We start from the raw sequence: 72,089 nt of genomic DNA on the forward strand, positions 1-72,089 counted from the left end.
CCTCCATTCAGGCTAATCCCTCTAGTGTTGAGAAAAATTCTGAGAGAGAGTATCAATAATTTTGATCACTCCATATTGGCCAAAGAGAGCTTGGTGTTCCACAATTCTTCAGTTGGCAATCAAACCATGTTGGCATCTTCCGCTCAGTCAGGATCTGTTGATTCAGGGACCAGTGCATCATCCAGATATAGGCAGGTTAAAGCTCACTGCCTGGTATCTGAGGAGCAGTTAATGAGAAGCAAAGGCTTTTCAGAACATTTAACTACTACATTGCTTTCCAGTAGGAAAAAGGTAACCAGGGATATTTACGCCAAAGTATGGAAAGTCTCTGTTTCTTTCTGTCATTCAGAACATAGGGATGTTAAAGACCTAGTTTCAGTGCTGGAATTTTTGCAAAAAGATGCAGACAAGAATCTGGCGGTCAGCACTCTTAAGGTGCAGGTGGCCGCCTTGGGAGTTTATCTGGAGAGATCCTTATCTTCAGAAACTCTGGTCATGAGATTTTTCAAAGCACTTTCCAGGTCTAGACCGGTCCCGGTGAGGCATTTCCCAAATTGGGATCTCTCGGTGGTTCTGCAAGCTCTGGCAAAAGAACCATTTGAGCCTTTACAGGCCATATCCCTAAAGAATTTAACTTTTGAAGACTATTTTTCTGGTCCCAATTACTTCAGCAAGAAGGATTAGTGAACTGCATGCCCTATCAGTAAAAGAGCCTTTTTTTGTCAGTTTTTCCTGATAGAGTTGTCCTTAAAGTAGATCCAGGGTTTTTGCCAAAAGTGGCAACCTTTAGTAACAGGAGATTACTCTACCAACCTTTTGCGCTAACCCTTTGGGTACAAAGGAAGAGCAGTTTCACAATTTGGACGTAAGACGTATCCTATTACATTGTTTGGAATCAACGGGAGGGTTTAGAGCTTCAAATTCATTATTTGTTCTTTTTTCTGGAAACAAAAAAGGCCAACAAGCATCGAAAGGACCATTGGCTAGATGGCTTAAGACAGCTATTTCTGTAGCCTACTCTCAAATTGGTTTATCTTCCCCGCTGGGAATTAGGGCTCATTTAACGAGCGCCCAGGCCACTACATGGGCAGAAAGAGCTGGTGCCACCCCAGATCAGATTTGTAAGGCGGCTACGTGGTCAAGCTACTTAACGTTTGTCCGTCATTACAGACTAGATCTCCTGTCAGCAGGGGATCAGACTTTTGGCAGAAAGGTTCTGCAGGCTGTGGTCCCTCCCTGGGGGTAAGTCTCTATTATCCTCTCAAGTGCTGTCCTGAAAGACGATATGGAAAACAAGTTACCGGTAAGTCTAACTTGAATTTTCTCTTGAGTCTTTCAGGACAGCAGCATCCCGCCCTGTGTGTGTGTGTGTGTATGTGTGTGTGTGTGTGTATATATATATATATATATATATATATATATATATATATATATATATATATAAATATATTGTGACTAATCATATCTCGATTATGTGTTCCAGTTTGGGGCTGGAGGTTCTCTACTACTACTACTGACAATGTGTGGAAAGGAGCCTCCTTTTAAAGTTTTGGTGGAAGAGGTGTTTCCTGTTTGCAAGGGGAGGAGTCACTCTCTCTCAAGTGCTGTCCTGAAAGACTCATGGAAAACAAGTTACCGGTAAGTCTAACTTGAATTTTCCCCCCTCACCTTCCAGGACAGCTACTTGAGAGATGATCGGCTCCGCCCTCTACAGGAAACACAAATCCGAATTTAAAAGGCCCCTCCCTTTCCTCTGACCCTCAGTTGTTTTATGTTTCCAGACCCTCCAGGAGCACCGACACTTTTTTTGTTTTCTTAAGGTCTGGTAACTGTGGTTGGTGGACCCCCCTGCTCTGGTTTCATCCAGGACTGGTTGTGGCCAAGTCCTGGATGACAGTCTGTACCAGAAGGGTTTCCTATTTCTAAGGGTTACTTGCCTTTATAAATGGTGGCAACTCCCTTCCTTTTTTCCCAGCGCTGCTGTGTGGAACTGTGTCCTCTTCTATAATGCTTCATTTCGGTGTACCAAGATGGCGTCAGGAGGACTTCCGGTGATGCAGAAAGATGGCGCTGGAACCGGAAGTCACATGATGCACTTCCGGATGCCAAGTTTTTATAAGGAGCATGGTGTGGAGACACTGAGGACATGCTGCAGGGGAATGGCCTGCTAAAAACGCCATTCTAGGTGCAGTTTTTGTGGTACAGCAGCAGTCTTCTCTGCGACCGTTCTCCGCTTGCTTCATGGAGCTTGAGGACAGGTCTGAGGATGGAACGTCCGCTCATATTGAACCAGCGGCAGCATCCGGGTCCCATACTGCCCCCAAGGTAAGCCCTGGTCCGTAGATAGCTACAGCAAGGGACTTCTTTTGTATGGATCCTTTTAATTTATGGTCCTTGTTTCTGCTCTTTTCTAGGCCAAACCGATGAAGAAGAAATGTGGGAACTGTAGAGCCAGGCTCTCTGATAGTTATAAAAAGCTATTTTGTGAGGATTGTATCCCTCCCAGAGCTAGTTCAGAGTCTTCCTCCTTTAAGGAGTTAATGACTTCTATGAAGGAGGTAGTGGACTCTTTTCAGTCACTGAATGACAGGGTTGCTAGTATAGGCCCTCCCTCTTCTAGACCCATAGCTCAAGATCCTTCAACCTCTGCCAAGTCCCTTCCCTTATTAGTATCTGAGACTATTAGTTCACACAATACCTCTGATCTGGAGGAAGGTGAGAATTCAGTCTCTTCATCTGATGAAAAGTCTGCATCAGATGAAGATACAGGTAGCTCATCTAAGTATCTTTTTCCAGTTGAGGATATTGATGAACTATTAAAAGCAATTTATACCTCAGAGCAGATTGAGATGCCACAACAAACCCAATCTGTACAGGATAAAATGTGTAGGGGCCTTCAGGGATGGAAATCTAGAACCTTTCCGGTACATCAGTCTCTGAGACATGATTCTGTCTGAATGGAAAGAACCTGAAAAGGTGGTTCCAATCCAGAGGACACAAGATTTCCTTTTCAGCCTGATTTTGAGGAGGTTTTCTTTAAGTATCCTAGATTAGATGCCCCTATGTCACAGGTGTCCAAAAGATCAGATCTTTCTTTTGAGGATTCTGGGGTCCTTAAGGATCAAATGGATAGAAAAGCCGACTCATTGCTGCATAGGGCCTGGGATGCTTCAGCTTTTTCTTTAGGCCCAGCGGTGGCATCCACCTGTGTGGCTAGAAATTTAGACGTATGGGTTCAGCGTCTAGATGATCTTCTGGCATCTGACACCCCCAAGGAAGAGATTAGAGAATCCCTCCCACTCATTGTCAAGTCAGTCGCCTTCTTAGCTGACGCAGCAGCAGATTCAGTGAAATCTGCAGCTAGTGCTTCTGCTCTCATTAAAGTGGGAGTGCTGCGAAAAAAATTTTTTTTAGATGTCAGCAGCTGCAAATACTGCAGCTGCTGACTTTTAAAATAAGGTCACTCACCTGTCCCGGGGTCCAGCGATGTCGGCACCCGAGACCGAACCGTCCCTCGATCCTCGGGTGCTGCCGCCGCCATTCTCAGTGAGGGAATCGGGAAGTGAAGCGTTGCGGCTTCACTTCCCGATTCCCTACTGCACATACGCGAGTCGCGCTGCGTTTTCTCAATGGTCCCCGCTATCTCCTGGGACCTGTGTCTTTCCCAGGAGACAGCGGGAGGGGGCGTGACTCCCATGGGAGTCTATTCCCGGAAGTGGGTGCAGATACCTGTCTTAGACAGGTATCTGCACCCCCCCCCTGAAAGGTGCCAACTGTGACACCGGAGAGGGGGAGGAATCCGATGAGCAGAAGTTCCACTTTTGGGTGGAACTCCGCTTTAATTCAGCTAGGCGAGCTATCTGGCTTAAATCTTGGGAAGGTGACCTTACTTCCAAAGATAAGCTCTGTGGCATTCCTTTCGAAGGCAAACTATTGTTTGGTTCTTCCTTAGAAGAAGTCTTATCTCGTTCCTCTGAGAAAGGTAAACAATTCCCTTCTTCCCAAAGGAATAAGCCCCAGAATAAGAGGCCTTTTCGTGGCTTCCAAAACCAGGCTAATTTTAAAGCCAACAGGCAACAGACTAAAAAGAAATGGTCCTTTAACAAAGACAAATAAAAAGGGAAACTCCCTTTGCTCCTTTAGCCCCTTCCAAAAATACCCAGTGACGCCAGGTTAGGGGTAGGGGGAAGATTGTGCCATTTCATCAAGGAATGGGCAGAGATTTCCACCGATTCCTTTATCCTTCAAACTCTGGAAAAGGGTTACAGATTGGAATTCAAAAATCTCCGCCCCAGAAGTTTTTTCTTACCCACCTACCAAGAGAGACGGCAAGCCATGTTAAATTTGATCTCTGTGTGGGAAACCATTATTTCTCCTGTCCCAGAAATTCAGAAGTTCCGGGGATTTTATTCTCATGTCTTTCTGGTCAAGAAAGCTTTCGGCGGCTTTCGTATGGTCATAAATTTAAGCGTCCTGAACCAATACATAGTTTACAGACGTTTCTGTATGGAGAACATTTATTCGGTAAGAAATCTGTTGTTACCAAAGGTCTTCATGGTGACCCTGGACCTTCAGGACGCTTATCTTCATGTACCAATCTGCCAGAGCCACCCAAGGTTCCTCAGGTTTGCAGTGCTCATAGGAAATGAGCCGTCTCACTGGCAGTTCAATGCCCTTCCTTTTGGTCTCTCGGCAGCGCCGAGGATTTTTACAAAAATCATGGCCGAAGTCATGGCCTTTTTTCGGATTCAAGGTGTATCAATCGTCCCATATCTAGACGATTTTTTTATTTTTATTTTTTTCACAGGGCAAGGAGTCCCTTATTCAAGACCTACAGTTGGTTTTGCAGACCTTTCAAAAATTAGGGTGGAAGGTCAACCAGCAGAAGTCTTGCCTAGTACCCTCACAGAGCATACTTTTCCTGGGTTATCTAATAGACTCTGTTGCCCTAATGATTTTTCTTCCCGAAGAGAAAATTCTTCTCTCTGTGCAGACCTTCAAAATGCTCCCTCAGACCTCCCTTCGGCAGATCATGCAGTTGCTGGGCCTAATGACTGCGGCCATTCCAGGGGTGCCTTGGGCCCAATTGCACTCCAGACCCCTTCAGGCTTTTCTTTTGCTCCATTGGGATCGCAGGAATAATTCTCTGGATCAGCTGGTATAACTACCAGAAGGGAATTTTCTAGATCTCGCCTGGTGGGAGCGTCGAGAACATCTGCAGAGAGGGAAGGATTGGACACAACATTGCCCGGTCAAAATTACCACAGACGCCAGTCTGTAGGGTTGGGGTGCTCACTCACAGGGCTGGCAGGCTCAAGGAGCCTGGTTGCCAGAGGAAGCAGGTCGCTCCTCAAATTTCAGAGAGCTTCTGGCTGTGAGGAAAGCACTTCTGTCACTGGGAGAGAGGGTCTATTCAAAGGACCTTTTATTATTTTTAGACAATGCCACAACAGTGGCATACTTGAACAAGCAAGGGGGCACTTGCTCGGAATCGGTTCTGTCATTAACGCAGCAGATTCTGTCCTGGGCAGAGATCTATGTCACTTCAGTAAGGGCAGTCCACATCAAGGGGTCAGAAAATGTGCTGGCGGACTTTGAGCAGGGTGAGCATCAGTTCCAGCGGTTGGGAACTACATCAAAGCATGTTCCAGGAGGTGGTGCCAAGATGGGGTCTCCCCACAGTGGATCTTTTTGCCTCCAGTCCCAACAAGAAACTACCAGCGTTCTTCTCTCTGGAGAGAGAAACAGATTCCTTGGGGGCGGATGCACTGTCCTTCCCTTGGGATTTCAGCCTGGCCTATGCCTTCCCTCCTTTTCCCCTTTTGCCCCTAGTGGTTCAGAAAATTATTCAGGACAGAGCAGAAGTCATTCTGATTGCCCCTGGTGGCCCAGGAGGAGTTGGTTCTCCTCCTCCTGAAGGCCCTATCTGTGTATACTCCCTGGCCCCTACCAGTTCAGAAGGATCTACTCCATCAGGGACTGGTATTGCATCCAAACCCTCAGACCTTCCATTTGACAGCCTGGAGGCTGAGCGGCCCATCCTACAGTTAAATGGGTGTTCAGAGAGGGTTATTAATACTGTCCTGGACAGCTGTAAGTTGGTCACAAGAAGAATCTATGGGAAAGTTTGGAAAACTTTTATTTCCTGGCAAAGGAAATCTGGCTTAGCTTCTTTTTCCACTCCCTGTATTTTAGATTTTCTGCAGCAGCGAGTGAAAGGGGGGCTCTCTGTCAGCACCCTTAGACCCCATTCACACAGGGGCAACACGACTTGCAGGTCGCCTCACCGAGGCGACCTGCACATGACTGCCCGGGCGACTTGCAAAATGACTTCTGTATAGAAGTCTATGCAAGTCGCCCCCGAAGTCGTACAGGAACCTTTTTCTAAGTCGGAGCGACTTGCGTCGCTCCCCTTAGAACGGTTCCATAGCACAGAACGGGAGGCGACTTGTCAGGCGACTAGGTCGCCTGACAAGTCGTCCCTGTGTGAATGGGCTCTTAGGGTTCAGGTTGCTGCCCTATCTTTATTTTCAGAGAGAAGACTAGTGGAAGATCCCTTACTCAGGAGCTTCCTTTTAGCCAGATGTAGACATACTCCCAGGATCTTCAAACATGTTCCTCCCTGGGATCTGTCATTGGTATTAAATGCACTAACAAGGGCTCCTTTTGAGCCTTTGCATGAGGCTTCCCTGAAAATGATTTCTTTGAAGTTGTCCTTCCTTTTGGCTATTACATCAGGGTGAAGGATTTCTGATCTAGAGTCCTCTTTCCTGTAAACATCCCTTCCTGAGGATTTTAGAGGACAGCGTGGTGATTACACCCGATCCACTCTATTTACCCAAAGTTTCTTCCAACTTTCATAGGTCCCAGGAGGTAGTCCTCCCTAGTTTCTGCACCTCTCCCAAAAATGCGGAAGAGGAAAGGTTTGGTCTTTTAGACGTAAAGAGATGTCTTCTGCTTTATCTAGAAAAGACCAGTGGGTTTAGGAGTTCCTCCCAACTGTTAGTTTTTTTTTCAGTGGCCCCAAGAAGGGGTCCAAAGCATCTAAAAGTTCTATTGCTAGGTGGATTAAGGGAGCTATCGGTGAAGCATATAAAGCGTCAGGTCGCACCCCTCCTTCTAGAATTAGGGCCCATTCAACGATTTCCATGGCCACATCATGGGCAGAAAGAGCAGGAGCTTCATGGGAAGATATCTCTAAAGCTGCCGTCTGGTCCTCCTCTCATGCATTTGTCAAGCATTATAGAGTTCAGATGCTTTCCAGCCAGGACCTTTCCTTTGGTAGGAAAGTGCTTCAGGCTGTCGTCCCTCCCTAAGGTATTAAGTCTTGCTTATCCTCTCAAGTAGCTGTCCTGGAAGGTGAGGGGGGGAAAACCCCCGTTAGACTTACCGGTAACGGTATTTCCAGGAACCTTCCAGGACAGCGTCTATATTCCCACCCTATTCTATTTTTTCACTGGTCAACCATGTTTTCCTGGTGATGGTGTGTTTTCTATTTTTTTTCCTTTGCCGAGTGCACCTTCGGTGGAGGTTACTTGATCTTCTAAACAACTGAGGGTCAGAGGAAAGGGAGGGGCCTTTTAAATCCTTTTAAATTATATCTGATTTGTGTTTCCTGTAGAGGGCAGAGCTGATCATCTCTCAAGTAGCTGTCCTGGAAGGTTCCTGGAAATACCATTACCGGTAAGTCTAACGGGGTTTTTTTCACTGCTAAATGGGTTAAAAACAAAATCTCCCATTGGACCAATACGTTTACAATGCAGATGTGTCATACACACACCCCCCCTCTATGATATCTTACAATACAGTATGATTTTACTGTGGAAATGTAAAGCTGCAGAGCCCTAAATGAGCACCAGCACAGGGCACACACCCGCACTGAGTTCATTAAAGGCTGCCGCCCGTTCTCTGCTAAGTCGGGTGTCCAGGTTTCAGGCAGCCTGAAAATCCATACCAGACCCTTATCCGAGCACACAGCCCGGCAGGTCAGGAATAGGGTAACAATCAAGCGCCCCCACCCCGTCCTGGACCATACTAGGCCACATGCCCTCAACATGGGGGAGGGGTGGGTGGTGCTTTTGGGTGGGGGGGCCTGTGCCCCCCCATTCCGAAGCACTCTGTTCCCATGTTGATTGGGAGAAGGGCCTCTTCCAGACAACCCTGGCTGTTGGTGGTCGGGGGGCCTTTTCCTTCTAATTTTCTTCTCCCTCAGGTGATGTCTTCATCCTCTGGTTCTCCTCTCTCTGCTGATGTCTTCTTCCACTGCCGTTTCTCCTCTCTGCTACCTTCTCACTCCTGTTCTTCCTCCGATGCTCTCTCCCACTGTAATGCTAGGGCTGCCATGTGCCATTACTTATATAGCCATGGGGCGGGGCAACACGGTGATGTCATCTGGAGACCCCACCCCCTTGTGACATCACTGCCCAGGCATTATGGCGCGGTGTCAAGAGGGCAAGGCCTCCGGATGACGTCACTAGGTAGCCCCGCCCCCATGGCTATATAAGCAATGGCACACGGTGGCCCTAGCATTGCAGCGGGAGAGAGTGTTGACAGAACATCGGATGAAGAATAGAGGGAGAAGGCAGCGGAGAGAGGAGAACCAGCAGAGGGAGAATACAGCGGAAAGTGGAGAACTGGCAGAGGTAGAAGACAGAGGAGACCCGGCAGAGGGAGAAGACAGCGGAGAGAGGAGACCCGGCAGAGGGAGAAGACAGCGGAGAGAGGAGACCCGGCAGAGGGAGAAGACGGCGGAGAGAGGAGACCCGGCAGAGGGAGAAGACGGCGGAGAGAGGAGACCCGGCAGAGGGAGAAGACGGCGGAGAGAGGAGACCCGGCAGAGGGAGAAGACGGCGGAGAGAGGAGACCCGGCAGAGGGAGAAGACGGCGGAGAGAGGAGACCCGGCAGAGGGAGAAGACAGCGGAGAGAGGAGACCCGGCAGAGGGAGAAGACAGCGGAGAGAGGAGACCCGGCAGAGGGAGAAGACAGCGGAGAGAGGAGACCCGGCAGAGGGAGAAGACAGCGGAGAGAGGAGACCCGGCAGAGGGAGAAGACAGCGGAGAGAGGAGACCCGGCAGAGGGAGAAGACAGCGGAGAGAGGAGACCCGGCAGAGGGAGAAGACAGCGGAGAGAGGAGACCCGGCAGAGGGAGAAGACAGCGGAGAGAGGAGACCCGGCAGAGGGCGAAGACAGCGGAGAGAGGAGACCCGGCAGAGGGACAACCGGCAGCTGAAGAAGACATCGCCAGAGGGGAAAGAAATCAGAAGAAGAGACGCCGGAACTGCTTCAATAAATTACTTTGTCAAAAACCTGAGTACTGTGTTTTAATTTTTACTCCTTTTTTTTTTTTTTTTTTTTTTTTTTTTTGGGGGAGGGGTGAATGGGTGGGTACATTGTACCCCAAACTCATTCACATAGGGTGGGGGCCAGGATCTGAGGGCCCCCTTGTTAAAGGGGCTTCCAGATTTCAATAAGCCCCCCACCCGCAGACCCTGAGAACCACCGGCCAGGGTTGTCAGGAAGAGGCCATTGTCCCCATTAACATGGGAACAAGGTGCTTTGGGGTGGAGGGGCAATGCCACTCACCCCACCATGTTGAGGGCACGTGGCCTGGTATGGTCCGGGGGGAGTGCTCGCCGCCCTCCCTCCCCTGCCGGGCTGCATGTTCAGATAAGTGTCTGGTATGGATTCCAGGGGGTGCCCCAGACACGTATGTGTTTTTTTTTTTTTTTTTTTTTTTTTCCATTTTGGCGAGGGTTCCCCTTCAAGATCCTCAGCACACAAGCCGCACCGAAAGTCGGACCATCATGATCTGATTTCTGGTGCGACTTCTATTCAAATTAATGGGCTCTCATAGGGAACCATTGATTTTGACATGTCAAAAAAACGCTTGGTGAGGCTTAACGCAGCTGTATCCAGCGTTGAGCTGCATTTTAGCAGCTTTTACCATTGTCAGACATTTTTACAGCTCTAACGCCGGTCCTCAGAATGCGCTGGCCCTGGGGTTTTTTTTTTGTGTTTTGTTTTTTTTGCAGCTTGAAAACACCTATGCCACTTACAGCTCCTAAAAGCCTGTGTGTATATGAGGCCATAGAATAACATTTAAGCTCCAAAAAAAAGTCTGCTGCTAAAAGCAGCTGTAAAAACGCCCCGTGTGCATGAGGCCTTATGTGTGAAGGGGTGTAAATGTAAATATTATAAGATATCATAGAGGGGGGTGTGTATGACACATCTGCATTGTAAATATATTGGTCCAATGGAAGATTTTATTTTCAACCCATTTAGAAGTGAAAAAGTCAGTTTGGAACCAATGGGTTGATATTTGGGGCCCTGTATCTTTAAATTTCCACAGTAAAATCTCACCGTATTGTAAATGTTGGAGAGGGTGATGTATGTGTGACAACTCTGTGTAATCATTATTTTATATATTACATTATCTTATATTTAGTTTTTCTGTGTTGAATATTCTACCAATAAATCATCTGATAGGGAGACCTCTGATTACAAGTGTCTGATGTCTCCAGTCTCTGGCACCGGCCCCATGTTTGCCCCTCACTGCTGTCACTAACACTGGAGCTCTGTTCTTGTGTCTCCAAGTGACAGCTCAGCTCTCCCACACAGAATCCTCCCTGTCCTGCATATCTCCATACCAGCAGAGATGGGGGCAGTCCGTGGTGTAGGTGAGGGGGTGGTACCTCAATCCAGTAGGTGGCGATGTTCCATCAGAACCCCGGAGACCATCACCTAGTGTTGCTGAGTGCGGTCTGCAAGTTATGGGCTCCGGCAGGCAGGAGAGGCGGAGTGATCTGACATCACTCTCCTCCTGCTCAAGCTCCGCCCACCATTGGGCAGCAGGCGCAACAGGCTGAACGGCGCTGCAGGCTGCCTCTTCTCCCCTGCAGCCTGCACAGGTACATTCTATGATACTGGTGACTGAGAATAATGAGTAGAAATAAATAGCAGGCTTTCCACACAGCAGAAGAACGAGGGAGCGAGGTAGAGCCCTGTGTACAGTAAGACTTTGCAGTCTCATGTATGGGGCTCAGCAGTTTCTTCTAGAACTAACTTGTAAAACTTTATTTTACAGGAAGATAGGAGGTAATAGTTTCTAGAGAGGGAGTGGACTGGGGGATTCAGAGTGATTATCTGTGCCTCATGCAGAGCAATGTTTTACTGAAGCAAGGATGGACAGGTGTTCCATACATCCCTGTGCTGGAAGTCCCATTGTTATCTATTGGGACAAAGGGGCTGTACAGACACGGCTGCTATTCTCAATGTGACATTGGTGTGAGGTGTACAGCCCCAAAGCACTCAGGGTGAGTCCAGGGACAAGAAGCCCCCACATGGATATCATATTGGGACACAGCGGCTGTGTCCATGCAGCCACCAATGGGACTGCTTTTATGGGAATGTATGGAACACCTGTACATCCCTGTGTGGGTGAACAGGGCCCACATCAAATCACCGGTGTGAATCAGGCTTTAGGGCTGTGGGGGGTGAGATTTACTGGAGGTAGAGAGGGGATTGGGGCTGCTGGGTAAGATCTGAGCTGGGGAGGATATGGGCTGGAGAAGAGGGGTTTGTACTGTCTCTAGAGGGAATCATTTTTGGCTGTATTTTGTACAGTGGCCTGGGCATCACGTACTGCACTCTCTACATTACTTACTCCTGATCCCTGCACTCTCTGCATTGCTTACCCCTGATCCCTGCACTCTCTGCATTGCTTACCCCTGATCCCTGCACTCTCTGCATTGCTTACCCCTGATCCCTGCACTCTCTGCATTACTTACCCCTGATCCCTGCACTCTCTGCATTGCTTACCCCTGATCCCTGCACTCTCTGCATTACTTACCCCTGATCCCTGCACTCTCTGCATTGCTTACCCCTGATCCCTGCACTCTCTGCATTGCTTACCCCTGATCCCTGCACTCTCTGCATTGCTTACTCCTGATCCCTGGTCACAGGATCAGATCTTCATTTACTGGAACCGTCTCTCCATTCCCCACCATATATCTGTAATTGTTTCTTGCTTCAGCCCTCTAATGCCGCGTACACATGAGCGGTTTTGACGCCAGAATAAACTCAGAAGGTTTGTCCGATGGAATTCCGCTCAACCTGTCTTACATACACACGGTCACACCAAAGTTCGACCGTCAAGAATGCGGTGATGTACACAACGTATGACAACACTAGAAAGACCGAGCGCTTCCGTCTCGTACTTGCTTCACAGCATGTGCCGTTATTGGTACATTGGAACAGCATACAGACGAGCGGTTTTCCCGATAAGTAATTCGTTCCGTGGGAAAAATTTTAAAACATGTTCTCTATCTAAGTCCGTCTGAATTTTCGACGGAAAAAGTCAGATGGGGCATACACACGGTCGGAATATACAATTAAAAGCTCCCATCAGACTTTTTCTGATGGACATTCCGCTTGTGTGTACGCGGCATAAGTCTATAGATCTCATATCAGTGATCAGTAGGGATGAGCTTCGAGTTCGAGTCGAACTCATGTTCGACTTGAACATTGGCTGTTCGCAAGTTCGCCGAACAGCGAACAATTTGGGGTGTTCGCGGCAAATTCGAATGCCGCAGAACACCCTTTAAAAGTCTATGGGAGAAATCAAAAGTGCTAATTTTAAAGGCTTATATGCAAGTTATTGTCATAAAAAGTGTTTGGGGACCCGGGTCCTGCCCCAGGGGACATGGATCAATGCAAAAAAAAGTTTTAAAAACGGCCATTTTTTCAGGAGCAGTGATTTTAACCACTTGCCGACCGCCTCACGCATATATACGTGAGCAGAGTGGCACGGGCAGGCAAAATCACGTACCTGGTACGTGATTGCCTTCCCGCGGGCGGGGGGTCCGATCGGACCCCCCCCGGTGCCATCGGCGGTCGGCGTTTGGCTGGGAGAGTTGAGAGACGAGGGGGAGACCATCCGATCGTGGCCCCCCCCTCGCGATCGCTCCCAGCCAATGAGAAACATCCCCTGCCTCTGTATAGTACACAGAGGCAGAGGATGTGATGTCATCTCTCCTCGGCTGGCCAGTTTCCGTTCCAGCACCGAGGAGAGAAGACATGTAAGTGCACAACACAAACACACAACACAGTAGAACATGCCAGGCACACTAAACACCCCCGATCCCCCCCCGATCCCCCCCCGATCCCCCCCCAATCACCCCCCCCCCCTGTCACAAACTGACACCAAGCAGGTTTTTTTGTTTTGTTTTTTTCCTGATTACTGCATAGTGTCAGTTTGTGACAGTTAGCAGTGGTAGGACAGTTAGTATTAGCCCCCTGTAGGTCTAGGGTACCCCCCTAACCCCCCCTAATAAAGTTTTAACCCCTTGATCACCCCCCGTCACCAGTGTCGCTAAGCGATCATTTTTCTGATCGCTGTATTAGTGTCGCTGGTGACGCTAGTTAGGAACGTAAATATTTAGGTTCGCCGTCAGCGTTTTATAGCGACAGGGACCCCCATATACTATCTAATAAATGTTTTAACCCCTTGATTGCCCCCTAGTTAACCCTTTCACCACTGATCACCGTATAACTGTTATGGGTGACGCTGGTTAGTTCGTTTATTTTTTTTAGTGTCAGGGCACCCGCCGTTTATTACCGAATAAAGGTTTAGCCCCCTGATCGCCCGGCGGTGATATGCGTCGCCCCAGGCAGCGTCAGATTAGCGCCAGTACCGCGAACACCCACGCACGCACCGTACACGCACCGTACACCTCCCTTAGTGGTATAGTATCTGAACACATCAATATCTGATCCGATCAGATCTATACTAGCGTCCCCAGCAGTTTAGGGTTCCCAAAAACGCAGTGTTAGCGGGATCAGCCCAGATACCTGCTAGCACCTGCGTTTTGCCCCTCCGCCCAGCCCACCCAAGTGCAGTATCGATCGATCACTGTCACTTACAAAACACTAAACGCATAACTGCAGCGTTCGCAGAGTCAGGCCTGATCCCTGCGATCGCTAACAGTTTTTTTGGTAGCATTTTGGTGAACTGGCAAGCACCAGCCCCAGGCAGCGTCAGATTAGCGCCAGTACCACTAACACCCACGCACGCACCGTACACCTCCCTTAGTGGTATAGTATCTGATCGGATCAATATCTGATCCGATCAGATCTATACTAGCGTCCCCAGCAGTTTAGGGTTCCCAAAAACGCAGTGTTAGTGGGATAAGCCCAGATACCTGCTAGCACCTGTGTTTTGCCCCTCCGCCCGGCCCAGCCCACCCAAGTGCAGTATCGATCGATCACTGTCACTTTTTTTTGTAGCGTTTTGGTGAACTGGCAAGCGCCAGCGGCCTAGTACACCCCGGTCGTAGTCATACCAGCACTGCAGTAACACTTGGTGACGTGGCGAGTCCCATAAGTGCAGTTCAAGCTGGTGAGGTGACAAGCACAAGTAGTGTCCCGCTGCCACCAAGAAGACAAACACAGGCCCGTCGTGCCCATAATGCCCTTCCTGCTGCATTCGCCAATCCTAATTGGGAACCCACCACTTCTGCAGCGCCCGTACTTCCCCCATTCACATCCCCAACCAAATGCAGTCGGCTGCATGAGAGGCATTTTCTTTATGTCCTCCCGAGTACCCCTACCCAACAAACCCCCCCAAAAAAGATGTCGTGTCTGCAGCAAGCGCGTATATAGACGTGACACCCGCTATTATTGTCCCTCCTGTCCTGATAATCCTGGTCTTTGCATTGGTGAATGTTTTGAACGCTACCATTCACTAGTTGAGTATTAGCGTAGGGTACAGCATTGCACAGACTAGGCACACTTTCACAGGGTCTCCCAAGATGCCATCACATTTTGAGAGACCCGAACCTGGAACCGGTTACAGTTATAAAAGTTACAGTTACAAAAAAAAAGTGTAAAAAAAAAAAAAAAACACAAACAAAAATAAAAAAAAATAGTTGTCGTTTTATTGTTCTCTCTCTCTCTATTCTCTCTCTGGTGTTCTGCTCTTTTTTACTGTATTCTATTCTGCAATGTTTTATTGTTATTATGTTTTATCATGTTTGCTTTTCAGGTATGCAATTTTTTATACTTTACCGTTTACTGTGCTTTATTGTTAACCATTTTTTTGTCTTCAGGTACGCCATTCACGACTTTGAGTGGTTATACCAGAATGATGCCTGCAGGTTTAGGTATCATCTTGGTATCATTCTTTTCAGCCAGCGGTCGGCTTTCATGTAAAAGCAATCCTAGTGGCTAATTAGCCTCTAGACTGCTTTTACAAGCAGTGGGAGGGAATGCCCCCCCCCCCCCCCACCGTCTTCCGTGTTTTTCTCTGGCTCTCCTGTCTCAACAGGGAACCTGAGAATGCAGCCGGTGATTCAGCCAGCTGACCATAGAGCTGATCAGAGACCAGAGTGGCTCCAAACATCTCTATGGCCTAAGAAACCGGAAGCTACGAGCATTTTAGGACTTAGATTTCGCCGGATGTAAACAGCGCCATTGGGAAATTGGGAAAGCATTTTATCACGCCGATCTTGGTGTGGTCAGATGCTTTGAGGGCAGAGGAGAAATCTAGGGTCTAATAGACCCCAATTTTTTCAAAAAAGAGTACCTGTCACTACCTATTGCTATCATAGGGGATATTTACATTCCCTGAGATAACAATAAAAATGATTTAAAAAAAAATATGAAAGGAACAGTTTAAAAATAAGATAAAAAAGCAAAAAAATAATAAAGAAAAAAAAAAAAAAAAAAAAAAAAAAAAAGCACCCCTGTCCCCCCTGCTCTCGCGCTAAGGCGAACGCAAGCGTCGGTCTGGCGTCAAATGTAAACAGCAATTGCACCATGCATGTGAGGTATCACCGCGAAGGTCAGATCGAGGGCAGTAATTTTAGCAGTAGACCTCCTCTGTAAATCTAAAGTGGTAACCTTTAAAGGCTTTTAAAAATGTATTAATTTTGTTGCCACTGCACGTTTGTGCGCAATTGTAAAGCATGTCATGTTTGGTATCCATGTACTCGGCCTAAGATCATCTTTTTTATTTCATCAAACATTTGGGCAATATAGTGTGTTTTAGTGCATTAAAATTTAAAAAAGTGTGTTTTTTCCACAAAAAATGCGTTTGAAAAATCGCTGCGCAATTACTGTGTGAAAAAAAAAAATGAAACACCCACCATTTTAATCTGTAGGGCATTTGCTTTAAAATAATATATAATGTTTGGGGGTTCAAAGTAATTTTCTTGCAAAAAAAAATAATTTTTTCATGTAATCAAAAAGTGTCAGAAAGGGCTTTGTCTTCAAGTGGTTAGAAGAGTGGGTGATGTGTGACATAAGCTTCTAAATGTTGTGCATAAAATGCCAGGACAGTTCAAACCCCCCCAAATGACCCCATTTTGGAAAGTAGACACCCCAAGCTATTTGCTGAGAGGCATGTCGAGTCCATGGAATATTTTATATTGTGACACAAGTTGCGGGAAAGAGACAAATTTTTTTTTTTTTTTTTTTTTTTTTGCACAAAGTTGTCACTAAATGTTATATTGCTCAAACATGCCATGGGGATTTGTGAAATTACACCCCAAAATAAATTCTGTTGCTTCTCCTGAGTACGGGGATACCACATGTGTGGGACTTTTTGGGAGCCTAGCCGCGTACGGGACCCCGAAAACCAAGAACCGCCTTCAGGCTTTCTAAGGCCGTAAATTTTTGATTTCACTCTTCACTGCCTATCACAGTTTCGGAGGCCATGGAAAGCCCAGGTGGCACAAACCCCCCCCAAATGACCCCATTTTGGAAAGTAGACACCCCAAGCTATTTGCTGAGAGGTATAGTGAGTATTTTGCAGCTCTCACTTTTTGTCACAAGGTTTTGAAAATTGAAAAAAGAAAAAAAAAAATTTTTTTTTCTGGTCTTTCTTCATTTTCAAAAACAAATGAGAGCTGCAAAATACTCACCATGCCTCTCAGCAAATAGCTTGGGGTGTCTACTTTCCAAAATGGGGTCATTTGGGGGGGGTTGTGCCATCTTGGCATTTTATGGCCTTCAAAACTGTGATAGGTAGTGAGGAGTGAAATCAAAAATGTATGCCCTTAGAAATCCTGAAGGTGGTGCTGGGTTTTCGGGGCCCCGTACGCGGCTAGGCTCCCAAAAAGTGCCACACATGTGGTATCCCCGTACTCAGGAGAAGCAGCTGAATGTATTTTGGGGTGCAATTCCACATATGCCCATGGCCTATGTGAGCAATATATCATTTAGTGACAACTTTTTGTAAATTTTTTTTTTTTTTTTTTTGTCATTATTCAATCACTTGGGACAAAAAAAATAAATATTCAATGGGCTCAACATGCCTCTCAGCAATTTCCTTGGGGTGTCTACTTTCCAAAATGGGGTCATTTGGGGGGGTTTGTACTGCCCTGCCATTTTAGCACCTCAAGAAATGACATAGGCAGTCATAAACTAAAAGCTGTGTAAATTCCAGAAAATGTACCCTAGTTTGTAGACGCTATAACTTTTGCGCAAACCAATAAATATACGCTTATTGACATTTTTTTTACCAAAGACATGTGGCCGAATACATTTTGGCCTAAATGTATGACTAAAATTTAGTTTATTGGATTTTTTTTATAACAAAAAGTAGAAAATATCATTTTTTTTCAAAATTTTCAGTCTTTTTCCGTTTATAGCGCAAAAAATAAAAACGGCAGAGGTGATCAAATACCATCAAAAGAAAGCTCTATTTGTGGGAAGAAAAGGACGCAAATTTCGTTTGGGTAGAGCATTGCATGACCGCGCAATTAGCAGTTAAAGCGACGCAGTGCCGAATTGTAAAAAGTGCTCTGGTCAGGAAGGGGGTAAATCCTTCCGGGGCTGAAGTGGTTAATAATGCTTAAAGTCAAACAGTAAGTGTAATATCCCTTTAAATTTTGTACCTGGGGGGTGTCTATAGTATGCCTGTAAAGGGGCGCATGTTTCCCGTGTTTAGAACAGTCTGACAGCAAAATGACATTTCGAAGGAAAAATTACATTTAAAACTACCCGCAGCTATTGCATTGCCGACAATACACATAGAAGTTCATTGATAAAAACGGCATGGGAATTCAACACAGGGAAACCCCGAACCAAAATTTAAAAAAAAAAATGACGTGGGAGTCCCCCTAAATTCCATACCAGGCCCTTCAGGTCTGGTATGGATATTAAGGGGAACCCCGGCCAAAATTTTAAAAAAAGACGTGGGGTTCCCCCTAAATTCCATACCAGACCCTTCAGGTCTGGTATGGATTTTAAGGGGAACCCCGCGCCAAAAAAAAAAAACCGGCGTGGAGCCCCCCCAAAAATCCATACAGACCCTTATCCGAGCACGCAACCTGGCAGGCCGCAGGAAAAGAGGGGGGGACGAGAGTGCGCCCCCCCCTCCTGAACCGTACCAGGCCACATGCCCTCAACATTGGGAGGGTGCTTTGGGGTAGCCCCCCAAAACACCTTGTTCCCATGTTGATGAGGACAAGGGCCTCATCCCCACAACCCTGGCCGGTGGTTGTGGGGGTCTGCGGGCGGGGGCTTATCGGAATCTGGAAGCCCACTTTAACAAGGGAACCCCCAGATCCCGGCCCCCCCCCCCTGGGTGAAATGGTAAAGGGGTACTTACCCCTACCATTTCACTAAAACCTGTTAAAAATGACAAGAGACAGTTTTTGACAATTCCTTTATTTAAATGCTTCTTCTTTCTTCTATCTTTCTTCATCTTCTTCTGGTTCTTCTGGCTCTTCTGGTTCTTCCTCCGGCGTTCTCGTCCAGCATCTCCTCCGCGGCGTCTTCTATCTTCCTCTCCTCGGGCCGCTCCGCACCCATGGCATGGAGGGAGGCTCCCGCTCTTCTGTTCATCTTCTTCTTCATCCTCTTCTCTTCTTCCTCCTTCTCTTCTTCATTTTATTCTCTGGGCTGCTCCGCATCCATGCTGGCATGGAGGGAGGCTCCCGCTGTGTGACGGCGTCTCCTCGTCTGACGGTTCTTAAATAATGGGGACGGGGCCACCGGTGACCCCGCCCCTTCTGATGCACGGGACATGACGGGACTTCCCTGTGGCATTCCCCGTGACGTCACAGGGAAGTCCTGTCAAGTCACCGTGCATCAGAGGGGGGCAGGGGTCAGCAGGTGGCCCCTCCCCCCATTTATTTAAGAACCGTCAGACGAGTCAGCATGGATGCGGAGTGGCCCGGAGAAGAAAATGAAGAAGGAAGAAGAGAAGAGGATGAAGAGCGGGAGCCTCCCCCCCCCCCCCCATGCCATGGGTGCGGAGCGGCCCGAGGAGAAGAAGGTAGAAGACTCCGCGGAGGAGATGCTGGACGAGAACGCCGAAGGAAGAACCAGAAGAGCCAGAAGAACCAGAAAAAGATGAAGGAAGATAGAAGAAGCATTTAAATAAAGGAATTGTCAAAAACTGTCTAACATTTTTGACAGTTTTTTAGTGAAATGGTAGGGGTAAGTACCCCCTTACCATTTCACACGGGGGGGCGGGATCTGGGGGTTCCCTTGTTAAAGGGGGCTTCCAGATTCCGATAAGCCCCCCGCCCGCAGACCCCCACAACCACCGGCCAGGGTTGTGAGGATGAGGCCCTTGTCCTCATCAACATGGGGACAAGGTGTTTTGGGGGGCTACCCCCAAAGCAACCTCCCAATGTTGAGGGCATGTGGCCTGGTACGGTTCAGGAGGGGGGGCCGCACTCTCGTCCCCCCTCTTTTCCTGCGGCCTGCCAGGTTGCGCGCTCAGATAAGGGTCTGGTATGGATTTTTGGGGGGACCCCGCGCCGTTTTTTTTTTTTTTTTTAATTTTGGCCGGGGTTCCCCTTAATATCCATACCAGACCTAAAGGGCCTGGTATGGAATTTAGGGGGACTCCCACGTCATTTTTTTTTTTTTTAATTTTGGTTCGGGGTTTCCCTGTGTTGAATTCCCATGCCGTTTTTATCAATGAACTTCTATGTGTATTGTCGGCAATGCAATAGCCGCGGGTAGTTTTAAATGTAATTTTTCCTTCGAAATGTCATTTTGCTGTCAGACTGTTCTAAACACGGGAAACATGCGCCCCTTTACAGGTATACTATAGACACCCCCCAGGTAGGAAATTTAAAGGGATATTACACTTTTATTGTTTGACTTTAAGCATTATTAAAATCGCTGCTCCTGAAAACGTCAGTTTTTAAAATTTTTTTTTGCATTGATCCATGTCCCCTGGGGCAGGACCCAGGTCCCCAAACACTTTTTTTATGACAATAACTTGCATATAAGCCTTTAAAATGAGCACTTTTGATTATTCATGTTCGTGTCCCATAGACTTTAACGGTGTTCGCGTGTTCGAACGAACTTTTTTTTCCTGTTAGCATATTCTGGTGCGAACCGAACAGGGGGGTGTTCGGCTGATCCCTAGTGATCAGTAGTCCTCAGTTGGTCATGACAATGACATCAGTAGAAATGGACACACAAAGAACTGGAGCTGATGAGGCTTTGGGATGATCGTTGTGTTTATGTTCCTCTTCTCTGCTGGGACTCTAAAAATTGCATTTGGGTTTTTAGGGGCACTATGAAAGTTCTGCTGACATTTCTGATCTGTCTTCTCCTCCCAGGTCTCCTGTGTATGATGATCATATCGGTGTCATCAGGAACGGTGTATGTACAGAGCGGATCAGACATCACTGGCTGTAATATGAAGTGTCCTGAAGATGATGGTATTGTGGAGCTGTACAGAGTATGCAGAGGGGTGGAGAGGACATTGCTGGAAAATCTTTGTTCTTTCAATGCCAATAAATCTCATGACTCCAGACTCCAACTGCACACAGGGAGCGGATGCTGGAAGCTGACACCAGCCAGGAAGAATGATTCCTGTGTGTATGGGGTCTTTTGTCACTGTTCTTGGGGACATCGAATATCCTCTACAGAGATCCGTGTTCTGGGTAAGAGTCCATATACTACATCACACTTCTCTACACTGCATTGTACTCTATGGGGGAAGAAGTGTCTATTATACAGGATGAGTGAGGAGAGGAAATGAGTTCTTCATATAACAGATTTCCAGTATTCCCCACTGATATCTCCCCATCTGTCCTCCTCAGTATAACACTGGAGGGGTGTGGGCATCGTGTCCCTATTCCAGGCCCCAGAGGGTTTGTGACAAACAGTGAGAGGTATGAAATATACAATATACAGCGCAGTGTACAGCCTGGAGAGGAGTGGAGTATATACACTCACCGGACACTTTATTAGGTACACCTTGCTAGTACCGGGTTGGCCCCCCTTTTGCCTTCATTCTTGGTGGCATAGATACAACAAGGTGTTGGAAACGTTCCTCAGAGATTTTGCTCCATAGTGACATGATAACATCACACAGTTGCTGCAGATTTGTCAGCTGCACATCCATGATGGGAATCTCCCATCCCACCACATCCCAAAGGTGCTCTATTGGATGAGATGTGGGGAGTGTGAAGGCCATTGGAGGACAGGGACCTCATTGTCCAGTGGTGAGATGATTGTAGCTGTGTGACATGGTGCATTATCCTGCTGGAAGGAGCCATCAGAAGATGGGGACACTGTAGTCATAAAGGGATGGACATGGTCAGCAACAATTCTCAGGTAGGTCGTGGTGTTTAAACCAGGCTCAATTGGTATTAAGGGGCCCAAAGTGTGCCAAGAAAATATCCCCCCACCATTACACCCCCCCCACCAGCCTGAACCGGTGATACAAGGCAGGATGGATCCATGTGCCAAATTCTGACCCAACCATCTGAATGTTGCAGCTGAAATCCAGACTCATCAGACCAGGCAACGATTTTCCAATCTTCTATTGTCCAATTTCGGTGATCCTGTGTGAATTGTAGCCTCAGTTTCCTGTTCTTATCTGACAGGAGTGGCACCTGGTGTGGTCTTCTGCTGCTGTAGCCCATCTGCTTCAAGGTTCCATGTGTTGTGCATTCAGAGATGGTATTCTGCATACTTTGGGTGACTGTTGTCTTTCTTTCATCTGGAACCAGTCTGCCCATTCTCCTCTGACCTCTGACATCAACATTATGTCCACAAACAGCTCAACTTTCTCCAGGGCCAGAGGAGACATAAGCCCAACAGGCCAGTCTGTCCTCCTCATCTCTGCCCCCCTTACTGATCTCTACACCCCTCCCCCCTACCATATAGAACTTAACTAAAAAAAGGAGGATAAGTGCAGCGCAATAAAATCAAATGAAATATATATATATATATATATATATACACACTGGGTCAGTCCACTAATGATATTCAGCGATACAGAAGATATCTATGCCAGCAGTATCCTGTTGCGCTTACCGAAGGAAGTGGACCTCTGCACAGCAGGGGTCAAAGGTCAAACTCACGTGTATCTTCTGAGGGATGATGTTACTCCTTGGGGATGTCACTGGGGATGTCACTGGGGATGAAAGATCCAGATATCCAAAGAGATAAGCCAGCCATCCAACACTGATACCTCAGGGAAGCGAAATGCCAGTTTTCAATGGAGACAGCTCCCAATGTGGACAAAAAATGAAGAAACTCTTCTAAGAGTAATCCATTTAATATTAAAATTGTAGTCTTATAATTGTAAAAAAAACAGACGCTCAACAGCTTTATGGGTATGAAAGTTTAAAAAGTCGGACTGCAATATAATGCCGTACTGACGCACACAGTCCGGCAGCGGGTGATGTCCGCAACGTAGCTCCTCCCCCCCCCCCCGTATGTGGCGTTACGTCCTATTGGACTTCGTCAGTGAGGGTGGAGCTTAACAGTCACCTGGCCGTCTTTATGCAGAGCGGACGGTGTTTTCATTGGGCTACAGCGTGCACGGAAGTCTAAAGCTTCCTTAGCAGCCAGACCATAACAACAAAATGCTTAGACACATTATGTGTAATAAGTCCTTTCTTGATATTGTTCACATGATCAGCGATGCGGACTCCCATGGGTCTAGAGGTCCTACCTATGTATTAGTCCACAATCACATTCCAGCATGTAAACAACCCCTACCGTATTACACGTTATGAAGTGTTTAATCTGATAGTATTTCTTGGTAGCTGATGCTGTGAAATCCTTTCCTTCTTTTGATATTCCTCCTACATAGCTTGCAGGCCCGACGCCTCACACAGGCATAAATGTCTGGCAGGAAATTGAAAATCCGATTATCTGACTTGCTTGCAGGGGGATCCACCACACTAGGTGCTAAAATGTCTCTCAACGTGGGGGGTTTGCTATACACAAATTTAGGATGGGGGGGGGCAATACCGTACCCAAAATGCTGTCTTTTTTTGAGAATATCCCAATGTTTAAGAATTATCCTCTCAAATTTTTTATGTGGAATGTTGTAATCAAGGATAATTTTGTATTCAAAATCACCCTTGGACTTCTTGTTGTTAGCTGAATCAACAACGAGGCACAGCTTTAACAGAAGATGAACTGAAGGTCTTGGACACAGGTCTTAATTTTGCCCCAGAAAAATAGTCTAAATCCAGGGCACAGTTTCTCCTCAACCAGATAAACTGCCCCCTAGGAACATTCTATAACCAGGAATGATAACTGTCAAGCGGTATAAAACCGTTCCTATCTGTGGGTTTGAAGAAATTTTTTGTCATATACTCATCACCCTCTTTAAATATTTCCAAGTCTAGGAAAGCAACACATGTGGTGTCTGCATTCCAAGATAAATGGATCCCCTTATTGTTACCGTTGAGTTTGGACATAAAAAGCTGAAGGCTAATGAGGTCACCCTCCCAGATCATAATCAGATCATCTATATATCTTTGGTAGCAGACCAGTTGGGCCGGTCTGCTACCAAAGACAACCTCCTCCTCCCATAATGCCATGAAGATGTTGGCAAGGCTAGGCGCAAAACGAGCACCCGTGGCTACCCCAAGTGTTTGGAGAAAAAATCTTCCTCCATACCAGAAATAGTTTCTGGATAAACAGAAATCCAGGGCCTTCATAAGGAAATCTATTAAGAGCCCATTGCACAGAAGTGAGAGCATCCTTGTGCCCTATGATGGTGTATAGTGAGTTTACGCCAACCGTGACTAGAAGACTATGTTCTTTACAGGTGATGTTTTCCAAGATTTGAATGATATGTTTAGTGTCTTTTAGATATGCCTTGGTGGTGGACACTAAAGGTTTCAGGAAATGGTCTATGTATTGACCTAAACGAGCCGTAACGGAGTCGATACCATTGACAATAGGTCAACCCGGGGGGGAACTGACATCTTTATGTATTTTGGGCAGAAAATATATTATAGGTCTCCTACATACACTGGGGTTCAAATACGAGGCCTCTTTTTTACTTAATACTCCCTGTGTCTTCCCTAAGGTAATGAGTGTATGTAATTCATTTTTGAATCTAAACACTACTCTATCACTACTTAATAATTGGTAGGTATTTCTGTCCGATAGAAGTCATTCCATTTCTTGTTTGTAGTATGATTTACTGATAACGACAACACCTCCCCCTTTATCCGCGGGGCGGATCACCACATCCTTATTTTTCTCTAGTGTACTAATATCTTTTTTGAGAATAAATGTAAATAAAGAGGGGGGTTGGGACTTTAAATGAAGCACCAATAGGTGCCTCCATCCCGGTAATTGTTTCAAAATTCAAAGGAAATTGGGACTTTAAAATGAGGCAACTGGACAGTGGAGGTATAAGCACACTATCAAAATTTATTTACATAGCGTATAAAATACATAGTTCATCTTGTATATAGCATAGAGCATGCATAGGACCTAAACATATTGTATAAAAAAGATGTAAAAACAGTTACATGCGAACAACGTATAGTCAAAGTAGTGAACATATCCATGTTAAATGGCAATGAGCCTGATACTGGTACATGCGTCCACATGGTATACATGCATTCATCAAGGAGTATAAAAGTATATCATATAGTAAAATGGTTGTAGATGGGTAAGTAGCAGTCCATATGGGATGTAGTTGTGGCATCAAGTATAGCTCGACGCGTTTCGTGGGTTATCCCACTCGTCAGGAGCAGATGCGATAGACATACCTATGGAGTATATATATATATATATATATGTAAAGATGGAGTAAATCATACTCTAAAGAGAATTTGTTTATAATATTTTTATGTAAAAGCTGATTGGCCGTCCACACTCACCCACTCAGACAGCACCTGCAATGTGGGGCAGCCAGCATAGGGGTGGCCGGGGACATAACTCCACCACGGGAGCTGAGGCGGCATAATTCAACGATGCAACGTCGGGCAGTATGAAGGCATGTATGATGTGACAATGATCTCCATGTGGCAAACAATAGTGTATAGTCCATAAAAGGGCCATCTGGGAACAAATATTGAGTGTGTGTATAATTAAAAGAAAAAAAATATTAAAAGTAATAGTAGTATTTCAATAATGGACCCAGTATGTGCCATAGAAATTAAAAACCATAGAAAATAAAGTAAAATTAAATTTAGCGTGTTGCTAGAAGTAAAAGAAGGGGCTATGTCTAAAAATAATAAATAATTGTATAAGTGTGAAAAACGTGTTCAAAAATTAGTTAGAGGAATTGCCATGTGAAAAGCATTGAACAGAAGAATAGTGTGAGAGCTGCACCACCAGGCGACAAGAAAGAAAAGGGAGGGAGTCAGAACCAGAACAGAAACAAAAGAATAGCTTACCCCAACGTTGCAACAAGACACCACACCAGCAAGCCAGTGTAGCTGGTGTGTGATGACCCCAGAGGGAGACTGGTCAGAATGAGCAGCTCACTCACTCCAATACTACTATTACTTTTAATATTTTTTTTCTTTTAATTATACACACACTCAATATTTGTTCCCAGATGGCCCTTTTATGGAATATACACTATTGTTTGCCACATGGAGATCACCGTCACATCATACACGCCTTCATACTGCCTGACGTTGCATCGTTGAATTCTGCCGCCTCAGCTCCCGTGGTGGAGTTATGTCCCCGGCCACCCCTATGCTGGCTGCCCCACATTGCAGGTGCTGTCTGAGTGGGTGAGTGTGGACGGCCAATCAGCTTTTACATAAAAATATTATAAACAAATTCTCTTTAGAGTATGATTTACTCCATCTTTACATACATACATACATACATACATATATACATATATATATATATATATATATATATATATATATATATATATATATATATATATATATATATATAATATACACTCCATAGGTATGTCTATCGCATCTGCTCCTGACGAGTGGGATAACCCATGAAACGCGTCGAGCTATATTTGATGCCACAACTACACCCCATATGGACTGCTACTTAACCATCTACAACCATTTTACTATATGATATACTTCTATACTCATTGAATGCATGTATACCATGTGGATGCATGTACCAGTATCAGGCTCATTGCCATTTAACATGGATATGTTCACTACTTTGACTATACGTTGTTCGCATGTAACTGTTTTTACATCTTTTTTATACAATATGTTTAGGTCCTATGCATGCTCTATGCTATATACAAGATGAACTATGTATTTTATACGCTATGTAAATAAATTTTGATAGTGTGCTTATACCTCCACTGTCCAGTTGCCTCATTTTTAAAGTCCCAATTTCCTTTCAATTTTGATACCTTTTTTGAGATATGAAGGATCACCTATCTTCTTGATCCTCATCTCCTGCAGGTCACTAGTAACCATGTTCTTAAAAACTTTGATATGTCTATGGTCATTCTTGGGTGGGTTGAAAACAGATTTATTAGCCAAGCCAGAGTAGCCTCCGATGGGGAAACCCCCGTAAGCTTGGCTAGATCTCTCCCCTTAGATAAGAAGAGGTATTTTTTGATATTTGGGGTCCTAATGAACTTTTGGAGGCTAATATAAGTCTGGAATTTGTTAAAGTTTTTTTACTGGGGCAAAATTAAGACCTGTGTCCAAGACCTTCAGTTCATCTTCTGTTAAAGCTGTGCCTCATTGTTGATTCAGCTAACAACAAGAAGTAAAAGGGTGATTTTGAATACAAAATTATCCTTGATTACAACATTCAACATAAAAAATTTGAGAGGATAATTCTTAAACATTGGGATATTCTCAAAAAAGACAGCATTTTGGGTACAGTATTGCCCCCCCCCTTTTATGCCTGTGGGAGGTGTCGGGCCTGCAAGCTATGTAGGAGGAATATCAAAAGAAGGAAAAATTTCACAGCATCAGCTACCAAGAAATACTATCAGATTAAACACTTCATAACGTGTAATACGGTAGGGGTTGTTTACATGCTGGAATGTGATTGTGGACTCCAATACATAGGTAGGACCTCTAGACCCATGGCAGTCCGCATCGCTGAACATGTGAACAATATCAAGAAAGGACTTATTACACATAATGTGTCTAAGCATTTTAGGATGTACCATGATCGTAATCCTAGATGTTTAAAATTTTGCGGTATAGAAAAAGTGAATCCACATTTGAGGGGGGGCAATTTTATCAGACAACTGAGCCAGCGTGAATCTATGTGGATTCATGAGACTCAAGTTTTGACCCCTAAGGGGTTAAATGTGGAATTCGATCTGAATTGCTTTATTTCAAATAAATAGTTTTATGGTTATTCTTGGAAGGTGGATTATAGTTATGTTATGTTATTATTATTTATTTTCTTCATTTTTGTCAATACTATTTTTATGTTTGGTCGTGATACACACAGAGATGGCAGCGGGAGATAATTTCCGTTATTTTTATTAGTAATCTTTTATTTTTAATTCTATTTATATATTGACCTTTTTTTAGGATATATAAAATAGTTTTAAATCATATTGCATATGTATGGGTGAAGCAGGTTTTTCCCTTGTGGCGGTGTCCCCGTGTAGTATGAAGTTTATTTTCAACTTCCAGCTCCGCCACTCAGTGTTCTGTTGTGTTTTGTTATGGTCCGGCTGCTAAGGAAGCTTCAGACTTCCGTGCACGCCGTAGCCCAAAGAAAACACTGTCCTCTCTGCATAAAGACGGCCAGGTGACTGTTAAGATCCACCCCTCGCTGACGAAGTCCAATAGGACGTAACGCCGCATACGGGGGGTAGAGCTACATTGCGGACGTCACCCGCTGCCGGACTGTGTGCGTCGGTACGGCATTATATTGCAGTCCGACTTTTTAAACTTTCATACCCATAACGCTGTTGAGCGTCTGTTTTTTACAATTATAATATTAAAATATTAAATGGATTACTCTTAGAAGAGTTTCTTCATTTTTTGTCCACAATGGGAGCTGTCTCCATTGAAAACTGGCATTTCGCTTCCCTGAGGTATCAGTGTTGGATGGCTGGCTTATCTCTTTGGATATCTGGATCTTTCATCCCCAGTGACATCCCCAAGGAGTAACATCATCCCTCAGAGGATACACGTGAGTTTGACCCCTGCAGTGCAGAGGTCCACTTCCTTCGGTAAGCGCAACAGGATACTGCTGGCATAGATATCTTCTGTATCGCTGAATATCATTAGTGGACTGACCCAGTATATATATAGGGGAATTCATTTGATGTTATTGCGCTGCACTTATCCTCCTTTTTTTAGTTATGTTTTCAGGCATATGTGATTATCTGTAGTGTTCAGCTTGCAATTTAGGGAAAGGTTACTATTGTTTGCGCTGATTGTTATCTGTATATTTTCACCATATAGAACTTACCTATTGCCCCATCTCTGCCTGGATCACTCCTCTTCCCTTTTTTCCATTTCATTGTCCTGTTTTCTCCTCGGCTTCCAGTATTGGGCACTTCCACTTCTGGTCATGTGATCTGGGAGGTGTTGGCTGCAGTGATGGCCCATCCATACAGGGCACAGAGGCACCGCCCCCTAATCCATGAGCCCCTCCCCTAATCTACATGCAGGGCACCGGATGCATGGATTTAAATGGGGTTTTATTTCTTTTTTTTAGCATGTGATTAGAGCCTGAAGCTCTAAATTGGCTTAAAAAAGGGTGGGCTCAGGAGGGAGAGCACTGCACCCCTGAGCCCACCCAGTTGTGTGATGAATTAATATTCACTATTGTCTTCCTGACTCTCCTCCCAGACAATCTTGAAGTGGGACCTGAGACCCGATTGTTCAGGGAGTCTTGGGGGTTGTGCTTGTCATGATTTCTGCCTTCCCATCCCTCCATCTCCTGCACGGTGAAGGGGGGTGCTTGCAGCTTTCCATCCTTCTCCCCTTGTGGGGGGGGTCGTTATTTTACTGCCCCCCCCAAAAAATATTTAGCACCAGGCCCCACTGGTCAGCTGGGAACCTCCCGTACCCATGAAATAGCCTATGATGCTCTTATTGGTCCTTAAATAAGGTGCCTACTTTTTTTTTTTTTTTTGTTTTCTTGTTTTTTTTTTTCAAGCTATGAACATTTTCAGCAAGTGCAGGAAGTAGAGAGTCCTTGTCATTTACTGTAAGCTGAACAGAAATCACTAGCAACCTTATCTTCTTTCTGTAAACTACCAGTCTCATCATCCCCCATGTAATCTATGTTGGGCTGAAAAAAGAAAGCTAATGCCGCCACCATGTCTAAAGACTATTAAATTGCAGTGTATTAGAGAAGCACTTTAACTATAGGATGGGAAATTAGTGATCAGGGTGTGTACAAGAGCTAGCAATCTATTCCATGTATCAGGGCTCTGTATTGGTGACCTGTGCCTGATGGTGACTGTCCTTCTCCAGATCCGGTTCTCATTTCCAACATCACCAGTACTGGGGGCCGGCTGGGTGAGGAGATGGCTGTGAGCGTCCAGTTCTCTGGAGAAGAGAGCGCTGTGACCTGGGAGGTGGACGGGGAGCCTCTCCCTGAAAGATACCGGCTGATAGATGACAATCAGGGATGTAGATAAGGGGGGGGGTTGGGGGTTGAAACCCACCCAGAGCATTAGTGCAGAAGTAGTAATGTTATGTGTGCTTCAACTACATCGCCACACTGACTCACACACGCTGTTGTTGTGTGCTGCCTGAGGCTGCTGTTACACCGTCCGACCACCGGGGTTCACCAGCCCGGGCTGTTGGGCTCGGCTTGGACTGAGGGAGGCTCTGTCAGCAGGGAGGGGTGGGGCCGGGAGCTCCATTGACACTCTGACCCTGCCCTGCCCCATGTAGCCTGTATGGGCTCGGAGCAGAGAGGGAGTGCTGAGAGTGCCTCCCCTGTACATCTGAGAGCCCCGCCCCCTACCACAGAAAGCCCCACCCACTACTGTGAAAGCCCCATCCCTACCGTGAAAGCCCCGTCCCAAGACCTCTGAGAGCAGGAGGTGAGTCCGCTGACCAGGTAGGTCTTTCTGCCAATACACACAGAGCCTGTAGACTCATTGTTACACTAAACCCTCCCTGACAATGTTGTTTACCCCCCTGTATAGCTGCATTGCTGAAAGTTAGAATTTTAAAAATAGCTACCTGATCATCTCCTGTATGTCACATCCACAGTCTCTGGTCAGTTCCTGTAGTCTCTGGTCATTTCCTGTAGTCGTAGTCGCAGTCTCTGGTCAGTTCCTGTAGTCGTCGTAGTCTCTGGTCATTTTCCTGTAGTCTCTGGTCATTTCCTGTAGTCGTAGTCGCAGTCTCTGGTCATTTCCTGTAGTCATAGTCGCAGTCTCTGGTCATTTCCTGTAGTCGCAGTCTCTGGTCAGTTCCTGTAGTCATAGTCGCAGTCTCTGGTCAGTTTCTATAGTCGCAGCCGCAGTCTCTGGTCAGTTCCTGTAGTCCTAATCTCTGGTCAGTTACTGTAGTCGTAGTCACAGTCTCTGATTATCTGTGTATTTGGCTTGTGGCTGTGGCAACTGTGACATCAATGGGCAAGTTTAATGGCGAACACCGCCTGTGAAACTTGATGTCGGGTTGCGGCACCGTGAAGCCAAGCATTGATGTCACAGCAATGTGTAGTCAACGATGCAGTTGCTATGTCAATCTAGAGGTAGCTGGTCAAGGGGTGGTTCTGTTTAATCGTCATCTTTGAGTTCTCGTTCACATTGACTGCAGCTTTGAAATCGTGCAACTTCATCCTAAATCACATGATTTCAAAGCCGCATGTGAGCGCGACTTCAGGTGTTTAACACAGCCATAGTGCAATGACACAGCAATAGTGTGTGACTTGTCATGTGATTTGACAGGTCAAATTGCACAAGTTGCTCCAATGTGAACGGGGTCTTAGGCCATTCTTGTACCCAATCTGATCATGCCCACTCCTCTCTGCGGCATGCTCAACAGAATCTGTTTTTCAACTCTATCCCAGGAGGGCTGGTATTTTGTCACACTGCTGTAATCTCTAGCAATCAATCAGAAAGCGGTAATGATAAGCAGTAATCTATCACTACCAATCAGTGAGCAGTAATGTGCAGTAACCTCTAGCAGCCAATTGGCAAGCAGAATGATGTTCAGTAACCTCTAGCAAACAGTCAGTGAGGCGTAACGTGTGCTGCAACCTCTGGCAACCAGTCAGTAAGCAGTAATGATACACTGTAACCTCTGGCAACCAATCACATTCGCTGCCTGATCTTCCACAGTAAACTGATTTTGAAAATGTTTGCTCAGGGTCCATTTAATTTTAAAGAGGGTCCTGGCTCAGGACCCACTTCCTGATTGGCCAGGAGAAGTATCAGGAAGACCATAGCGAATATTAATTTGCTATTGTCACACAACTGGGTGGGCTCAGGGCGTAGTGCCACCCAATCACAGCTGATCATCGCGTGAACCAGGAAGTGCCGGTAAACAGCATTCCTCGGTTTGCGCTGACAGGAAGAGCCGATCAGCGGCTCTCCCTGTCAGAGGGTGGTCTGCGCTGATAATCAGCACATTGATTATCAGCACAGCCCCCATCACATGTGCCCAACAGCTGCCAGTCAGTGCCCCCTCAGAAAAATCTCTCAGTGCCCACCACAGTGCCCAGCAGTAACACCTGTCAGTACCTCATCATCAGTGGTGTCCATCAGTGCCATCTGTCAGTGCCCATCAATGCTACATATCAATGCCTATCAGTGTCACCTTATCAGTGCCAACTCATCAGTGCCCATCAATGAAGGAGAAAACTAAATTTTATGACAGAAACTAAGAAAGTTTTTTTTTTTTTAATTTCGGTCTTTTTTAGTTTTGTTTAGCAATTAAATAAAAACCCCAGTGGTGATAAAATGCCACCAAAAGAAAGCTCTATTTGTGGGAAGTAGAAAAAATATTAAACGTGCTAAATCATGTGAAATGCATAAACATAAAATTGAGATTGGGGGGATGAACCCAAAAACATATATAATATGAATGAAAAGCAGCAACTCTAAAATGATATGACACCCATAAATCACTAGAAAGAGAAAACACGAGAGTGGCGCTATAAAGACAACAAAAAATGGTGAAATGTGTAAGTCACATACAATAGTGAAATTAAGAACCATGTATAGTAAATAAAATCACATATATGAAAAGCTTGATACTGTGAAAAATTATATATTACTCATATAATATTAGTGACAAGTCTCTGTGAATGGTAGCACCTAATAATAACCACTCGTGCTGGAAACGGAACAATAAAGTCCATAAAAAACAATCTTGATCCACTCTGTGTTTTCTCTTTCTATTTGTGGGAAGAAAATGATAAAAATTTAGTTTGGGTACAGTGCAATTGTCATTCAAAGTGCGACAGCGCTGAAGGATGAAAATTGTCCTGGTCAGGAAGGGGCGAAAGTGCCCGGTATTGAAGGGGTTAATGTATGATAGCCTAACATTGAAAGAACAATTACACTCTTTGAATCTAAGTGGCTGCCTGCAACTGCAATGATAGGATAACATACATTAAACAAATGCTTTTTCTATCTAAGGCAATAAAGTTGCCTATAAACCCAACTCTGCTCTCGAGCATGGCCACCCACTGACTGCATTGTAAGCTAAATAAGTAAGGGGCAGGGCCACCTGGTGACACCGCCCCCTTGTGATGTCACCGACCGATGCATGCTGGGGGGTGTCCCTGAATGGAAGTTTCGAAATGTGGTCACCATAGTATTGCTGGCAGATCACATAACTAATCATTGTAGGTACAAGAGCTAGCACTCTATTCCATGTATCTGGGCTCTGTGCTGGTGAGCTATGACTGATGGTGACCTTCTTTCTCCTGATCATTCCAGATCCGGTTCTCATCTCCAACCTCACCAGTAACTGTAGCCGGCTGGGTGAGGAGATGGCGGTGAGCGTCCAGTTCTCTGGAGAAGAGAGCGCTGTGACCTGGGAGGTGGACGGGGAGCCTCTCCCTGAAAGATACCGGCTGATAGATGACAATAGGACGCTGATTATCCCCAGTGTGCAGAGAGACGACGCCGAGAGGAGATTCCGGGTCAGGATCACAAACCCGGTCAGTGAGGAGATCCGGGAATACCGGCTGATCAATGATACGATGTTCATCAGAATGCTGGAAACAGAAGGTATTGGTGACTATGGGGGGTCATGTTATATTCCATGTATGGGGGTGTTATAGATTGGGGTCCTGTCTCCTCTTCTCTGGGGGTCATAGTGGGAGTGTGACACAGAATAGTAACATTGTGTCTTGTTGTCTCTTCTCTGCTCTCCTGATGGAGGATTATACAGGTGAGATGTCACATGACCACCGACCATACAAACTGATACATTGTATATTTATCTTTTTTTTTTTTTTAAAGCTAATGTATTTTACATTGTATTTTCTGTCTCAGATTCTGAATCGCCTAGAAAGTGGTATCATCGTGTTGGTCTTAGTGCTGGTGGTGTCGTTGTTGTCATAGCATTATTGGTGACTTTCATCATATATCCGGTGAGTGACATTCCCCCTCCCTATGTTATACTATTATACTCATATTAAAGCAGTAGTAAACCACTGCATTTAAAAAAAAAAAACCTGACTGTAAGGCAATTGCATAATGTGCTAGTATGCATCGCATACTAGCACATTATGAAATACTTAACTTAGAATGAGGCCCTCCAGTGGTGCACTGTCACTAGTGACTCTTTCTTCCAGGTTCGCGGGCTCCGGCTGTAAGAGTGGCTGGATCCATGATGATGTCACTTTCGGCTCTGACACGAAGTTCTGAAGGTCCGGGATGGTATGCCAGATCTTCAGAGCACATGTGACGGTGACTTTACCGGCTGCATCCAGTGTGAATATCTTATAAACAGTGCAGGTTTAGGAGATATTCATTTTATCTACAGTACAGGAAAGTAATCACAGCGCTTCACTTTTTATACATTTTGTTATATTACAGCCTTATTCCAAAATGGATTAAATTCATTATTTTCCTCAAAATTCTTCAAACAATCCCCCATAATGACAACGTGACAGAAGTTTGTTTTAAATCTTTGCAAATTTATAAAAAAACCTAATAATATCACATTTACATAGCTATTCACAGCCTTTGCCATGACTCTGAAAATTGAGCTCAGGTGGATCCTGTTTCCACTGATCATCCTTGAGATGTTTCTACAACTTGATTGGAGTCCACCTGTGGTAAATTCAGTTGATTGGACATGATGTGGAAAGGCACACACCTGTCTATATAAGGTCAGAGCACAAACCAAGCCATGAAGTCCAAGGAATTGTCTGTAGACCTCAGAGACAGGATTGTATGGAGGCACAGATCTGGAGAAGGGCACAGAAAAAGGTCTGCAGCATTGAAGGTCCCAATGAGCACAGTGGCCTCCATCATCCGTAAATGGAATAAGTTTGAAACCACCAGGAATCTTCCTAGAGCGGACCACCCGGCCAAACTGAGCAATCGGGGGAGAAGGGAAGTCAGGGAGGTAACCAAGAACCCGATGGTCACTCTGACCAGGGGTGTATCCAGAGCCTAGTCTCGGGAGGCTATAAAATGCCATAAAATTTTGCGGGCAATTTGTCGGGTCAATGGCTGGTGTTGGCGCTTCAATCATCACAGCACCATGGTTGATGTGGTGTCAGGATGATTGAGGCGCATTATTTATATTATTACATTGTAATGTAAAATGAAATCATTCAACTCACCATAATGCAGAATCATTGGGAGCCCTGAGCGTGTCACTTGCTACCGTCGCCTGCCACCAGATGCAACGTGTCACTTGCCAATGTCACCTGCCACAAGATGCGGATTGTCACTTGCCAAGTTGCAAGTGGATGTGTCCCAGAGTGAGGGCGGGCAGTGAGAGATATTGTAACTCATTACCTCATGTAAATCAGAATATGCATACAAAAGCATGTTGCATTGCGGCCATCTTGGTACACCCTCACTTGTCAGCAGTAAGACTAGAGTTAGAAGTCGACAAGCAGACATCTTTATACACCCACCGGAGTCTTGCTTTTCCCAGTTATTTTTAACAGTAAACTTAGCTTATTTAGTGAAATATAAGTTGAGTTTACTGTTAAAAATAACTGTGATAAGCAAGACTCTGGTGGGTGTATAAAGATGTCCGCTTGCCGACAAACACTAGGCTTACTGTGGACGAGTGCGGGAGCACCAAGATGACCACGACGCAACGTCCCTTCAGTCACATTATCAGAAGGGGAGTGGCTTCAACACCTGCCTGCTCGCTGCCTCGCTCAGCCTCAGTCACACGCCAGCTGCCCGCTCCGGGCCGGCGGCATGATTACTCGCTCACCCGCTGGCTCAGGGCTCACCTGCTCGTATGTTCTCAAGGGGTTCAATTGCCCCATTGCCCCCCCCCCCCCGGATCCGCCCCTGACTCTGACAGAGTTCCAGCATTTCTCTGTGGAGGGGGGAGAACCATCCAGAAGAACAACCATGTCTGCAGCACTCCACCAATCAGGCCTCTATGGTAGAGTGATTAGACAAAAGCCACTCCTCAGTAAAAGGTACATGACGACAGTCCGACTGGAGTTTACCAAAAGGCACCTGAAGGACTCCCAGACCATGAGAAACAAAGTTCTCTGGTCTGATAGAAAAAAGATTGAACTCTTTGGCCTGAATGGCAAGCGTCATGTCTGGCCAATGCCATCCCTACAGTGAAGCATGGTGGTGGCAGCATCATGCTGTGGGGATGTTTTTCATCTGCAGGAACTGGGAGACTAGTCAGGATTGAGGGAAAGATTAATTCAGCAATGTACAGAGACATCCTTGATGAAAACCTGCTCCAAAGCACTCTGGACCTCAGACTAGGACAAAGGTCCATCTTCCAACAGGACAACAACCCTAAGCACACAGCCAACATAACAAAGGAGTGGTTACGGGACAACTCAGTGAATGTCCTTGAGTGGCCCAGCCAGAACCCAGCCTTGAACCCCATTGAACATCTCTGGAGAGATCTGGAAATGCTGTGCACTGACACTCCCCATCCAACCTGATGGAGCTTGAAAAGAAGAATGAGAGAAACTGACTCTGCGAATGCTGCAGTTATGTGTGTTGTGTTTTTGTGACAGTGATCGATTGATACTGCACTTGGGTGGGCTGGGCGGAGGGGCTAAATGCAGGTGCTAGCAGGTATTTGGGCTTTTGGTGTTTTTGGGAACCCTAAACTGCTGGGGACGCTAGTATAGATCAGATATCGATCCGTTCAAACACTATACTACTAAGGGAGGTGTATGGTGTGGGTGTTAGTGCTACTGGCACTAATCTGACGCTGCCTGGGGTGATGCAGACCCTGATTGACGCTAAAACTGATATCACCCACCGGGCGAAAAAACGAACTAACCAGCATCACCCATAACACTAATTCAGTGACCAGGGGTGAAAGGGTTAACTAGGGGGCAATCAGGGGGTTAAAGTCTTTGTTGGGTAATATATGGGGGTACCTGATGCTATAAAAAACCTGATGGTGAAACTAATCAACGAACTGGCTTAATAGCGTCACCAGTGACACAAATACGGCGATCGATTAGTGACACTGGTGACAGGGGGTAAAAGGGTTAACTGGGGTGCAAACAAGGGGTTAAACCTTTATTAGGGGGGTTTACCATCTGACCCATGAAATTGTCCTGTAAGACATTTAGGAAGTGGCGAGCCTTAGCCAAATGCACGGTTCCTTCCGCTCAGTCTATGTTTGGATAGTTAAAATCTCCCCATTATAATGACACTTCCCATCCTTGCCACCATTCCAGGGGTTAAAATACACAAAACCAGGTTCATTCTCCAGCAAATTTATAGTTTAATTTTGGTGAATCTGGCTTTCTCCTCTATAAAGCTAGATCCAGAGTTACGATGTCTGCCTTCAGAGCCGGTGTATGCACAGGTCATCCAACTATGGAGGATGTTCAACTCCCGTCCCAAATATCCAGGTCTGCCTGATGTGGCCATATCCTACAGATGTCAAACATCTCCTGACTCATAGACTATGTACATTACACACTCCTGACCCCTGCACTCTATGCATTACCCTCTCCTGACTCATGAACTATGTACATTACACACTCCTGACCCCAGAACTTTGTATTATGCACTCCTGACCCTGAAACTATTTACATTACACACGCCTGACCCCTCCACACTGTGCAGTACATACTCATGATCCATGTACCCTGTACTGTATATGACCCACAACTTTTCTATGTATATTACCCACTCCTGACCCCTATACTATGTATATTACCCACTCCTGACCCCTATACTATGTATATTACCCACTCCTGACCCCTATACTATGTATATTACCTACTCCTGACACCTGCACTCTGTGGATCACATACATTTTAGCCTTGTGCTCTCTACATAAACTCAAGATTTAAACCCTTCCCAATTGTGGCACAAGTTTCCAATCAGTGCACACTGCCTTCTCCTTCTCTGCTGGCCGTTGAGGAAGGGGAGGGGCTTGGGCCCTGGCCCTGTCAGGTTGGACATGACCCTGTATATAGAGCAGCCGGATGTACAGTCACACAAATACCTTTTAAAAAATGTAAATGTCCGAAAATTGTTATTAGAAGAGCATTGTGTCCATATGGTGCAATTTCTATTTCTGGTGACCTTTTAGAGTAGGGGTGTTGAATTAAAATTCTCTGAGGCCCAATCAGTAAAATTTTTTTCCAGCAGAGGTCCGAAGATCATGTCCCCCCACATGCCGGTATCCATGCTGCATTTTCACATGTGCCAAACTGCATGTTGCTGCAGCACCATGCAGCTTGGTGTGGCGCAATTTTGGAAAAAAAGGTCAAGGACTTCTTTCTCCAGGTTTCTTCCAGGTAGTGCGGCCCATTAAAATGGACTGACCTAACCATGACATGTGCACCTAATGCACATACACAGATCTGAACCCATTCTTACATCAGCATCCTCAGTCCTCACTGCACATCAGTCCCCTCCCCCTTCACATCAAGATCCCCTCTTGATGAGTGTCCTCAGTTCACCCTTTACATCACCCCCCTCCACCCCTTTCACAGTGGTGTCCCCCCCTGACAGTACTCTGCTCCTTTTACATTGTCCCCCACATTACTGTCCTCTGTCCCTCCCCCCACATTACTGTCCTCTGTCCCTCCCCCCACATTACTGTCCTCTGTCCCTCCCCCCACATTACTGTCCTCTGTCCCTCCCCCCACATTACTGTCCTCTGTTCCCCCCCCCCCCCACATTACTGTCCTCTGCCCCCCCACATTACTGTCCTCAGCACCTTTTCAGCATTTGACACTAGTGGCAATTCTAGGAAGGACACGCTTGGCTTCTTGTTATATTATGATGATCACATTTAGAGCCATTAATACAGAATATTTCCTGCCCATTATTTCTTCCCATATTGGTGCCCCTTGGCTATTTGCTGCAATCTCTTATACCCCCTACACCCCCCATCTGTGGGTCATCTACTGTATGTGGGGTCAGGACAAGATCCCTACATATACATGAAAAAAACTCCTTATAGAGGATAATTATTATATGTAGAAAGTCAAGTCATGCAATGAAATGTATTGAGGTGATCAGGGATGGGGAGGGCCTCCCAAATGTCTTGGGGAGCCACCAACTTGGCTAAAAAACCCGGAGAGTCACATGACCGGGGACAGTCAGTGAATGGATGAGGTGTCACTGCTATAAATCCTGTGTGATCTGTGAGGATATTGTGTGCTGTCATCTGACTTGTCACCTTATGTTTTATATTATTAGATACATTCCAAGAGGAGAAAGAAGAGGAAAGTGATCGCAGAAACAACTCCTCTAAATGACCCGGAGCATGGAGCTGTGCCCACTATGGGGAATGGAGCTGTGCCCGCTGTGGGGAATGGAGTTGTGCCCACTATGGGGAATGGAGCTGCGCCTGCTGTGGGGAATGGAGCTGAGCCCATTAAGGGGCATGGTCCTGTGCCCAATTAAAATATGACCTGTACCCAACCTGGTACTGGAAGAAATGAGAGATCATGTAGAGTGTGGGGAGTGCTGATGGGAGATACTTTGAAGTAGTTTTGAATGAAGTCTGATCTCCAGGAAAATACTTGAACATACAGTTGGAACAAAATAAGTGAAATGTCTTATCTGCTAAAACTTGTATAATTCTGCTCAGCCAGTCTTGTGAGATTTCCCTGTAGGACCACATAGTCAAGTCGGTGACCTCACTTTTTAATCAACTAACCCAACCTCAGCATGCTGATTGGACAATGAAGCAGAATCACCACTGATGAGGTCACCTCTGCACTCCCATGCTCCGGTGTTACATTGACAGCAATGTGGTAAATAACTGGTTCATATTGCTGCTCAAATCTTCTGTACATAGAACTACATAGGAATATTCTGGTTTTATGAACTTTTTATGAAGAATAACAAAGTCCTTCAATATTCCACATTTTATGCTACAAAAAAATAGACAACAGATGTGAAATTGAACAAAAGGGACATATAATACTCAGCAAGGTTGAAACTTGGTCTGCAATCAATTTGTTACAGGCACATCAAATGAAAATTGCCAACCAAGCTTCAGAGTACAGCAATATAGTATTCAATGTAAATATATCAAATGATCAGAGAGAGTATATATACTGTATATGTATGTGTGTGATAGTGTTGTGCCCTGTCACAGTGTGAGAAAAGGGTTAAGTGTTGCCCAGGGTTCTCATGTAGGGAGGTTGAGGGGCTCCAGGTTGCTTGTGTAACACAGACGAATCTGGATTTTCTGTTTCCCTAAAGCTTGGTAAAACCCAGTTAGTTTGGGTCCTGGAGTCCGGAGATTTCATAGAGACTTTGGGGGGGTGAAGCCTCCAACTCTGGGCCCAGGTTTTGTGGACAGCCATCCAAATGTACAGGGCTCCACCTTTGTGGGATGTGAGCAGCCAGAAGTGCAGAACGGTGTGTGAGAGAACTGTCTGCAGGAGAAACAGACTTAAATTAAAGGCAAAACTTTTTTTTTTGGATAGACTAAAGGAGGGTTATAATCCCTGTTGTTTTTTGTGTTTGCCATCTGTGTCCCATTGCGGAGATTTCCCTTCAGTTCCTGTCCCATAGCCAAACAGGAAGTAAAAATCACTTCAAAATGTGGGGGTCCCGGGGTGTCACCAGAACTAGTGACCCCATTGGAAGATTTCCCCTCTATTCCTGCTCTGGTGTCACCCCAAAATTTGGGATTTTCTTTTACTTGCACTTTAATGATAGCAGGACAAATAGAGAGGGTGAATGTCCATAATGGGGGCACAGACAGCAATAAAACCTGATAGATGTTCTAATCCCTCTCCACTCCATCCAAAACTTACAAAAAAAAGTTTGTCTTTAGTTATACTTTAACCACTTGCCAACTGCTCTATAGCCAGATTATGGCTACAGTGATGTCGTCCAGTTTTGGAAGGGCGTCTATTAACATCCTCTCAGAACTGCGCGCCTTTGGACACAGCTGATCACAGATCAGGGTAAAGACCCAATCACAGAGGCTCTTTACCACGTGATAAGCTGTGTCCAATCACAGCTGATCATGATGTAAACACATTTGCCGGTTATCAGCATTTCTCACGCAGCGTGAGGAGTGAGCCGGTAACCGGCGAGTGTGACAGAGGACATCTACACTGATAATCAGGGCCCTGGTCATTGGTGTCCTGATTATCAGTGCACATCAATGAAGGAGAAAAATCACTTGTTATCAAAATTTTATAACAGAAACTCAGAAACTTTTATATTTTTTTCCAAATTTTTGGTCTTTTTTCGTTTTGTTTAGCGTTTAAAAAAAAAAAGAGGTGATTAACCCTCCTGGCGGTAATCCTGAGTGTGGAACCATTAGCGGTAACGCCGAGCAACATCCGGGATTGCATTGCAGAGTCCTGGTACAGTGTACTTACCTTGTCACCAGGATCCTGTGATGTCCCCCCCGCTGTGTCCTCCGCCGGATCATCCGCCCGATGCTCTGTGTGTCGGGCTCCGTTTCCTGCGAGCGTTGCAATGCATGGGGCGGAGCCCGGCGGCAAATTCAAAAAGTACAAAAAAACAGAACACATACAATACACTGTAATCTGTAAGATTACATCACTGGATCACATCATTTCACATCCCTTTTATCCCTAATGCTTTGTCCAATGCCCTGCATGCACTTTTATATTATGTATATGTATATATATATATATATATATATATATACACACTTCTTTCTGCCTGGAAAAAGTGTCCCTTTAGGTCAAAAATGGTTTTAGACCAGCTAGAAAACAGCGATAGTAAATTAGAATAACTTGCAGAATTGAGTGATTGTGAATCATGGGAAAATACATTTTATTATTATTATTTTCTTTTTTGTAGTTATTATATTATAATTTTATGGTTTCATGTTTCAAACTTTATCATACCCGGGATGTCTATTAGACTCTGACTCCATTCTGCCGCATGTACATATACGTCATCAGAAAGGCACTGCTGGGCAAATGGGCGTACCTGCCGCGAGCTCCGTGAGTAGGATCGCGGGTCCCGCTGACTCGATGTCCTGGGGATACCCGCGATCGTCTCACGGAGAGGAAGAACGGGGAGATGCTAATGTAAACAAGCATCTCCCTGTTCTGCCTAGGGACAGTGTCACTGATCATAGCTGCCTGTGATTGGTAGCGGTGATCAGTGATGTGTCACTTGTATCCCCGCCCCCTAAAAGTTATAATTACTCCCTAGGACACACTTAACACCTTCCTAGCCAGCTAGTGGTTAACCCCTTCACTGCCAGTGTCATTTTAATGCAATTTTATAGCACTGATCACTGTAAAAATGACAATGGTCCCAAAAATGTGTCCGACGTGTCCGCCATAATGTCGCAGTCACGATAAAAATTGCAGATCGCCGCCATTACTAGTAAAAAAAAATTATTAATAAAAATGCCTTAAAACTATCCCCTATTTTGTAGACACTATAACTTTTGCGCAAACCAATCAAAAAACGCTTTTTGCAAATTTTTTTTTTACCAAAAATATGTAGAAGAATACGTATCGGCCTAAACTGAGGGAAAAAAAATGTTTTCTTATATATTTTTGGGGGATTTTTATTATAGCAAAAAGTAAAGAATAATGTGTGTTTTTTTTTTCAAAATTGACGCTATTCTTTTGTTTATAGCGCAAAAAATAAAACCCCCAGAGGTGATCAAATACCACCAAAATAAAGCTCTATTTATGAGAAAACTATGATACAAACGTCATCTGTGTGTACATGACCACACAATTGTCATTCAAAGTGCGACAGTGCTGAAAGCTGAAAATTGGTTGTAAACTTTCTCCTCAGGTGATACAAAGGGATGAAACAAATCCTCCTACATACGTTGTACCTGTTTATCTGCAGTCTTCTCTTCTCTACATCTATTCAAAGTGCAGAATTTACACAGGATCTCTCAGCTCTGAAAAGCAGGGGGCGGGGAGCTCAAATTACACACTGCAGAGCTCTGTGAGAGCCAATTGGAGGGAAGGGTTACAACCCCCTTCATAAAGCACACAGGAACAGAGCTGGGTATATCAATCACAGGGTGTGTGCTGGAGCTCCCTCCTGTGTCATATTTTTTTTTTTTTTCTTTTGGTGTCAGAATTGACTCATGCTGATAGCAGAGGAAGGAGGCAGCAGACAGAAATTGCACTTTGTGCTCTGGAGTGAGACAAATGCACACTATAGAGGGATATGCTTTGTTCAGGTTTCATGTCTGAGGTTTACAACCACTTTAAGCCAGAGCAGCAGTGCTGTATTACAAGCCAGGGGGATGGTGTTTTTTTGCTGAGGAATGCTATAAGAACCCTGCGAGGGTAACCCTGGTGTGTTTGGGGGATTTTTATTAAAAATGAACAAGAAAAGCTTATAAAAAGTTCATATGTAATGTTACATTTTAATAAAGTTTTTTTAAGAATAAAGTATACTTGGTCTGAGTTCTTATTGTGTTACCAGACATGCTGATCAATTATAACCGATAAAGAAGGCCTCTTGAGCCCCTCGGGAAAGAGAGCCCTGACTGATGGGGGCATGGCCAGGGAGGAGTTAAAGTAAATTTGGCTATCTCAGGATTGGCACAGGAGGGGACAAAGGGTTGGGCCTGAGCTCAGGAGTTCGTCACCCCAGGGGATTATGGTCCTTTTCGGACGGAAGCATGGAAGAGCTGCCCACACTCCCGCCCTAATTTAATGGTATGTCACAGCGTGTTGCGGTTTTGGTGACCTTGCCAGCAAATATGCAACCTTTTTATGCCCTGTTGGTAATTGGGAGATTAACGGCCGGTCCGGCACTCATGGTAAGGACAGGCCCCTCCTTCATCTCCCTTTTATTTTTGGATTTTTGAGTGCTCACAGTGCAACTGTGACTGGCACGGTTTAAATATCTATTGTATGTTTGAGTTAAAATAAAACTGTGGCCTTGCCCTTTCCAACGTTAATGGTTGTATGTGTTTTTTTATTGGATGGGAAGAAGGGGTAAGGTATGTTAAGTGGTCATGTAAGTCAGATGGGACCTGGGCTTATTGCACCTCAGCAGTCATGAATATTAGGAGGTACATTTCATGTGTCTAACTTCATGTTCTAATCTAGAAAGGGTCTGTGTGTGACTAAAGCAGGGGGTGAAGAACACAGACATTAAACCCTTGGCGCTGCCCTCCTCCCAGACCTTTTAGAGTTTTAAAGGGCGGGCATTCAGGTCATGTGACTGCTGTGGTTGGCTGTCGCAACGGTCACATGATCAGAAAGCTCCGGATCGCAAGTATGTATTCCCACCGACTACCATGCAGGGAGCGCTCTCAGCACGGGAAGTCATTTAAAAAGGTCACCTATATGTGGATGCTCAGTGTTAAGCCCCCCCCGAGAGGCCGCATATATGTGTACTGTCAGCGCCAAGGAGTTAAAGTGGTATTTATACTTGGCACATGCACACTGGTGTACCCCCTGAGGTGCTCAGTGGTGTGATCCTGTAACCACTACCTCCATGGTGAGCAGCCGGGGTATCGTGATCACTATGACCAATCCTAGCAATCAAATGATTACAATTAGGCTACTTTCACACTGGGACACTTTTCAGGAGTTTTAGCGCTAAAAATAGCGCCTGAAAAGCGCCTCTCAGGCCTCCTCAGTGTGAAAGCCCCGAGTGCTTCTACACTGGGGAGGTGCGTTTTGTGGGATGGGAAAAGTCCTGCAAGCGGCATCTTTGGGTCAGTTTGGGAGCGGGGTGTATACATCACTCCTAAACTGCCCTTGCCCATTGGAATGTATGGGTAGCGCTTCCAAAGCACCACAACACGGAAGCGTGTAACCCTTTCTTCGGCCGATAGCGGGGGTTAAAAGCGCCCCACTAGCAGCCGAAAAGCACAGCTAAAGCGACAGTAAAGCGCTGCTAAAACTAGCGGCGCTTTACTGCTAACGGACCCTCACCCCAGTGTGAAAACAGTCTTAGGTATGCACCGATACTTGTACTTTTTTCTTTTTCCATACACCGATACCTGCCAGCAACTGTTTTGTGTACACTTCAGCTGTTAGTAATAGGACAAAGCATTAAAAAGTTATTTACAAATTAAATCATGTTTTTTAATTTATTTTAGTTTTTGCACTTTTATTCAATGTTAAATGTGTAAATTTTATGTTAAAGGTGTAAAAATAGTAATGAACAGAGCAAACAAAACTATTAATAATTAAACCTTTTTTTGTCTTTGTTTTAAAAAGAAAATCTGTATAAAAATAATAATTAAATGGATAAGGAGAATAAGGAGTTAAATAGGGCAGATTAGAGTAAATTAAGGGTTAATAAGGTTTTAAACAGGGATACATTTAATTAAAAAAAAATACTTTTTTTTACTTGACAGGTTGCTTTAACCACTTCAATACCAGGCACTTAGACACCTTCCCGCCCCGGCCAATTTTCAGCTTTCACACTTTGAATGACAATTGCGCGGTCATGCTACACTGTACTCAAACAATTTTTTTATAATTTTGTTCCCACAAATAGAGCTTTTTTTTGGTGGTATTTGATCACCTCTGCGGTTTTTATTTTTTGCGCAACAAATAAAAAAAGACCGAAAATGTAGAAAAAAAAAGTTTTTCTTTGTTTCTGTTAAAAATTTTTGTAAATAAGTACGTTTTCTTCTTCAATGACGGGCACTGATAGGTGGCATTGATGGGCACTGATAGGTGGCACTGGTATGCAGCACTGATGGACACTCATAGGTGGCACTGATGGGCACTCATAGGCGGCACTGATGGGCAATCGTAGGTGGCATTGATAGGTACTTATGGGTGGCACTGATAGGTGGCACGGATGGGCACTGATAGGTGGGCACTGATGGGCACTGACAGGTGGCACTGATGGACACTGATGGGTGGCACTGATGACACTGATGGCACTGATGCCCCTAAGTGTGGCATTGCTGGGCATCACTGCTATATAATGGTGCCAATCAGTGCCCATTTGTGGGCACTGATTGGCACAGATTAGGGAAAAGGGGATGGCCATTGGGTACATACCTGGCCATCCACAGTTGCCCCCTTCCCTGGCGGTCCTAGCGGAGATCCCTGGTGGTCCAGTGTGGTCATCTGAGGGGGGGCTGCACTGATAAACCAATCAGTGCAGACCCCCCCGTGCTGATCGGCTCTCCTCTACTCGCATCTGTCAGATGCGAGTGAGGAAAAGCCGATCAACGGCTCTTCCTATTGACATCGTGATCAGCCGTGATTGGACACGTCTGATCACATGGTAAAGAGCCTCCGCCGGAGGCTCTTTTCCAGGAGCGGTGTGTCAGCATGACACACCGCTCCACTGATTGCCGTGATGCGCGCCTCCACGGGAGCACGGCGGCATGTTATCCTGCTGGACATCATATGATGCCCAGTCAGGATAACTGAACCACCGCCCAGCCGTCAATCCGCTATAGGCCGGGCGGGAAGTGGTTAAACTGACTTCAACTGCAGATTTAAATTCGTCCCTTCATCTGTAGATGAATAAAAAGAAGGATGCAAAATGAAACATTGTTTCTTTTATTCTTCTGTTTCTGCAGCTGAGCAATGTTGTTGATAAACATTGCCCTTTTTTTTTGACAGCTTCATTTACCAGGACTTTGTTTACACTTCAGCTGTCAAAGGGGAACCTCACTGAGTTATCGGTTGTTAAGGGGGAGTAATGTCACCAGCACACCAAGAGCTCCAAAAAAATGAGTCCAAAGCTTGAAAGTGATTGTAAAGTCTCTTTTTTTCCTATAAAAATAACAAACATATTATACTTACATGCTCTGTTGCAGTGGATTTGCACAGAACAGCCCGGATCTCCCTCTTCTCAGGTCCCTCTTCTGTGCTCCTGGCGCCTCTGTCCTGTTCAGTGCCCCCACAGCAAGCAGCTTTCTATGGGGGGCACCCAAGCCGAGTCACAGCTCCGTGTGTCCATTCAGACATGGAGCCCTACCCTGCCCCGCCTCCTCTCTCCCCTGATTGGCTAGCTGACTATGACTATAAAAAAAGAGAGAGTATTGGGACTTTATATTTATATATAGGCCCTGACTAACCGTACACAGGTCTCCATCCCTATTGATTGAGATAAAAAAAGGAATTGGGAAGGGGGAAATTGGGACTTTATATGATACACAACACTTGGGTGGAATGAATCAACCAATTAGGTAGTTAGAATGTTTATTGTTAGCCATAATTGGGCATGATGTACAGGTAACATTAATAGTAAGCCAATATGTACAGTACAGAATTATGAAGAACATGGTTAGTAAATCATATAGCAATACAAGTAACATGATAGACATTCTTGCACATATTAGATAATGAACCAGCAACATACCCAATATATGAAAAAACATGGTAAAAGATATAAAATTACATTAATAGTTAAAAGATTGATTCAGACAATTAAACCCATAGTATACACATGATTGCTGTGGCATAGCATCAAATATACATGCTCGACGTGTTTCGTGGGTTGTTTCCACTCATCAGGAGCAGTTATACATTGGAGGTATCTATAATGAATTAAAAATCATTTATCAATGGTAATTGACAAAAGGATAGGAAGAGAGGGAACCCAAAGTATGGTGTTGATAATATTGATGTGCCGGAGGTACTAGGAGGCAGAAAACAACCCCCCGGGAGCTGAGGTGATGGCTATGCAGGCGACAATAGGGCCAAGAGGATAGGAATAAGAGAACATCACCTGAGATGGATCGCCCTTCAAACAAATATGTAGTGATAGGTATTAGCCCAGTGGGGCTTCTGTAGCAATAAATAAATGAGAAGTATTAGCATCAAAGAAACAAATCAGTAGATGTAAAGATCAGATGTGAAGGGAAAGTGCAAGGTAATAAGAAGTAGAATAACCCATAAGAGGCACCCGGAATGAATGGAAAAAGAAAATAGGAAGGTAGTGAAGAGTTGAAGGTGCAAGGAAAGTAAACTTGCCACCATATGGCCAGAGGTGAAATCCATGGGATATAAATTACCTAAGGCTAAAGTTTACATAGTGAAACCCAGTTGTATTTGAAAGTGCCAACCAAGATGAACCAAAATCAAACCAATCTGGTGAAGACCGGGAAGGAATAAGGATGATGGAGCAGCCCGGCCGCCAGCAAAGCCCCACCAACATCATGTGGTGTGCTAAGAGAGAGGGGACGACCATGTCAGAGCGGCAAGCGCTCTTAAGTGGGCGTCTAACCTCCCTCGTGGTGCACACAGATGGAAAGCCCGTCTGCGTGCGGCGTCAGGAATGACGTTGCTCGTAAGACGTGTGGGCATGGCGTCGACGCACAGCGCATGCATGCCCCCAACCCCAGCGATCATAGCGTTCGGAAGGGGGTTGGGGATGACCGCGGTGTGTGTCGCAACTCCCGGGACTGATTGCGGCAGCCCCCATTAGGTAACCTCACAGAGTCTCTGACAGGAAATGTATTCCAGTATAGCAAGTGCCCTTGAGGCTAGTGAACAAAAAAATCATGGAAATAACAACATAGACAAGTGTGTGTATCCATAGCTAATATGTTTATAAAAAAAAAGAGAAAGAGCATTGGGACTTTATATGAGACCATGACTAACCATACACAGGTCTCCATCCCTATTGATTGAGATAGAAAGAGGAATTGGGAAGGGGGGATTTGGGACTTTATATGATACACAACACTCGGGTGGAATGAATCAACCAATTAGGTAGTTTGAATATTTATTGTTAGCCATAATTGGGCATGGTGTACAGGTAACATTAATAGTAAGCCAATATGTACAGTACAGAATTATGAAGAACATGATTAGTAAATCATATAGCAATACAAGTAACATGATAGACATTTTTGGACTACATATTTGGTTGAAGGGCGATCCATCTCAGGTGATGTTCTCTTATTCCTATCCTCTTGGCCCTATTGTCGCCTGCATAGCCATCACCTCAGCTCCCGGGAGGGTTGTTTTCTGCCTCCTAGTACCTCCGGCACATCATTATTATCAATACCATCCACATTCTTTACAGGCTATCCATAGGTAAGAGTGCTAGGACCATAGTTTTTGTGTTCCCTCTCTTCCTATCCTTTTATCAATTACCATTGATGAATGATTTTTAATTCATTATAGATACCTCCAATGTATAACTGCTCCTGATGAGTGGAAACAACTCACAAAACACATCGAGCATGTATATTTGATGCTATGCCACAGCAATCATGTGTATACTATGGGTTTAATTATCTGAATCAATCTTTTAACCATTAAAGTAATTTTATATCTTTTACCATGTTTTTTCATATATTGGGTATGTTGCTGGTTCATTATCTAATATGTGCAACAATGTCTATCATGTTACTTGTATTGCTATATGATTTACTAACCATGTTCTTCATAATTCTGTACTGTACATATTGGCTTACTATTAATGTTACCTGTGCACCATGCCCAATTATGGCTAACAATAAATATTCTAACAACCTAATTGGTTGATTCATTCCACCCAAGTGTTGTGTATCATATAAAGTCCCAAATCCCCCCTTCCCAATTCCTTTTTTTAGCTGACTATGACAGCAGCGGCACCATTGGCTGTCAGCCAAATTAGGAGGGAGAATCTCGGACAGCTGAGACATGGACATCGCTGGACAGAGATGGACCTCAGGTAAGTGTGAGGGGGGGGGCTGCGCACAGAAGGCTTTTTATATCTTCATGCATAGAATGCACCTTCTGCCTTTATAACTCCTTTAATCAGCGATCACATCACAGCCACACAGGACCCTTCATCAGACATGTGACCACAGGGGTCCTGTGTGGATCCAAAACATTGCTCTCTGCTGTAATGATGTCATCGCTGATTAAATCTTTGGTCTCATTTTTGGAGATCTTGGTGTGCTGGTGACTCTCTCTGACTATACACGGTTCCAGCCGATGGTCGCTTCATCACCGACTTACAAATACATCATCTCTACAGGAATGTGTGTGTTGGAATTGGATGTTAATGATGCGATGGCCCCGCTCCTCAACAACCAGTAATTGCTGCTTTTTTTTTATACATGTCAGCTGTCAGTGGGGGGAATCCTGATGACAGTTGAAAGAACCGAACCTGAAAGTATCAGTTTCAGGTATTGCAGCATTTGCACAAGTACCGATACTCCTGTCGATTCTTAGTATTGGTACTGATACCGGTATCGGTGCAACCCTAATTACAATGTAAGCAGAACTGTCATGAATGGCTTCCATTAATGACAGCTTCTTTACTATTGTGATCCTGAGATTGGCCCACAGCTATCACATGGTACCTGGAAGCCATACATGACCATTAAAACTGTTGCTTTTAACAGTGGTCAGCACCCTCCCCCCCGAGAGTAGTACAGAGTCACTAAGCCTCAATATCCATGCCAAAATGTCACCATTTCTGCAAGGGGATGCAAACCTTTGGGCACAACTGTAAACAATAGCTACTGTATATCCTATTTGGTCTCACAAATTGTCATTCCATTCTGTACAATAATATGTTTTCATATTGTGAAATCTCGGCAGACAGAAATCTAGGTGTATGTAGTAACGTTGGCAGTAAAGTTGTGCCTACTGGAATCTACCAAAATACTCTCCAGCCCCCTTCATTACACCCCTCAGACCCTTTGATTGGATGGAGTTGGTTCTGTAACACTCTCTGCATTTGGCAGCTCTGAGCTCTCACTTGACATCAGAACTACTAAGGATGGTGAGAAAATCCCATTTCTGAGGGCCGGTGACTCTTGTAAGCATCAGATTGGATTCACTCTGCAAGTGAATCGGACCGCACAGAACCAAAAAGCCGGTGACTTTCATTGTAAGTATTTTTCTGCTCTTAACTGTTTTGTTTTACTGTTGTTACTGTCAGTTTGTATTATTTTTTCTTAAGGTTTCAGTTTTTCTTTTTTCATTAAAACTATATTCAAAATCAATACCAGAATCTCTGAATTCTCTCAGTAGAGCGCTGGCAGTGAAAGGGTTAAGAAATGTCTTATCATTGTTGTGCTGGAAAGTCAAAGAGCGTCCCATGTGCAGCTTTCCTGCAGAAGAATGCAAACTGTGTGCAGCTCTACCACCTGCAAGAATTTGGGGCTTAGTGGCAGGGGAGGCCCATCTATTAAGGGCGCATGCTCCCCCCAATTCATGTGTCCGACCCCTTTCAGGATGCCGGATGCATGGATTCTAATGGGGGTGTTTTTTTGAAGCACCTGATTAAAGCCAGAGGCTCTAATTGGCTTCAAAATAGGATGGGCTCGGGGCGCAAACACTGAGCCTAAAGCCCACCCAGATGTGTTGCAATAGCGAATGATTATTCGCTATTGAAACACTGATCCTCCTCCCATCCAATCGGGAAGCAGGTCGTGAGACCCATCACCCGATTGCCAGAAAGGACAGGTGATCCTATTGGATGCCTAGGAGGAGGGGAGGAGAAGCACGGCCACTGAGATGGAGGAGATGCCTGCTGCCAATGCCAGATCCTGCTGCCGATGCCAGCCACCTAGAGGGGGTAAGACAGCGAGTGGGCAGGGAATCTGGGGGGTTTGAGGTGCCACCGGCCACAAGGGGGGGGGTGATTGTTTGCCACCCCCCTCAAAAAAAAAAAAGACACCAACCACTACTGCCTCATAGACCACTACTACAAAAGATGGCATGCTGAGGGGATGCAGACTTTGGAACAGGGGTGGTGGCATTTCATTGGTTTACTTGTTGACATGTCTTGTTTTATGATTGCGCCGTTCTGTTATCACCTACAATTACAGAATAGGAATCCCAGAAGAAATACAAGAAATGGGTTTTGCCGGCTCACTCAGGTTTTCTTTATAAATGTTCCATCCTGTATCTAGACATGTGCAGAACAACAAAATTGTCTCATTTCGTTTTTAATTTAGTTATTTACAGAAATTGTTTTAGTTGAATTTGTTTAATTCTTTTAATTCATTTTTCAGAATCTGGTTTGTTTATTCAAGTTCAAATTTGAATTCCATTCAAACTCAAATTGATTCTATTTGAAATTAGAAGATGGTTATATTCTTTGTATTTTATTGTTTTTTCTAATCTATTCTGTTCTTTTATTTTCTATTCTAATCAATTCTATTCAAATCTATTCTATTCGAATTTCGTAAGATGGTTATATTGTTATAGTCTTACTATTAGATTTTTTTTATATTCTATTATTTCAATACTTGCGGGATTCATGAGGAACATAACATGTGCTGAACAACTTGCATGACCCACATCGCAGCCGGCTTAAATCCACTTTTCCAGCTGGACTGACTTGGAGCACTGGAGGATCGTGACTACCTACCAACATCAAAGCATCATCTGAAGAAGTAGGACAAGCAAATGCAGATCCAGCCTTATTGCAAGATGCCGGTATAGGTTGTTGGGAGACCTCAATATTCCCTAATGCTTGCTGTGACCACCTGTGTGGTCAGTGTAGTCGGTAAGGAGCCTCATTACTCACTTGGGTGTTCTTAACTCTTGGAAGTCTGGATTCTTTTCACTACATTTTTTGGGATCAGTTCCTGGATTATTTTATGGACTTTTATATATATGTTCTTTTGCACTGTGTGTGATGGGACTCTTTCATATATTGTGATCATTTGTATATTTCAATAGCTTTTTTCACTTTATTTTATATTTAAATATATATTTTTTTCTCATTTTTGATGAATAATTAATTATCGATAGCACGTTTCATGATATACTGTGGTGTATATATATATATACATGTATTTCCTTTTTAGATGTTTTTGATTTTTTCACTTATTGCTCACTTTTAGCGCTGCATCGTTTTTATTTAATAAGTGTATATTGATTGGTTTGCGCAAAAGTAATCGTGTCTAAAAAATAGGGAATAGTTTTATGGCATTTTTATTATTTTTTTTTATTATTAGTAATGGTGGCGATCTGTGATATTTATCAGGACTGCAACATTATGGTGGACACATCGGACACTTTTGACACTATTTTGGGACCATTGTCATTTATACAGCAATCGATGCTATAGAAATGCATTGATTACTGTGTAAATGACACTGGCAGTGAAGGGGTTAACCACTAGGGGGCAGTGAAGGGGTTAATTGTGTCCTAGGGAGTGATTCTAACTGTGGGGGGATGGGCTTTAACACACAGAACAGTGATCACAGCTCTCGATGACTCTCGATGACAGAGAGCAGTGATCTCTGTCCTGTCACTAGACAGAGCAGGGAAATGCTTTGTTTACAAAAGCATCTCCCCGTTCTTCCTCTCTGTGACACGATCGCGGGCACCCAGCGGACATCGAGTAGCGCTCGCGATACTGCTTCTTAAAGAGGATGTACCTGTATGCCCTTTTGCCTGCCAGTGCCATTCTGCCGACGTAAATCAGCATGCGCTGGTTGGCAAATGGTTAAAAATGCGCATTCGGAAGTGCATCTGGGACGGATCTAGAGTGCGTTTTTGTTGTGTGAACCAGCTTTAAGTGTTTAAAATCGATTTTATTGAAAGTACTAATAAAAAAAATGTTTAATTTGATCAACTATTTATACTATAAATATTGAGAGTTGGTGCGTAAATTGGGGCAGACATGTAGGGGCCCCAGTGCATTACTCTGCCCCAGGGGCCCATGATGCTATTAAGACAGCCCTGGTCCCCCGGGAGACAAAACACTAAACAATGTAATATGCCCCCACATGGGATTACTTTATATTAAGATACATGCAAGTACTTATCCTAAATTACTACTATTATACTAATGTCCAAAATGTGTTCATTTTCTAATAGTTTTTTAGCATCTGCCTGGAATTTAGTTGTACGTTTTGCAGGGTAACGGTGACACACTTTGGTTTTTAAGTGAACATGGGGTGGAGGCAGCCGGTGAAGAAGGAATTCTGGTGTGTATGGTCAGACACCTTGCAGTCTCTCTCCCCTTGCTGTAAGATTTGTTGGACTTCACATAAAAGTCAGGTTCCTGTCCGCTGTCTATAACAGGAATCTTTGTAGTTCTATTTGTGTCCTGTAGATGGCGATGTCTGTTCTTTCTCTTCAATGTGGAGCTCCTGCATTTGCTATACACAAGAAAGGTGTGATGTTACAAAGCTGCCAGAAGGTGGCAGTGTAATTCCATGAAGATCTATCATAAAAATGAACAGAGACTTTGTATTAAAACAGAAAAATGTGATGTTCCTGAGTTGCCAGCAGGTGGCAGGATGTTATTCACCTACATGAGATAAATAGTTACTTTGCACTAACAAAGGGGTCACTGTATGGTAACAAAAAAACTAAAAATAAAGATTATATAGGATTAAAAATAATAATATAGGCTGGTCCTCTCTGTAGATACAAAATGGAACTAGATGACTCTTTTAAAAATGTAAAATTCAATGATAAATATTAAACACTGGCAAGGTTGCCAACTGTCAGTAAATTCACGGATGGTTTGCAAAATCTGTGATTTTTACATCTGTCCATCAGTGTCTGTTATGGGCAGTCTGCATGTCCACAATAGACATTTATGGACATCTTTCTTCTAAAGATGATGCACAAGAAAACCCACAGTTTACTGAAGACAAGCAGACTAAGGAGATGGATTACTGGAACCATGTCCTGTGGTCTGATGAGACCAAGATAAACTTATTTGGTTCAGATGGTGACAAGCATGTGTGGCGGCAACCAGGTGAGGAGTACAAAGACAAGTGTGTCTTGCCTACAGTCAAGCATGGTGGTGGGAGTGTCATGGTCTGGGGCTGCATGAGTGCTGCCGGCACTGGGGAGCTACAGTTCATTGAGGGAACCATGAATGCCAACATGTACTGTGACATACTGAAGAAGACCATGATCCCCTCCCTTCGGAGACTGAGCCACAGGGCAATATTCCAAAATGATAACGACCCCAAACACACCTCCAAGATGACCACTGCCTTGCTAAAAAAGCTGAGGGTAAAGGTGATGGACTGGCCAAGCATGTCTCCAGACCTAAACCCTATTGATGATCTGTGGGACATCCTCAAATGGTAGGTGGAGGAGCACAAGGTCTCTAACATCCACCAGCTCTGTGATGTCCTCATGGAGGAGGGGAAGAGGACTCCAGTGGCAACTTGTGAAGCTCTGGGGAACTCCATGCCCAAGAGGGTTAAGGCAGTGCTGGAAAATAATGGTGGCCACACAACATATTGACACTTTGGGTCCAATTTGGACATTTTCACTTAGGGGTGTACTGACTTTTGTTGCCAGCGGTTTAGACATTAATGGCTGTGTGTTGAGTTATTTTGAGGGGACAGCAAATTTACACTGTTATACAAGCTGTACACTCACTAATTTACATTGTAGCAAAGTGTCATTTCTTAAGTGTTGTCACTGTGGGGTTCCCCAGCCTCCTCTTGCTGTCCTGCCCCTGCTATTGAGAGCGCTGGTCTGGCATCTGTCTCCTTGGCAGCGGCGGCAGTCTATAAGGACCTAGTGCTGGTGACATTATGGGTACATGTAGGGGAAGGCTGGCACTATTGGTTGTAGAGAGCTGAGCCCCCAGCTGGTCTCCTAGCAGCAGTAATGCTGTATAACCTTCTCTGCTGACATGCTGATCGGGATGTGATCCAGGTGATGCTCCCAGTCAGATCTAATAAACACATTATTTATTAGCATCAAGAGTACAACCACATCAACCGTATGTTCAGCAGCCATGTGGGCTCCATGCCTGTAAGGTGTGGGCTTTCATCAATAAATTCACTATGATATTTAACACTAGGATTTGACTAGGAGCATCACCTGGATTGCATCCCGATCAGCATGTCAGAGAAGGCTGCACTGCTGCTAAGCAACCTGCAGGGAGCTCCACTGTCTACTCTACAACCATTAGAGATGGGCTCGGGTGTGTGTGAAATCCCACATTCCAGATCCCGCCAGGAAGCCGACACTTCACACGGCTAATCACAGGCAGGGAGACCTTCCTGATCAGTGCAGCTGTGGACCGGGAAATGTCTCAGTGCCTGTGATTAGCGCTGTGCAGTGCCGGCTTCCTGGCGGGATCGGGCAGGTGGGATTTTGAACATGCCCAGCCCATCTCTAACAACAAACTGCGCTGACCCTTCTGTACATCAGCCCCATAAAGTAACCAGCGCTGGGTACCAATGAGCTGCCGCCGCTGCCATGGAGACAGAGACCAGCGCTGTGAATATCCGGGACAGGACAGCAACCCTGGTAGTTCCACCACTGCTCCACACTGGGAGGATTATCCACCTATAATGTGTGTATGGGGGAATTGGATCATTTCTTTTTTTTTTTCATTCAACCTACAAGTTAAATGAAAAAAGTGATCGATGTATTATGGGCTGCCTAAGTGCCAAGACCAGCCACAGGCAGTTTAAATCTCAGCTGGTTCAGCAGGAACTGGCTGAGATTTGAACCATTAATGAGCAGGCTGAATGTACCAAGTCGATCGATCAAATTGGGTACAACCAGCCTGCCAGATACTCTTCTGATTATCACTGGTGGTTGCTATAGCCACTAGTGATAATCACTGTTTGTCGGGAGAATACAATTGCTGGGCAGGAAGGATATTCCTCGGTCACCACTGTCTGTGTTGCTGGGGGAATCATGCAAGTTTCTTTCCTGCAATCTGTGGATGCTGGAAAGAAATTTGCACCGTCTATTACCTGCCTTACTGATAGTGAAAGTAAATTGTGAGGGTCCTGAAAGAACAGGAGAGGGGGAGGGGCAGATGGGGGAGAGAAGGGATGGAGATAATGCAGTTCAGTGATTACAATGTAGTGCAGTGCACACACTTACCCACGGGGTCCAGGCTAGAAGCTCCGGCATCATTGACACACAGCCAGGAATGCTGCTGATTTACATATTTCCCGCCCACATATCCCCCTCTTCATATACGGCCGCATACCGGGGATAGTGTGGGCGGGACTCAGGAGGAACAGGGGCGGGGGGAGGGGAGGAGCTGTATTCATCTCTGCTCTCACATACATAAGGAGAGTGAGGAGGAGGAGGAGCTGTATTCATCTCTGCTCTCACATACATGAGGAGAGTGAGGAGGAGGAGGAGCTGTATTCATCTCTGCTCTCATGTACATGAGGAGAGTGAGGAGGAGGAGGAGCTGTATTCATCTCTGCTCTCATGTACATGAGGAGAGTGAGGAGGAGGAGGAGGAGCTGTATTCATCTCTGCTCTCACGTACATGAGGAGAGTGAGGAGGAGGAGGAGCTGTATTCATCTCTGCTCTCACGTACATGAGGAGAGTGAGGAGGGGGAGGAGCTGTATTCATCTCTGCTCTCACGTACATGAGGAGAGTGAGGAGGAGGAGGAGCTGTATTCATCTCTGCTCTCACATACATGAGGAGAGTGAGGATTAGGAGGAGATGTATTCATCTCTGCTCTCACATAGATGAGGAGAGTGAGGAGGAGGAGGAGCTGTATTCATCTCTGCTCTCACATACATGAGGAGGAAGAGGAGCTGTATTCATCTCTGCTCTAATGTACATGAGGAGGAGGAGCTGTATTCATCTCTGCTCTCACGTACATGAGGAGAGTGAGGAGGAGGAGGAGCTGTATTCATCTCTGCTCTCACGTACATGAGGAGGAGGAGCTGTATTCATCTCTGCTCTCACGTATATGAGGAGGGGGAGGGGTGGCTGGACTCGCTGGGCTGTGAAAGAATGTTATAGACTGACCCTCGGCTCAGTTTGCAGTCACCACTCTTGGAATTTACAAGGACGGGAGAAATCAGTCTCTTTTTTCAGTAACTGAGAGTCCTGGTGGAGTCCTTCCTGCAACTCACTCTTCTCCCTGCCAATGAGGATGCAGGGGAAGGAGCAGATCGGGCGGCCGTGGTTGTGTGAGCGCTCGCATTATGCAGTGTCAGCGATCAGAGGGAGGGGGGAGGAATCACCCACAGGAGCTGACTGGGGACGCTCTCCCTCTCAATAGAGACTGTGTTACTCCAGCGGCAGCCCGAGTAAGATGCGGCACATCCGCTATGAATGCAAACAAAAAGACATTGCCTTTTTGTAAAAAAATCTATATTTTTTTTAATTGGGGGGCACATGGTGGGGCACAGCATAATGTTGGGGGGGTCAGGGCCCCCTCTGCCCTCCCAGTGACGCTATTAGTGCACGTGCCAAACAAGGTCCACAGTTCAAATCTTGCCTTCATGTGGCTCTCGCACCTCTCCTGCAACTGCAGCACCCCCACCTTATCTCAGCAGTGGGCAGCAGAGTGGGGGACAGAACTCCTCCACCAGATCTTGCACTTCTCCGTGCAGCCATGGAGAGGCTCATCTCTGCCCCCTTCCTTTTAGCAATCTGCAGTCAGCAGCAGAGAGGACAGCAGAACTCCTCCTACAGATTCTGTGACTCTCCACAGGGAAGCCTTTAGCAGTGGCGGTGCACCCATTAAGGGTGCATGGGCAGCGCCCCCTCTGTCACACCACCCCCCTATATGTAAATTGGATAGATTCATGCATAGCACAAATCTATCCATGGCCGCTATAGCCAACCCCATTCAGGCGTCCGGCCTGAATTACAGCAGCGGGGGTGTTTTTTTTTAAGCACCTAATTGGAGCCATAGGCTTCAAAAAAGGTGGACTCGGAGTGCAGAGCGTTGCGCTTGGAGCCCACCCAAGTGTTTTAGAAAAGCAAATGAATATTTGCTTTTCTAACACTGAACCACCTCTCCGCCAATTAGGAAGCGTGGGTCAAATACCCGTTACCTGATTGGCTGAAGGCACAGGCATCCCTACTGGACGCCTAGCGGAAACAGAAGAGACACGTGGGAACCATGGAAGATACAGGAGCCGTCACCTGACCCGCTGCTTGTCACACAGCTCACCGCCATCACCCGCTGCCTGACCCACCATCAGGATGGGGTAAATGCCGGTGAGACAGCGAGCGGGCAGGGGGGTCACAGTGGCTCCATATGATGGGCACAGAGGCTGCATTTTATGGGCACAGTGGATGCACTTGATGTTTTTTTCTGAATTTTCCAGTTTGTTTGCATCCCCCAAAAATGTTGAGCACCAACCGCCACTGGCCTTTAGTTTATGCATTTCTAGAGTGCAAATGATGTGGCCAAGCTGGGCAGCTGATAAGGCAGTACATTTGGCCCCCCTGTACCAGGACAAGTTCCCATCAGTTCAGAAGGGGTGCCAGGGCACCGGCTGAGCAGGAGGGTCACCTGTACTGCCTTCTGTTGACTCTTATTGCTCCCCCTGCTTCCTCCTCTTTTTCCATCTGGCCGCACTGCAGGGGGATCGGTATCTACGCCCCCCCTGACCTGATTTTTAGCAAATATATAATTTGATATTTTCAGAGGCAGTGCGGGGGGCAGTGGAGCAGATTTAGGAGTGGCAGGGATTTGACAATATGACATAAGTAACATCAGATCCCAGCTCTACTCTTACTGGCCACCCTACTGCATTTCCAAGAGCTTGTGCTGGAGTGCGCCCAAACTTGAAAAAGCGTAACACTGGGGAAGCTTGGCATTTGATTTGCCCATGTGCCCTGAGGTGAAAAGGCACAGCCACAATGTAAGCGGCCAGCATTGGCATGCGTGGTGCCCCTGAGGTGAGGTGGAAGGGTGCAGTGCAGGCCTAACACAACAGTACAAAAGCCGAATACCAAGCTTCCATTAAGACTCCCTGCCCAGGCCCAGCACTCATTATTTATCCGCCCAGGCGGAGGATTGCCACCTTTTCTCCGAGCCAAATCCAAACACCTTAGTGGCGCATGGAAATTTTTTGTGGAATATACTATAGGATTGTAAAAGACCTGGGATGTCTAATGCCCCGTACACACGGTTGGATTTTCCGATGGAAAATGTCCGATCAGAGCGTGTTGTCGGACATTCCGACCGTGTGTGGGCTCCATCGGACATTTTCCATTGGATTTTCCGACACACAAAGTTTGAGAGCAGGCTATAAAATTTTCCGACAACAAAATCCGATCGCGTCAATTCCGACCGTGTGTGGCCATTTCCGATGCACAAAATGCCACGCATGCTCAGAAGAAATTCCGAGACGGGACAGCTCGGTCTGGTAAAATTAGCGTTCGGAATGGATACAGCACTTTTGTCATGCTGCAATGTCAAAAATAGTTTAATACAGCGCACTCTCTTCTTTATAATGTAAGAAGAATGAAGTAGTTTTGCTGCTGATATTCACACACACTTCTCACAAACTTATTTCTTTATTATTTATTGAGATTCCCTCAATATATTTACATTCGTCACATCTGACCAAATATTTTTTGGGTTCTTTTTAAATATTTTTTCTTTTTTTCAAGGCTGTTTTTGTATTTGTTTGGTGGTTTGTATTTTTAAAAAGTCTGATGTTTTTTTATTTTTTTTTGTGTGTTTTACTCCATAATATTTTTGTGTGTCAAGTTACCACAACACTATTATTATCTTGTATTATTTAATCTCAAGGAGATTGTTTGGTGTTGGTGTCTCTTGTTAATTTCACATTGTATATTAGAAATGTGCCTGCTCACAAACAAACTGTCCTTTTAAAAGGAAAACACACATAGGCGAGTAAAATTGTAAAAAAATTTCCTTTATTAATGGCTCAGAACCAAACAAAGAGGGAGGCAACTCTGAAGAAACAGCTGAAATGGGTGAAGCCTTTGGCCCCTAGGGCACACAACTATTTTCTTGCAAAATTGGTGGCCCGAGGAGTCCGTATCTAAGGGAGTGCAGTCTGGTCCATAAGTCCCAGAGATCCGGAAAGCAGCAGATGACATCTGTGTCCCCAGGCTGTGGTCATACAAGAGCCTGCATCTTTGACCAGACCAGACTGAACCCAGGGCCATCACTCTCTGGTCTTCCTTCCACGCTTCCTTCCACGCTGTGGCTGTGGTGGTGGAGTTGTGGCAGCAGGAGGAGGAGGAGGATGGTCCAACTCACTCAGGTGGGTATAGGGTGTTAGTTCACCACTCACCCCCTTACTTAGGACTTTATAAAGAAGGTCCTCACATAGCTTGCGTTGACCCTCCTGCATGCCCTTCAGTTTGGTGGCAGCCATGCAAGCAAAGGCCTCTTCAGGAATGGGAAAGGCTCTGAGGAATGCAGAAGCCTCCTGAATGAGCCTGAGCGCAGAATCCTGCATGTGAGTCCCCTTCCTCGCTCTTTTGTATGGAAGGCGGAGGGGAGGAACCTGCGATTCGGTCAGGCTGCGACTGGTTCCAGGCTTCTCCTGGCTGCCATTTAGCCCCGCCTCCTCCTGGCTGCCACTTACCCCCGCCTCCTCCTGGCTGCCACATTCCACAGCCTCCTCCTGTGTACCACATTCCAGAGCCTTCTCCTGGCTGAGGTCTTCCTGTGTATGAAAAAGGGACATAGTTTAATTTTTTCTTCATCAATCACACAATTTTCATCTCATGACTGTTGCAAATTGAATGTTAACAATTATAACAGACTATAATTCTGAGCCCACCATTTTTCAGTCTTGTCCAAAATCTTTTTGCCCACTACAGTCTATTGATATGTAAAACACTTTTTTCAATCAGCAATTAGTGATCCATAATAACATCTAGTAAACATCATTTATTTATTGACCAGAAATCTGTAGAAGAATGCTATACCTGACTCCATCTTGGCTCTTCCACTTCTTCCTGGCTGGAAGGCCCAGGTTGGACATCGGAAACCTCAGCTGGGGTGGAAGATAGGGTGGAAGGAAGAGTGGAGAGGGATTCCCTGACTTCAGTGTGGTCTGACAGAAATCGCAGTCTCTCATAGTACCACAGCCTGGGGTCATAAACGTCATCTGCTCCAGCTCCGGACCTCTGGGAATCTGTGACCTTCTTGCGCTCCCTAAGATAAGTGCTCCTCAGGCCAACCAATTTTGGTTTTTAAATAGGGGATGGTTGCTGTGGGGACCACAGGCTTCACCAACTCCAGCAGTTTCTCCAGCGCTGCCTGCCTCTTTTGTTTATTATTGTAATGTGGATGTTTCACCTGCCACAGACAGGGCAGTTCCCTGTATCTGTCTATGAACAGGGGGAGGAAGTTGTGGTCATTGAAGCCATCCATTTTATTATCTGCAAGACACAACACAAGACAAACCCTAATGTCAGCCTAAAGTCTACTAAACTTGTGCATATACAGGCCTCATTCTAGAAGCAGTATAGGCCCAATGTAAAATCTTACCTTCGCAATCACGATCGGCGCCTCTGTTACTCCTTCCTCCGCTCACAGATCGTACGTACTACGCACACGTGTTACGCTTTATAGACACTGCGCATGCGTGAAACTCCGCCCGCCCCTGACGTTCTTTCTAGTCTATTCCCCGCCCCTTCTCGTTCGGCGCAGTGGGGGAAGAGCACATGGCGGAAACACAGCAGGTGTCTGATAATTACACCATCGAGGAGGAGGAAAGCCTGGAGCCTGAAACGTCCCGATCACGGAAGAGACAATATAAGGCATCAAATATGTCTTTTGGGGAGATGTTGGACATCCTGAAGAAGGCCGACTATGATGGAAAGTATGGACCTTACCCCAACCCCAATGTCAGAAAGGCCAAGATAATGGCGAAAGTAGTCAAGAGCCTGCACCGGAATTTCGGGGTATGACGATCGAAAGATCAGCTCAGGAAGCGGTGGTCAGACCTGAAATTAAGAGATCACGAGCAGTACAGAAAGATACGGAGAGTGCTGCAAAAAAGTAAGTAGTTGTGCTGTGTAACTATTCTTTCTGTTAATTACGTTTGTGCTGCTCCATGTGCTTTTCTTAATAACTGTTATCCAGTTTAAAATGGCAAAGTTCATGTTCATGGGCACATAATTTGTTCGTATCAAACATAGTTCGTTTGGCCATATGCAATTGCCATCATTTTTTGGGGCCTACTTGTGTGCAAAGAATTGGCCGGTGTAGATGTGTTTGTTACTAGAATGAAATGCCAACTAGTTTCTGTGTAAGGAGAGGACACTCAGCAGCAGTTTTCACATCTGGACGCTGGAGCACTAGTGTGGGACACAAAAACACCCTTTTTATTAGGGGGCCCACACAGGTGCTCCAGTGTATACTATAGTGGGGTCTCCATCTGTGAAGCTTGTACAAGACAGGTAAAGTATTGAAGCTTGACAAAGGACAATAAAAATGCTACATCTTGGAACTCTGCCAAAATAGACAATTGTACCCCACTTCCAAGCAATGTTTCATATTTATAGTTCTGCCATCAAATATCTGTGTGCTAAGTATACCTATTTTTTTACATAGGGGATAAAAGACTCGGAGGACACCCCTCATCTGAGGAGACCACAGACCACCCACCTCCGGAAGAAGGTGAAATCCCCCAAAGACAAGAAGAGCAGGAGGAGGAAGACGTGGTGGAAATTGTCACCACAACAGGTGAGTGTCTGCGACCACAGGCTCAGGTAAGAGATGGATGCCGGCATATTTATAATACCTGTTTTTTTTTTTTGTTTCTCTCTTTTTAGGTGATCGTGATGTTGTGAATCCTGATCCTTTCACCTCTGAAAGTGCCCAGATCCTGATTGGGGAGATCATGGGGTGTAATGTTGCATTGGAAAATATCAAGAAAAACATCAATGATGTTCTTCAAAAAAATAAGAACATCATTGAAGTTTTAGGGCGAGTTTAAAAGCCCTCCAAATTCCTATTTTTTGGTGTGCTACAATGTTAGAAATTTTTTTTGAAAATATTAGAAAAGCCAAATTTTGAAGATGCACACAGTGTGTCAACATGTGCTATCTGCCATCACGGGAGATCAATGGACGCGTTTTGGGGGTGCAACCCCTTCCTCAATAATAAAATAGCTGTGAGGAAGGGCTTGCACCCCCAAAACACGTCCCTTGATCCCCCGTGATGGCAGCTAGCACATGTTGACATTCTTAAATTTGTGTGCATCTTCAAAATTTGGCTTTTCCTGGGGTGACTTCACCCCATCTGAACGCAATATCAAACTCAGTTTGTAAATACTCATGTCTGATATTGCCTTCAAGTTCTACCAAATGTGAACTTTGTAAGTTCAAGATTTGTGTCTTTCTTGTTGGTTTGAAACATGCCTGTTTTATCCTAAATGGACATTTATAATTTTTCTAATGTGACCCCAAAAATTGTTATACAACAAACATGTTGGTTTGTTTTAAAAACCTTTGGTAAATGCACATGTGACTGTGCTGGTATTAAAAAGATTGTTAATCAAGATTGTGTGGATTATTGTCTCAACGCTACAACACTTTTGTTCTGTTGTAACGGGTGTTTTCTGTGACAATGGGTGTTATTTCCTAAGGGCAAATCCACTTTGCACTACAAGTGCAGTTTCAGTGCAGTTTCAAGTGCACTTGTAGTGCAAAGTGGATTTGCCTTTAGGAAATAACACCCAACAGTGCTTTGTAAGGTTACACAATCACGCCAATTTCAGGATTCACCACATTTCTCTAAGGGTCAGCTAAAACAAACACAAGCAGGAAATGTCACCAAACCTTGGTTTTCTTTTTTTTTTATTTAAAAAATGTTTTAGACATTGTCTGGCATATTGATGGCCCCCCTACCTAAAGAATTCAAGGTATCTTAGCCGGACATCACGGGCACTCAGGGAGGGCAAGCCAGGACGGCCACTTTCAAGTGCCATCAGGGTTGGTTCATTAGGAATTCCGGCCTCAGGCCCAACTGAGCCAGCATAGTTGGCAGAATGTTTCTGTAAAAAGTTGTGTAGAACACAGCACGCCAGGATAATGTGATTCAGTTTGTACTCCGCCATATGTATGGGTGTAAGAAATAGGCGGAACCGGCTGGCCATGATTCCAAACGTGTTCTCCACCACTCTTCTGGCTCTGGCCAGCCGGTAATTAAAAACCCTCTGGTCAGGGGTGAAGGTCCTCATCGGGAATGGCCGCAAAAGATGGTCCCGCAGCGCAAATGCTTCATCCGCAACGAAGACGAATGGGAGTCCTTCCACATTGTCTTCTGGAGGTGGCAAGTCCAAGCTGCCATTCTGGAGATGCCTGTAAGACTCTGTCTGGGTGATGACTCCACCATCGGACATCCGGCCATTCTTCCCCATGTACACATACAGGAACTCATAATTAGCTGACACCACCGCCAACATCACAATACTATTGAACCCCTTATAGTTGTAATAGTACGACCCCGAGTTGGGTGGTGGGACAATGTGGACGTGTTTCCCATCAATTGCCCCTCCACAGTTAGGAAAGTCCCACTGCTGGGCAAAGTGGGAGGCCACAGTCTGCCATTCCTGTGGCGTGGAAGGAAACTGTGGAGTCAAAACAAAATCAAAAATTAGTCATTTTGCACATAAACATGGAAAGCAGATTAGACACAAACATTCTTGCCCAACATCAAGCTAACATTTTTATGAGGGAATTTTTTAAGACCAAAGTATAAGGTACACCTATCAGATTCCCCACCCCCTCTCCTGGGCCATTTCTAACATTATGGGGGGGGACTCTGGGACAGGTAACCCTCTCCACTTCATTGAGATATGAATGCCTAAATAAATGCCTAAATAATGGGTATTACCTTGAAGAGCCCCTCCTTAGTTACACTATTGGCAGCCCACTGGACAGGTAAGAAGTGTGATAATACAAAGATATAAATACACACTGTACACATTTGAGCACATTTGGACATTCTGCTATTACCTATCAAGATAATAATAGGATACAACAACTTGAAACAGTACCATTTGAAAGTATACAGGCAGGCCCTTGCACTACATGCTTTGGGAAATTCTGACCAGTAAAGAGATGGGTATAGTGTGTATGGGTTTGGCAAAGTCCAGATAGATGATTGAGGATAGATAGAGAATTGGTATCAGCTGACTTAGCAGTTGGGGGGAGGGAGGGTTCAAAATGATTTTGGGACACCCAAAAAAAAGCCTCTGGCACTCTGCATGAATTTAAAGCACAAATTACATTTCTAAACATTTTAGGGGGTGTTTGGGGTAAAGCACTACTATGGAGCTGATAAAATACATTGTTAAGTGACTACATGAGGTGAATATAGGGCCAGGAGAGCATGCTGGGAGGTAAGCAGTGGCGGAACTACTGCCATAGTGACACATGCGGCCGCTATGGGGACGGGCCCACAGCTGCTAGGGGCCCCAGACCCGGTAAGGACAGGTGGCTCCGCGGGTGAGAGCGGGCGGCTTTGCGGGCCCTGTGGGTGAGAGCGGGTGGCTTTGTGGGCCCCACGGGTGAGAGCGGGCGACTCCGCGGCTCCGAGGGCTGTCAGACGGTGAGTCAGCTGGGCAGCTCGGCTCGTGTGTGAGCGGGCTGGCCAATCAGGGAGCTGGCAGCCGGGGGTGCATAGAGATGACATCATCTTTCACCACCCGACACCCTCCCTCCATCCCTGCAGTGCAGTTCCTCCCTCACTGTGCAGGCAGCCTCAGGAAGCAGAGAGATGACCTTATCTTTCTGATGCCTGACTCTAGGACACAGCGTTAAAGTGACACAGCAAGTGACAACCTGTAATGTGTGACAGGTGAAGTGGCAAGTGACAATCTGGGACGTGGCAGCAAGTGACGATCCGTAATGTGTGGCAAGTGACAATCCGGGACGTGGCAAGTGACAATCCGTAATGTGTGGCAGGTGAAGTGGCAAGTGACAATCCGGGACGTGGCAGCAAGTGACGATCCGTAATGTGTGGCAAGTGACAATCTGTAATGTGTGGCAGGTGACGTGGCAAGTGACAATCCGTAATGTGTGGCAGGTGACGTGGCAAGTGACAATCTGTAACATGTGGCAGGCGATGTGGCAAGTGACAATCCATAACATGTGGCAGGCGAAGTGGCAAGTGACAATCCGTAATGTGTGGCAAGTGACAATCCGGAAAGTGGCAAGTGACAATCCGTAATGTGTGGCAGGTGACGTGGCAAGTGACAATCTAATGTGTGGCAAGTGACAATCTGGGACATGGCAAGTGACAATCAGTAATGTGTGGCAAGTGACAATCCGGGATGTGGCAAGTGGACAATCGGCAACATGCGTCAGGTGACATTCTGCAACGTGTGACAAGGGACAATCTGCATCTGGTGGCAGGCGATGTGGCAAGTGGACAATCCGCAACGTGTGGTGGGTGATGTGGCAAGTGACATTCCGTGACAAGTTGCATCTGGTGGCAGGCGACTGTGGCAAGTGACATGCTCAGGGCTCCCACTGATTCTGCATTATGGTGAGTTGAACTATTTCATTTTATATAACAGAACAGAAATTGGTTAGAAGGCTGGAGGTCAGCAATGTGTGTCCTTTAGGGGCTGCATACAGTATACTGCATACTTTGTTGTTCAAAATTAATATAAGCTGTTGCCTGGGTACTGTGCCACGTGGGTGTGATAATCTGTTGGTCAATGGCATTAGTTCTTTTTTTGTGGAGGGGGCCGTTTGCAGGGGGGGGAGCGGTTTGCAGGGGGGGCCCATACAACATTTTGCTATGGGGCCCTGTGATTTCTAGTTATGCCCCTGGAGGTAAGTGAAGGCAAATATGTATGAAGGAGAAAAAAAATAATTACATACAAATCCAGCATGCATGAGGACAAAGGGGACATTCACAGCATATTCCAATCATGGTAATTAGGGAATGAGGAAAGAAATACAATATATTATCAAACATTAAATACAATAAAATGTGATATTAAAGGATAAAAATCTTACCTTCATATATTCCTTCTGCAGGACCTGGATGATGGCAGAACAGGTCTCTGGGATAATGATCCCCAGAGCCTGGGGGGAGATGCCTGTTGAGAACTTCAAGTCCTGCAGGCTTCTCCCTGTCACCAAATACCGCAGGGTAGCGACCAACCTCTGCTCCGGAGTGATGGCTTGCCTCATGCAGGTATCCTGCCTGCTGATATAGGGGGTCAGCAAAGCCAACAAACGGTGAAACACGGGGTCCGTCATCCGGAGAAAGTTCCTGAAATCATCAGGATTATTTTCACGGATCTCACGGAGCAAAGGCATGTGACAGAACTGGTCATGCTGAAGCAACCAATTCTTGGTCCATGAACTCCTCCCCACCCTGTTCATGGACTGGACTTGTGTCAAGGTCAGGACCCCAAACACCAAGGCCCCACACAGCACGAACTCTACGAGGAGTACGCATACGAAACATGGCTAGAAAACGGTCGGCTGCTCAGAACGAAGTAACAGAACGCACTGAAGAACAGCAAGGCCTGTGAAGAGCGACCTGAAAAACAGCAACGAGCGGACAAGATCGCACAGAAAACTCCAATACGAACTGACTGCACGCACTGAAGAGCAGATACAAACCCACAAGCACAAACTGAACAGCAGAAAACGATCTGAAAACCACGAGTCTGAAAAAGCGCGAATCGTCTCTCACCAAACTTTTACTAACACGAGATTAGCAAAAGGAGCCCAAAGGGTGCCGCGCTTGGTTCTGAACCGGCCTTTTCTAGTCTCGTCGTACAAGGTGTATGTCCCCGCGTTCTTGGTGATCGGAAATTCCGACAACTTTGTGCGACCGTGTGTACGCAAAACAAGTTTGAGCCAACATCCGTCGGAAAAAATCCATGGATTTTGTTGTCGGAATGTTCGATCGTGTGTACGGGGCATTAGGATGCCACAAAGAGAAGTCCTAATGTGGCGCACGTAGCATTCTTGTTTCCATACAATATGCTTAGAATGCTGTTCCACAAGTAAGAGTCTCACAGACATGTACAGTATCTGAAAAAGTAAGTACACCCCTCACATTTTTGTAAATCTTTTCTTCTATCTTTTCATGTGACAACACTGAAGAAATGACACTTGTCTACAATGTAAAGTAGTGAGTGTACAGCTTGTATAACAGTGTAAATTTGCTGTCCCCTCAAAATAACTCAACACACAGCCATTAATGTCTAAACCGCTGGCAACAAAAGTGAGTACACCCCTAAGTGAAAATGTCCAAATTGGGCCCAAAGTGTCAATATTTTGTGTGGTCACCATTATTTTCCAGCACTGCCTTAACCCTCAGCACTCATATGTCTATTTCCCACAATAATTACCAAAAAAAAACTGTTCCATTACCATGGAGATAAGTGCAGTGAGGACCGAGGCCGTTCATTCACCTTTTCATTCTCTTTACAGTGTCACTAAAGCTTTGTTTGTTTTTTTTAATTCAAATAACAAACATCTTATACTTACCTGCTCTGTGCAATAGTTTTATGCAGAGCAGCCCCGATCCTCCTCTTCTTGGGTCTCCCGTTGGAGCTCCAGGCTCCTCCTTTTTGGCAAGTGTGCAAGCCACTTTCCATGGGGGCACCCGTGTGTGCTCACTCCTGAGCCACCCTACCTGAATCTATTGACACAGAGCAGGTGGCTCGGCCCCCCCCCCCCCTCGCTCAGCACATCATTTGACCGTGACGGGAGCCAATGGCTCCTGCTGCCATCCATCTGCCCTGGGAGGAGGGAGACAGCGGGGAGAACTGCTGCTCTCGTGCACATTGCTGGATCACATCGGGCTGAGGAAAGTATAAGGGGGGACTGGGGGGATTCTGCAGCACAAAAGGTTTTTCATCTTAATGCATAGAAAAAATTCAAGTTTTACTGCGTGTGTGAACGAGCCCAAATTCACTGCAGAGGCCACTGGCATGCACAGGGTGAATACATCAGTACTAGTTTAACCTCCTCCCACCCCCTGTATTGTCAAATGATGGGCAGGGGGGTCTCTCTCATTCTGGGATGATGTCATATGAAGTTGTTCCACTCTCACCACACTTGTGTGCCTGTGGGGGGTGCACATCACAGCATTCAGTGGTGTACTCTGTCCCTGGGACATGGCGCATCACCGATCTCTGTAAAAAGTCAATGATGCGGCTCTTTACCCATGTGATTGGCTGTATCCAATCACAGCTGATCACATGCAGTATCGGTGTGTCCATAGAGGGCACCCTCTCTCCTGTCACCTATTTCTCACCATAGATAGATTCATGCATTGCATGAATCTATCTATGGTCACCGCTGCCGCCCCCTATTCTGGTGTCCGGCCCCTTGTCGAGCACCTGAATTACAGCGGCAGGTTTTTTTTCCGGAAGTGCCTTATTAGAGCCATAGGCTCTAATAGGCTTCCAAAATGGTAAACAGTGGGTGCAATGCTGTGCGTTCGCTGTTTACTCAGTGTTGTGTTAGGAAAGCAAATAAATCGCTTTCCTAACACTGACCCGCCTCTCAGCCAATCAGGTGCTCGGGTCTGGTTACCTGTCACCTGATTGGCTGAAACAACGGGCGCTGTGATTGGACGCCTGATAGAGAGGACCGGAGACATCGAGGAGCGTGGATGTGGAGGACACCACCATGACCCGCTGCAAGACAGGTAAGTCCTGACTCCCGGGTGATGCACACTGGCAGCAACTGATGGGGCACAGTATGGGCAATTGATGGGGCACCGTATGGGCAATTGATGGGGCACACTCTCAGCAATTGATGGGTACAGTAGCTGCATTTGATGGCACAGTGGCGGCAATTTATGGGTACAGTGGCTGCGCTTGATGGGCACAGTGCCTGCAATTGATGTTTTGTTTTTTTCAGTTTGTTTGCGCCCCCCAAAAATTTTGAGCACCAGCTGCTACTGATAACATGTAAAACAAGGAAATGACGGATATCGACGTTCCTCTCCTCACACTAACAGTATGTGAGGAGAAGAGATCTGATCAGCGGCATTTCCTCACAGGGGAGATCTGCACAGATACTTAGGGAACTGATTATCAGTGCAGCCCCAACAGTGCCCAGCAGTGATGTTAATCAGTGCTGCCTTTCAGTGCCCATAAGTGCTGCCTATCAGTGCTGCAAATGAATGCCTCCTCATCAGTGCCCATCAGTGCTGCATATTGGTGCCTCCTCATCAGTGCCACAGAAAAATTACTTCTTGACAAAATTTCATAACAGAAATTGTTTTTCCAAAATGTTTGGCCTTTTTTTGTTTTTTTAGCAAAAAATAAAAAAATCCCAGCCATGATTAAATACCACCAAAAGAAAGCTCTAGTTGTGTGAAAAAAATGATAAAAATGTCATATGGGTACAGTGTAGTATAACCGCTCAATTGTCATTCAAAAAGTGACACTGCTGAAAGCAGAAAATTGACCTTGGCAGGGAGGGGTAAAAGTGCCCGGTATTGAAGGGGTTAAACACACATCTGTACATAATAATCTCCTTTTACAAACAATGAATTCTGCTCTCAATTTCCCACCTGATCCTCCCAGTCACCTTAACAACCTTTCTTCAGTCTCTGACATACCAAACTTATCAGCAAATTTATGCAAACAAAAGTTATGTGTGAAGAGCTACAAGGAAGTGTGATAAGAATGCTGACAGCTTATTCTGCATTATGAAGCGGAGCTCCGCCTACTGATCTGTTTCCAGTACCTGATTGGCTGGAGATGATGAATAATAAGTAGCCATGTGCACAGATCTCCAACTAAGAATCAGAGCAGAGCTCAGGACAGGAGGACTTGGCAGATATCTGCAGTCAGAGTGTAGATTGAGCTAGTTGCTGTTACATTGTAACTTCTCTGCCTGACTTGTACCGGAGGAGAGGAGAGGAGATGATCGGACGATGTGTGACAGGTAATGTCAGCTGTGATCTTCTAGATCAGTATATAGGAATAGATGTGATCTGTATACAGAGATATAATATGTGATCCCAGTGGTGTATATATGGAGATCAGTATATAGGAATAGATGTGACCTGTATACAGAGATATAATATGTGATCCCAGCGGTGTATACATGGAGATCAGTATATAGGAATAGATGTGATCTGTATACAGAGATATAATATGTGATCCCAGCGGTGTATACATGGAGATCAGTATATAGGAATAGATGTGATCTGTATACAGAGATATAATGTGTGGTCCCAGCGGTGTATACATGGAGATCAGTATATAGAATAGATGTGATCTGTATACAGAGATATAATGTCTGATCCCAGCGGTGTATACATAGAGATCAGTATATAGGAATAGATGTGATCTGTATACAGAGATATAATGTGTGGTCCCAGCGGTGTATACATGGAGATCAGTATATAGAATAGATGTGATCTGTATACAGAGATATAATATGTGATCCCAGCGGTGTATACATGGAGATCAGTATATAGGAATAGATGTGATCTGTATACAGAGATATAATGTGTGATCCCAGCGGTGTATACATGGAGATCAGTATATAGAATAGATGTGATCTGTATACAGAGATATAATATGTGATCCCAGCGGTGTATACATGGAGATCAGTATATAGGAATAGATGTGATCTGTATACAGAGATATAATGTGTGATCCCAGCGGTGTATACATGGAGATCGGTATATAGGAATAGATGTGATCTGTATACAGATATACAGAGCTTTTTTTCTCAGACAAAAGGTGCAGGAACTCACCCACCCCAGCCAACTCTCCACCCC

This window comes from Aquarana catesbeiana, linkage group LG02 (genome assembly GCF_042186555.1).
Source record: "Aquarana catesbeiana isolate 2022-GZ linkage group LG02, ASM4218655v1, whole genome shotgun sequence".
Lineage (NCBI taxonomy): Eukaryota > Metazoa > Chordata > Amphibia > Anura > Ranidae > Aquarana > Aquarana catesbeiana.